Source organism: Stomoxys calcitrans, chromosome 2, assembly GCF_963082655.1.
Source record: "Stomoxys calcitrans chromosome 2, idStoCalc2.1, whole genome shotgun sequence".
NCBI lineage: Eukaryota > Metazoa > Arthropoda > Insecta > Diptera > Muscidae > Stomoxys > Stomoxys calcitrans.
In genome coordinates this window covers 234,558,944-234,617,190 of record NC_081553.1, presented here as the reverse complement: position 1 = coordinate 234,617,190, position 58,247 = coordinate 234,558,944, and the positions used below count along the sequence as shown (strand labels likewise).

At 40.5% G+C, this 58,247-nt stretch overlaps 3 protein-coding genes across 6 annotated transcripts in view; 1 reads left to right on the top strand and 2 right to left on the bottom strand.

The window, feature by feature from the left end:
- Positions 1–20,889: 20,889 nt before the first annotated feature.
- Positions 20,890–22,837, bottom strand: LOC106095599 (protein SHQ1 homolog). Its single transcript, XM_013262839.2, has 5 exons — positions 22,556–22,837; positions 22,186–22,492; positions 21,935–22,118; positions 21,670–21,814; positions 20,890–21,603 (listed from the first exon to the last, which is right to left on the bottom strand). Exons 1-5 carry the CDS (start codon positions 22,741–22,743, stop codon positions 20,994–20,996), a joined length of 1,434 nt encoding a protein of 477 aa, XP_013118293.2. The 5' UTR covers positions 22,744–22,837; the 3' UTR covers positions 20,890–20,993.
- Positions 22,838–32,571: 9,734 nt separating this feature from the next.
- Positions 32,572–46,483, top strand: LOC106095622 (uncharacterized). Its single transcript, XM_013262883.2, has 3 exons — positions 32,572–32,709; positions 35,980–36,103; positions 36,174–46,483. Exons 2-3 carry the CDS (start codon positions 36,094–36,096, stop codon positions 46,424–46,426), a joined length of 10,263 nt encoding a protein of 3,420 aa, XP_013118337.2. The 5' UTR covers positions 32,572–32,709; positions 35,980–36,093; the 3' UTR covers positions 46,427–46,483.
- Positions 46,484–52,445: 5,962 nt separating this feature from the next.
- Positions 52,446–58,247, bottom strand: part of LOC106095619 (putative epidermal cell surface receptor) — a 105,465-nt gene continuing 99,663 nt past the window's right edge. For 3 of the 4 annotated variants that reach the window (XM_059363583.1, XM_013262875.2, XM_013262878.2), the window contains 4 exons: positions 57,156–58,181; positions 57,018–57,053; positions 52,748–52,972; positions 52,446–52,658 (listed from right to left, as the gene is read on the bottom strand). In XM_059363583.1, coding sequence (XP_059219566.1) covers positions 52,651–52,658; positions 52,748–52,972; positions 57,018–57,053; positions 57,156–58,181 — 1,295 coding nt within the window. In that variant the 3' untranslated portion in view covers positions 52,446–52,650. The remainder of the gene's footprint in view (positions 52,659–52,747; positions 52,973–57,017; positions 57,054–57,155; positions 58,182–58,247) is intronic. The other variant, XM_013262877.2, reaches the window with a different exon arrangement.

The window sequence follows — 58,247 nt, the reverse complement described above, 5'->3', positions numbered from 1 at the left end:
TCTTTTTGATGCACGCTGGTTAAGTTCTTGAACGGGCCAAATCGGACCATATTTGGATATAGCTGCTATACAGACCGATTTTCCGATAAAGGGTCTAAAGCCCATAAAAACCTTATTTTTCACCCGATTTCGCTGAAATTTGAATCTCCCGATAGAGGGTCTGAAGACCATAAAAGCATTATTTTTATTATCCGATTTCGCTGAAATTTGCAACAGTGGGTTATTTTCAACCTCCCGACATCTGACCTTACTATGGATTAGATCGGTCCATATTTAGATATAGCTGCCGTATTGACCAATCTCCCGATAAAGGGTCTGAAACCCATAAAAGCTTTATTTATTTCCCGATTTTGCTGAAATTTGCAACAGTGGGTTATTTTGAGCCTCCAAATAAAGTCCCATCTGAACCAGATAGCTGTCATATAGACTGATCTCCCGATTATTTTAAGCCTTCCGACACCTAAATATGGTTCAGATCGGACTATATTTAGATATAGTTGCCATATAGACCGATCTGCCGAAAAGGGGACTGAAGCCCATAAAAGCTTTATTTATTAACCCGATTTCGTTGAAATTTTAAACATTGAGTTTTTCTGAGCCTCACGGCATCCGACTTTAATATGGTTCAAATTGGTTTAAAATTGGATATACCTGCCAAAAAGACCAATGTGGGGTTTACTGATATACCCGAGGTGGTGGGTATCCAAAGTTCGGCCCGGCCAAATTTAATGCCTTTCTACTTGTTGTTTGTTCCGTAGAATCAAAAATGGCTGAACCGATTTTCTTAAAATTTTCACAGATTGTGTAAGTTTGTCTGGAAGGAAACATAGGCTATATCATTTGTAGATATCGGATGGGGGCGGTCCCTCCCCCATACCCCAACTACGCCATCCAAAACTAAAAGTGGACCAATAGACGCAATATGGATATCAAATGAAAGGTATTGGAGACTAGAAAACGTATATCGTATTAAAATTTGGGTCCAAGTACCCGGCGGGCCTCCCCAAAAACTCCTCTAAACTGATATATTCGAAGTTCACGTCAATATGGGCCTCAAATGATAGGTATTCGACAGTAGATTACAAATATGGCATAACAAATTAGGTCCAAGTGATGGCAGTTCGCTCCATCCCCAAGTACCTCCAAATGGTCATATTAGCCGACCGCTATATTTTGTATTTGATATTTGTATTTGATATTTGATTGGTTGGTAAATTGATAAATACAATGAGTTCAACAAGTTTTCATTTAAATAGAACAATAATTGGTAGACAAGTAAAAAGGCGTTCAGTTCAGCAGGGCCGAACTTTGGATACCCACCACCTCCGGTAAATATGTAAACCACCTTTCATCAAAATCCGGTGAAAATTGCAAAAATATCTTTCGATTTGGACCAAAAACTAACTAAAGTACAAGTCATTGTTCAATTGTGTATAACAAAATATTGGTCTTTTTAGTAGCTATATCTAAAAATAAACCGATCTGAACCATATACGACACGGATGTCGAAAAGCCTAACATAAGTCACTGTGTCAAATTTCAGCGAAATCGGATTATAAATGCGCGTTTTATAGGGTCAAGACTTTAAATCGAGATATCGGTATAGATGGCAGCTATATCCAAATCTAGACCAATTTGGGCCAAGTTGCAGAAAAATGTCAAAGTGCCTAACACAACTCACTGTTTCAAATTTGGGCCAAATCGGACAATAAATGCGCCTTTTATGGGCCCAAAACCTTCAATCGAGAGATCGGTCTATATGGCACCTAAATTCAAATCTGAACCGATCTGTCTCAAAACTTAAAACGGAGAGCTATATCCAAATCTTTACCGATCTGTGCCATATTGCAGAAGTGCGTCAAGGGGCTTAACGTAACTCACTGTCTTAAATATCGGCGACATCGGACAATAAATGCACCTTTTATGGGCCCAAAACCTTAAATCGATAAATCGGTCTATATGGCAACTATATCCAAATCGGAATGAAAGATGTCGAAGAGCCTAACACAACTCAGCAAAATCGGATAATAAATGTGGCTTTTATGGGCCTAAGACCCTAAATCGGATGATCGGTCTATATGGAAGTTACATCCAAATCTGGATCGATCTAGGCCAAATTAACGAAGGTCCTAACACAACTCACTGTCCGAAATTTTTGCAAAATCGGATAATAAATGTGGCTTTTATGGGCCTAAGACCCTAATTCGGCCGATCGTTCTATATGGCAGCTAAATCCAAATTTGAACCGATCTGAGCCAAATTGACGAAGGATGTCGAAGGTCCTACAACCACTCACTGTCCCATATTTTAGCAAAATCGGATAATAAATGTGGCTTTTATGGGCCTAAGACCCTAAATCGGCCGATCGGTCTATATCTTAAGGAACGAGTTAAATGAGACACCATATACTTGTATGAGTTGCATCACAACCGTAAAATCCCTCGCAAGAGTATAACAGTTTCGGCAGAATAAATGTCCTAGCCAAAAGCATTCCTATTGACAAAGGGGTATACTGTCGACTCATATATAAGTTTCTTATATGGGACTCAAATGATAGGTATTTGAGAGAAGATTACGAATATGACATTAAAATTTGTGTTCAAATCTAGCTGGCGCTTTTCCTTCCAAAAATAAATCAAATAGGGACAATATGGGACTCAAATGAGAGGTATTTGAGAGTAGAAAACGAATTTCATGTCCAATTTTGAAGCCAAGTGTTAGAGGGTACACCCTAAAGCACCCCCTAAACTGAACTTCATTTCCGATTATGACAATATGGAGCTAAAATCAATGGTATTTGGGAGTAAAGTGCCAGGGCACAGTGCCGCCTAAGTGGACCGAAGACCCTAAATCGGAGGATCGGTCTATATGGCAGCTATATCCAACCAAATTTGAACCGAACTGAGACCCTAAATCGGCGGATCATTCTATATGGCGGCTATATGAAGATATAGTCTGATATAGCCCATCTTCGAGCTTATGGACAGAAAATGAACCTGTGCAAAGTTTCAGCTCAATATCTCTGTTTTTAAAAACTGTAGCGTGATTTCAACAGACAGACGGACGGACATGTCTAGATTGTCTTAGATTTGTACGCTCATCAAGAATATATATACCATACTAGCTGACCCGGACCCGCTCCGCTGCGCCTTCTTTTACTTTATATGGAGCAAAAGTTTCCTTGGAATATTTATTTTCGACAATTAAAGATCTTTTAGTGAAATACTATGCTAACTTGACTAACAGTTTAACAATATAAGTTCCTTTATCTGAATCCCATATGATCTTTATTGGTCTACGAATTTAAGTTTGGATTAAAGGTGTACTCCATTCTTAAAATACTTCATATCAGCCCGATATTCTCATGATGTCTGATTTAGTGGTGTTTTCGGGGGAGAGGTTGACCCCCAGATACTTGGGCCTGAAAAAATATGAGCATCGTGCTCTTCTCTCAAATATCATTTATTTAAACCCCATATTGCCATTAGCTTAAGAGGAATTTACAGGATGAATCGTCCCCCACACACATGGTTATCAAATTCTTTTTCTAATCTCAAATACCTTTCATTTGAGCCACATATTGAGACGGTCGAAAAATTGTTTCCCTTTGGGGGTGTTTTAGGAAAGGGGTGATGCCCTTAATACATCGTCTTACATTTGAATATCAAATTCGTTTTCTACTTCCAAATACCTTTATTTGAGCCCCATATTGTGATGGTCACTAAAAAATTTCTGTTTGTGGGGTAATTTGGGAAAGGGGTAGATCCCCAGAAAATTGGTCCCGAAAATGGGTATCAATTCTTGCTATACCCCACAATACCTTTCATTTAAGCTCCACATTGACATAGTCGATAAATATGCCAGATTTAGGGGTGTTTTGGCGATTGGGGTGGTCCCCCAAACACTTAGCCCGGAAAATATATCAGCAACGTACTCTATTCTCATATATCTATATATCATTTATTTTTACCCCATATTGCCATTGCCCTCAAAATTGGGTATCAAATCGTTTTCTAATCTCATTTAAACTCCTAATGGCAAAAGTCAGCAAACATGTCCGGTTTGGGGTATTGGCCCTAAAAACTATGAATATTTAGTTCCACTTTCTTTAAGACCCAAATTGTCTTGGAGAGCAAATACATCCTATTTGGGGGTTGTTATGGTAGTGGGACATCCGCTAGACAGTTGGCCTCTAATGTTGATATCAGATAAGTGGTCTACTCCCACATACCTTTAATTTGAGCCCAATATTTCCATAGTCGGCAAACATGACCGGCTTGGGGGGGGGGGTGTTTTGGGGAACGGGCGGCCACTCAGTGAGTTGGCCTTGAAAACATATATCGGATTCGTGTTCCACTTTTAAAAACCATCTTACATGAGCCTCATACTGCAATAGTCAGAAAATACTTACTATTTGGGTAGTGTTGTAGGGGTGGGGTGGCCCCACAGACTTTTTTCCCGAATATTGATATCAAATTCGTGCTTTACTCCCAAATACCTTTCATTTGAGCCCCATATTGCTATGACCGTAAATTTGTCCCCTTTTAGTGAGAGGCGGCCCCCCAAACACTTGCTCCCATATTTGGACATCAGATACGTATTCTGCATTCAAATAGCTTTTATTTAAGCCACATATTCCCATGGTCAGTAAATAAATCTTGTTTGGGGGGTGTTTCGGGAAAGGGGTGGACCCCCAGAAACGTGGTCCCACATTTGGATATCAAATTCGTTTTCTACTCCCAAATACCTTTATTTGAGCCCCATATTTTGATGGTCACTAAAAAATTTCTGTTTGTGAGGTATTTTAGAAAAGGGGTAGAACCCCAGAAAATTGGTCCCGAAAATGGGTATCAATTCTTGCTCTACCCCCCAATGCCTTTCATTTAAGCACCATATTGACATAGTCGGTAAAAATGCCAGATTTAGGGGTGTTTTGGCGATTGGGGTGGGCCCCCAAATACTAAGCCCGGAAAATATATCAGCAACGAGCTCTATTCTCATAAATCTATCATACATCTATCCCACATTTGGATATCAGATTCGTATTCTACTCGCAAATACCTTTCATTTGAGTCCCATATTGCCATGGTGGGTAAATATGTCCAATGTAGGGGTGTTTTGGGGCTTGGGGAGGTCCCCCTAGCACTTGGTCCGACAATTGGAGATCAGATACGTTTTCTTATCCTAAATACCTTTCATTTGAGTCCCATATTGTTGTGTGGGGTGGGGCAGCCCCCAAAGGTACCCCATTCGCAATTTGGATACCAATTTTTTATTTTTCGGGTACTATATGAGAGCGCACAAAATTTCGCTTAAATCGCACCACCCATCTTCGAGATCTGGCGTTTCTGAAAATTAGGGTAAGGGGGAGGGTCCGCTCCCCCTTCAGATATCAAAAAATTTAGTACCCTATTTTCACCACGGGATCATTATGCACCATCTGTGAAAATTTCAAGAAAATCGGTTCAGCCGTTTCTGAGTCTATAAGGAACACACAAACGTACAAACCTACAAACAAACACAAATTGATTTTTATATATAAGATTTGTACTCTAATTTTAAACACCTTTTATTTGATACCCATATTGCCCAAAGCGGTGAAAGTGTCCTGAGGGAGGGGTTTTTTGGGGGGTTTAACGGAATAAAAATTGCAATATTGCATTGAAACAAAATGCATTTCATTGAAACTCCCTACAATTCACAATAGTCCATTAGCGCCTAGCTTTACTCCTTCGAAAGTTAGCGTGCTTTCAACGCACAGCCCGATCGACTTAAAATGTCATGGCGAACATGAATATATATACTTTATGGGGTCTTAGACCAATATTTCAATGTGTTACAAACGGAACGGCGAAGTTAGTTTACCCCCATCCTATGGTGGAGGGTATAAAAAGAGTTTCAAATAACGAACAACAACAGCCAATAGCGGGGAATAGAAAACAAGGCACAAAACGTTTTTGTAATATTGTAAACAAGTGTGGAAAAATTATGTTGTGGTAGGTAGACCTAAAAAGGAAAAAATGTTGGCACGGGCAGATTCAAGGAAGTTTCAATAATGAGATATTTACCAGTACGCAAGTGTAGATATGTATGTGTCAGCAGCAATTCAGCAAAGTTCAATAAAACAATAAAGGAAACGTAGATTAAACGACGTTTAATGACAGAGACGTTGACCAGTAGGTCAATGGAAATTTTTGTCTCAATGGATGTTTGCAAATGCAAACTTGCTTATGAACATGCCACTAAGAAACAGGGGGCAATTTATATTCCATATTGTTATACCCGCCAACGAAGGATGGAGGTATATTAATTTTGTCATTCCCTTTGCAACACAACGAAATATCCATTTCCGACCCTATAAAGAATATATATTCGTGATCGTCGTGAAAATCTTAGACGATCTAGGCAAGTCCGTCTGTCTGTCTGTTGAAATCACGCCACAGTCTTTAAAAATAGAGATATTGAGCTGAAACTTTGCACACACACACACAGATTGCTTTTTTGTCCATAAGCAGGTTAAATTCGAAGATGGGCTACGTCTCGGACTATGTCTTTATATAGCCCCCATATATACCGATCCGCCGATATTGATAAAATTTAGAACAGTGAGTTGTTTTGGATATAGTTGCAATATAGACCGACATCCCGATGTGAAGTTTTGGGCCCATAAACGACGCATTTATTGTCCGATTTAAAGTGATTTCGCTGAATTTTGACACAGTGACTTATGGCAGGCTTTTCGACATCCGATTGGACGGACCATTTTTCACCGGACTATGACGAAAGGTGGTTTACATATATACCCGAGGTGGTGGCTATCCAAAGTTCGGCCCAGCCGAACTTAACGACTTTTTTCCTTAATTTTCATATGATATATTGTAATAAGCAGCAATGAAATTGACGAGCGCATGCACAGGGAATCTGTTGATCAGTTGTTTCATTTCAGTAACATTCCCCAAACTATAATAGAATTTAGTTTCGAATCACTTTATTTTTACCAAATTTATTTTTTTCCAAATAACACTTTGCACAATTTCGATTTTTCATAAAAATCCGGAACAAGTCAATCACGCATCTATTTTATGACACCACCATAAATTTATCAGGATACACTTGCTAAGCGAACTTATATTTTTTCTTATGAACTCTAATATTGGAAACAAACTCTGCAAATTGCCCAATTACGATTGAAGCAATGGCAAGAAATTCAACATTTGGTTGATATCGCGTTCTTATCTTGTCGATTCGATAACTCAAAAACATTTTTTTCTATGAAATTATATGAACGTATACATATTTATAGCCTAAACCCCCACTACGTTAGAGGGTATTATAACTTAGTGCATTTGTTTATAACACCATGAAGGAAAAGAGATAGACCCATTGATGAGCATACCGATCGACTCAGAATCACTATGTCCGACTGTCTGCCTGTCCATGCTAATTTGTGTACTAACTACAAGTCGCAATTTTCATCCAATCGTCTTCAGATTTGTTGGCGTAGAGATGAAGCATATTGAATTTGGAAAAAATCGGTTCAGATTTAGATATAGCACCCATATATACGTTCGTCCGATTTGGACTAATATTGTAATGATGTCGATCTAAATTTGGCAGGAATGATTTTCTCTAGGATTTCGACATTACTGGTGAATCTAAAGGAAATCGGAAGGAATCGGTTCAGATCTAGATAAAGCTTTCATATATATATATATATATATATATATATATATATATATATATATATATATATATACCCAAACTATAATAGAATATATATATATATATATATATATATATATATATATATATATATATATATATATATATATATATATATATATATTTAATGTCTCCCAAATAAAACAACAAGGCATATATTTTTTTACCCTACACCAGCAAGGTTGAGTAAAAAAATATTGGAAAATCGTACCGAAAATGTGAGAAATAATACGTTTAGTACCGCAATTGGTATTATTTTGTACTTTCTTTGCAATTTGAACTAGAACTCTAAATTTTGAAACTTACGTTAACTATGGCATCCTTTATTGGGTAACTTTAAGAGTTTTTGGAAATTTGCATATTTAGGTACTAAAAAAGTACCAAAAAGTTACGAAATGGGAGAACTTCGTTCAGGGCGGATGGTAGTATTTTGGGAATTTGACTAAAAAGACATCTGGTGCAAAAGGTACGATACGATGTTTTGTAGTCACCCATCATATATTTCCTAGTTCTACCTGCATGCCGAATTTCAGCCCCCTAGCTCCATCTGTTAAGAAAGTATCAAATGGTACCAATTGCGGAACGAAACGTACGTTTTCTCCCGTTACCAGTTACAATTTTCAGTTTTATCTTCTCTCCCTCATCTCTTTGCACCAGATGTCTTTTAAGACAAACTACTTTGGAACTTTCTGTTCAGATGGAGCTAGAGGTCTGAAATTTGGCATGTAAAGTTACAACTAAGAAATACATTTTGGCTGACTAAATGATCTATTCACCATTGATACCATTTGGTTCTTTCTTCATAGATGGAAATTTGGCATGTAGGTACAACTAATAAAATATATGATTGGAGTCTAAATGATCTTTTAAAAATTCATTCATTTTGTTACAAAAATTGGTACCATTTGGTACTTTCTTTACAGATGGAGCTAGAAATTTAAAATATGGCATGTAGGTACTAGAAGAAAGTATATAATGGGTGACTAAATGATGTATTCAAAATTCGTACATTTTGGTACCAACAGCGAACGGGGACTGCTAAAACTAAGCAATTTGACAAAAATTCGAACTTGAGATTTTTCCGATGTTTTGATATTCTAGGTACTATTAGGTACATTCTGCAAAGAAGGAGGCAGATATCTGAAATATTATACGCAATTATTACAAAACATCATAATCTTAACAAGTAAAAGCGTGCAAAGTTCGGCCGGGCCGAATCTTATATAACCACCACCATGGATCGCATGTGTCGAGTTCTTTTCCCGGCATCTCTCTAAGGCAAAAAAAAGGATAAAAGAAAAGATTTGCTCTGCTATTAGCGTGATATCAAGATATGGTCCGGTTCGGACCACAATTAAATTATATGTTGGCGACCTGGGAAAAATGTCACCCAATTCCCAATGCCCAGACCGGGCGGAAGTTATGTCATTAGAGAATGAAACGCCCAAATGTTGTATTTAAAAAAAATTTGTGGCCTGTGTCAGTACCGCCTTATCAATCAATGATAAGGATTGAGACCAACAAAAATATCGCCACTATTCACTATCAGTGAATTTAGTGTGAATCATGTCAAGGGGCATTGGTAATAAAAATTAATTTGTGTTTGTTTGTTTGTTTATTTGTGGGTTTGTAAATTTGTTTGTTTCGTATAGACTCAAAAACGGCTAAACCGATTTCTTTCAAATTTTAACAAACTGTGGGGAGTGTTTTCCGGAAGGAGCAATAGGCTATTTAATTAATTGATATTGGTAGGGGGGCGGATCCTCCCCCTTACCCTAAAAGTGCGACCCCAAAATAAAAGTTAACCGTTGAATACTAATATGGTATTAAAAATTGGGATGAAGTTGCGAGGGGTCGTCCAATCCCAAAAACTCCCCGAATCAAACATATTGGACGTAAATATCAATATGGGACTCAAATGAAAGGTATTCGGTACTAGACTACGAATATGACATAAAAAATGAGGCCCAAGTAATTGGGGGTCGCCCCCACCCTCAAATGGGAACATGGTTCGATCCTAGCTAATCTAGCTAGGATCGAATTCACACTAAATTCACTGATAGTGAATAGTGGTGATATTTTTTGCTAGCTAGATGAGCCTCAAATTAAAGGCATTTGATAACAGATTACGAATATGACATTAAACTTTGTGTCCAAGAATCTAGGTGGTGCTTTACCTCCCCATTAAAACAATGGGGGATCAAGTGTTAGGTATAGGTATTTTTTTTATTTATTATGTATTTTGCGTCATTCAAATTTGTGCTCAAGTGGCAGATGGAGTGAGGCGCCCCCTACCAAACCAATATGATATCTTTATTCTGCTCATATATCTAGCGGACCACAGGACACTGCCGCCGTACCCCCAAAGTTATGACGTCCAGTGTGAAAGGAGCAGTAATAAACCTTAAGTCAAGGTGGCCGCCATTTATAGCTCATCGACAAGGAGCCTTCTTTTCCCAGACAAGTCCACACAAGGTGCTGCTGGGCATCACTTTCATGTTCAACAGTTGTACATGGTTCAATTAGTAACAACTGTCGCCACCGCACCTAATATAAAGACCGGTAAATTAGTTCCCTATTATCACTGAGAATCGTTTAATATGGCAATTTGATTTGATTTAAAAAAGACTAAATTATGACTATTCAACAGGTAGCCATATAGTGTGTTATAGACAACCACCACATCATGATGAATATTATAGGCGCTAAGCCTCTCCAAGCGAGTAGCACCACAGACAAAGGCAATCTATAGACTCATAACATATGTTCAAAAAAGCTCTAACAGATGGGACAAATGTCAAATTCTCAGTCGTTTTGGGTATCAAAGTCTAAACCTTTCCCTTTTCTATTCTGTTTGCAAATGAACCTATCGGTCCGTAAAATAAAGTATAGTAATTGCATTGCGGTTGTTTGCTGTATAATTTTTTACAAATTCCCCACCCTAAGATAGGTGTTTCAGGTAGTTTAAGTGGCTATCTTTGCCATAGATAAAAATTATTTTTTAATACAGTTCGAATATCCAAGTTTGTGTTAAACTGTTAGAGGGGAACGCTCAACGAACGTACACAGAATCAGAGCTATTGGAGTGTAGGTTACGTTACAGAGGTGACATTTTTCTACGTCTTGAAAGCGAAAGCTCAGTGGAGCAGGTTTGATTGAAAATTGAGCCCAAGTAACATGCCGATAAGCACACATTCGTGTGACAATAAGTAAAAGCGGGAAAAGTTCGGCTGGGCCGAATCTTACATACCCTCTACCATGGATCTCATTTATCATTTTTTTTTTTTGCCCGATATCTCTTTTAGGCAAACAAAGGATAATGGATAAAAATTGCAAAGCTATTGGAGCTATTTCAGGTTATCAACCAATTCGGAACATGCTTGGTTTGGCTGTTGGAGACCATAGTAGTTGTCAATGCGCAAAATGTCAGCAAAAATTGGATAAGAATTGAGCCCTATAGTGGCTTAAGCATTAAAATCGGGAAATCGGTTCCTTTGGGAGCTATATAAGGTTTTGGACCCAATCAGACCATATTTCGCACGTATGTGGAAGGTCATAGGAGAAGTCGTTAAAATAATGTTTAGCCAAATCGCATAAGAATTGCGCCCTCTAGAGGCTCAGGGACTCAAATTAGGAGATCGGTTTATATGGAGGCTACATCAAGTTTTAAACCGATTTAAGCCATACTTAGCACAGATGTTGGAAGTCATAACAAAATGTCTTATACAAAATTTGAGACAAATCGGATAAGAATTGCGGCGTTTTGGGGCTTAAGAGGTCAAGATCGAAAATCGGTTTATATGGCCCATTTATAATCCCAATACTAATAGGAAGTATTTGTGCAAAATTTCATCCGCTTAGCTTTATCCCTTCGAAAGTTAGCGTGCTTTCGACAGATGGACGGACCAAAATAGCTAAATCGACTTAGAATGTCAAGACGATCAAAAATATACATACATATATATTTTGTTGGGTCTCCGATGAATATTTCGATGTATTACAAACGGAATGACATAATTAGTTTATAATGGAGGGTACAAAAAGAAAAAACTATTTTTGTGGTCTAGGCCGTAAGTTTTTGTACTGAATTCTTCAATGGATAATGATTATTGTCGCAACTATTATTGAAGGAATATCCAGTGCTCAAAATATTTTCTGATATTTTTGGTATGGGTAAGCCTATGATGCTTACCCATGTGCAACGGTGACATTAGATAGGCCGACAAAAGTGAAAATTCGATCGAATTCAAAAATAGACAAAATGATGCCAATGTGATGGGAATCAACAGTGAGCATCGCCAACAACAAATTCAGCGCCATCTATTGGGAGAAAAAGAGAGCGAGCGGTGCAGGAGAGTGTGTTCAAAGTTAATCATATGCTTTTCACCACGGTTTTGAAATGTTGTCTGCCCTTTAAATAAATAAAATATAGTAGCTAACCCCTGACTGTTTTCGGTATTATTTTTTTAACCCACCTACCCTGGGACAAGCTTCCACAATAGTCTAAAAGTTCTATAAAAACATGGCCGCAAAATATATACGTAACTAAGTGAATGCAAAGAAGAGTAGTTGAAAAGAAAAAGAAAATTATAATTCAAATGGTGTAAAAGGAAGCGCAGCGAAGCGGGCCGGGTTCAGCTAGTCTTATATATATCCCGGCATCTCTCTAAGGCAAAAAAAGGATAAAAGAAAAGATTTGCTCTGCTATAAGCGTGGTATCAAGATATGGTCCGGTTCGGACCACAATTAAATTATATGTTGGCGACCTGTGCAAAATGTCACCCAATTCGAATAAGAATTGCGCCCCTTGGGGGCTCAAGAAGTAATTGCGACCTCTAGAGGTTCAAGAAGTCAAGATCCCAGATCGGTTTATATGACAGCTATATCAGGTTATAAAGTCATAATAAAATACGTCATGCAAAATTTCAGCTAAATCGGATAGAATTTGCGCCCTCTAGAAGCTCAAGAAGTCAAGACCCAAGATCGGTTAATATGGCAGCTACATCAGGTTATGGACCGATTTGAACCATACTTGGCACAGTGGTTGGATATCCTAACAAAACACGTCGTGCAAAATTTCATTCGGATAAGAATTGCGCCCACTAGAGGCTCAAGAAGTCAAGACCCAAGATCGGTTTATATAGCGGCTATATCAAAACATGGCCCGATATGGCCCATTTACAATCCCAACCGGCCTATACTAATAAGAAGTATTTATGCAAAATTTCAAGCGACTAGATTTACTCCTTCGAAATTTAGCGTGCTTTCGACAAACAGACATGGCTAGATCGACATAAAATGTCACGACGATCAAGAATACATATACTTTATGGGGTCTCAGACGAATATTTCGAGTAGTTACAAAGAGAATGGCGAAATTAGTATACCCCCATCCTATGTTGGAGAGTATAAAAATCAATTTGTGTTTGTTTGTAGGTTTGTTTTTTTGTTTGTGTGCTCCTTAAGACTCAAAAGCGGCTGAACCGAAAATGCCATGGATGACTGGAAATTCATAATGAGTGGGTCTCCTTTAAAGACACAACATCAATGTCTTTTATAATAAAAGAAATTTGTAAAAGAATTCAAATTGTTGGTGGCAAGGGTATACAAAGGGTAACGAAAGAGCTGATAACTTCGATTTCCGTTTCCTTTTCGTTCAAATTTGCCAATTACTAATAACTTCCTGTTTATAGGTCTATCATGGTACGAACTTAAATCAAATGTGAAGCCTCAGCGGAAAAAGAACCTCCCCATCCGGCGAGCTAAGCCACAGCCAAGATCGTCGTACCATTTCCGCTCACCACATAATGAGGTAGTCACACTTGATAATACTATCATATTTTACATACCCATGCAAGAGTTTTCCATTTAAAAAAAAAATAATTGAAGTATTTTTAATTACTGTTTGGCGCCTAAAATACATACACAGTTTATTTTAGTTGAATGTCAGGAAAAGATGGATAAAAAAATATGTCACCTTAGACAGCTCAGTATACCGTCGCAAAGTGTTACCAGATCGATTCGTTTTTATACCCACCACCGAAGGATGGGGGTGTATTCATTTTGTCATTCCGTTTGCAACACATCGAAATATCCATTTCCGACCCTATAAAGTATATATATTCTTGATCAGCGTAAAAATCTAAGACGATCTAGACATGTCCGTCCGTCTGTCCGTCTGTCTGTTAAAATCACGCTACAGTCTTAAAAAATTGAGATATTGAGCTGAAACTTTACACAGATTCTTTTTTTGTCCATAAGCAGGTTAAGTTCGAAGATGGGCCAAATCGGACTATATCTAGATATAGCCCCCATATAGACCGATCCGACGATTTAGGGTCTCAGAGCCATAAAATCCACATTTAATATCCGATTTGGCTGAAATTTGGGACAGTGTTTGGGGGCCTACCAACATCCTCCGTTAATTTGTCTCAGATCGGTCCAGAATTGGATATAGCTGCCATATAGACCGATCCTCTGATTTAGGGTATTAGGCCCATAAAAGCTACATTTATTTTCCGATTTTGCTGAAATTTGGGACAGTGAGTTGTCTTAGGCCCTTCGACATCCTTTGCCAAGTTGGCCCAGATCGGTCCAGTTTTGGATATAGCTGCTATATAGACCGATCCTCCGATTTAGGGTCTTGGACCCATTAAAAGCCATATTTATTATCCGATTTTGCTGAAATTTGGGACAGTGAGTTGTCTTAGGCCCTTCGACATCCTTTGCCAATTTGGCCCAGATCGGTCCAGTTTTGGATATAGCTGCCATATAGACCGATGCTCCGATTTAGGGTCTTAGACCCATAAAAGCCACATTTATTATCCGATTTTGCTGAAATTTGGGACAGTGAGTTGTCTTAGGCCCTTCGACATCCTTTATCAATTTGGCTCAGATCGGTTCAGATTTGGATATAGGTGCCATACAGACCGATCTCTCGATTTAAGGTTTTGAGCCCATAAAAGGCGGATTTATTGTCCGATGTCGCCGAAATTTGGGACAGTGAGTTGTGATAAAACTTTCGATATTATTTTTAAATTTGGCTCAGATCGGTTCAGATTTGGATATAGCTACAATATAGACCGATCTCTTGATTTAAGGTTTTGGGGCCATAAAAGGCGCATTTATTGTCCGATTTCGCCGAAATTTGGGACAGTGAGTTGTGTTCGGCTCTTCGACATGTATCTGCAACTTGGTCGAAATCGGTTCAGATTTGGATATAGCTGCCATATAGATCGATATCTCGATGAAAAGCCTTGGCCCAATAATCCGATTTCACTGAAATTTGACGCAGTGACGTATGTTAGCTTTTTCGACGTCCGTGTCGTTTATGGTTCAGAGCGGTTTATTTTTAGATATAGCTAAAATTTTGCTAAAAAGAGCAATATTTTGTTGAACAATGACTTGTACTTACTATTTAGCTGCTAGGGGTCATGAGGTATGCATTTTTCCCCTTGTTTGACGAAAGGTGGTTTACATATATACCCGAGGTGGTGGGTATCCAAAGTTCGGCCCGGCCGAACTTAACGCCTTTTTACTTGTTTTTATTTTTTAATGTTTCAGTTTTTTTTTTTTTGAAAATCATGTAACACGTATGGATCAAAGGTAGGGGACAGAGTGGGCCTGGTGGTCTATATTGAGAACCCAGGGTCTGAGATCTGTTTTAGACTGACTGACTATAATACGATCCTGCAGGTGGAGATCCGGGCGATCACAGAATGCGTGAGGTGGTGTGATGCTAACGCGAAGACGTCGAGTGTGAACATCTTTACGGACAGTAAGAAGGAGATTAACGCCTCCTCTAAGGGTGGCACAATCCGCATCGTTTGGTTGCCGGCCCATAACGGAGTAAGGGGCAATGAAAGGAAGACGATTTCTCAGTGAAGGCCAGAGAACTGACGTCGATAAACTAGGTTAACCCGAAGCCTTTCGGTAGACCCGATTTAAGGGCGTGGGCGACAAACGCTGTTGGACATGTAGCACTGTGGAACAGCGAAACAGTCGGTAGGACGGCGAAAATCCTATGGGGTGATCAGGATCGTTACAGGACGGGACTATTACTGAAAGGAAGTAAGAAGGAGGACAGTATAGCTTTTGATGTCATAACGGGACACATAGAACTACGAGCTCATTTATGCAAAATCGGTGCGGCAAGTGATAGTATATGGAGGGCATGTGGGTAAGATGATAATGTTGATACAAATGTTGACCGTGACTGCGCCTTAAATGGTCCATCCGCTTATTTCAATGTTGGCATACTCTTTCCAACATTTCGGCCGGAATCTCACGAATAAATGCCTCAATGTTGTCTTTCAATGCGTCAATTGAAGCGAGCTTTTCTGTAAAGACATGAGCTTAAAAGGCGTTAAATCGCACGATCTAGACGGCCAATTGACAGGTCCCGAGCGTGAAATAAAATGTTCACCGAACTCGCCTCTCAATAAGTCCATTGTTACGCGTGCTGTGTGACATGTGGCATCGTCTTGTTGAAAACCACATGTCATGCAACTCAAGCTCTTTCATTTCTGTTTGTAACTACTCGAAATATTCGTCTGGGACCCCATAAAGTATATATATTCTTGATCGTCGAGACATTTTATGTCGATCTAGTCATGTCCGTCCGTCTGTCCGCCCCTCTGTCTGCCGAAAGTACGCTAACTTTCGAAGGAGTAAAGCTAGCCGCTTGAAAATTTGCACAAATACTTCTTATTAGTGTAGGTCGATTGGGATTGTAAATGGGCCATATCGGTCCATGTTTTGATATAGCTGCCATATAATCCGATCTTGGGTCTTGACTTCTTGAGCCTCTAGAGGGCGCAATTCTTATCCGAATGAAATTTTGCACGACGTGTTTTGTTATGATATCCAACAACTGTACCAAGTATGGTTCAAATCGGTCCATAGCCTGATATAGCTGCCAGATAAACCGTTATCCCAATCGCAGTTCTTTAGGCCTTTAGAGAGCGCATATATATGCCCAAGATATAATAATTATATCTAAGGCCAGATGTGATTATATCCAAGGCCTAATATATGGTTGCCCAAAAAGTAATTGCGGATTTTTTAAAAGAAAGTAAATGCATTTTTAATTAAACTTAGAATGAACTTTAATCAAATATACTTTTTTTTACAGTTTTTTTCTAAAGCAAGCTAAAAGTAGCAACTGATAACTGACAGAAGAAAGAATGCAATTACAGAGTCACGAGCTGTGAAAAAATTTGTCAACGCCGACTATATGAAAAATTGGCAATTACTTTTTGGGCAACCCAATAGTTATACAGAGCATAAATCTTTGGATATAATTATATTGTATATAGCAGATACATAGTTATAACTGGTCTCATATCCAATTATATCTACAACCAGATATAGGTACATATACCATAAGCCATAATTGGATATGGCAGATCTATTTGGATTTAATTGGATCCAACTTTTTCTTATCCCAGATATATTTGGATCTGACCATATACATTTTTATACCCACCACCATTGGATGGGGGTATACTAATCTAGTCATTCCGTTTGTGAAATCTCGAAATATTGATAAAGTACATTTATTCTTGATCGTCTCGACATTCTGAGTCGAACTAGTAATGTCCGTCCGTCCGGCTGTCGAAATCATGATAGCGGTCGAACGCGTAAAGCTGGCCGTTTAATGGACATCTCGCTTAGGCAGATTGTACTGCATTTTTAAAGACATCCATTCGAAGGCTCGCTCTCTGGAATTTGGCTTTAAAAATGCAACAGCTTGTTACAGTTTAAGTAAATTTATGAATTTTTCCTATTCCCCACCTAAAACTCAACCAACTACATTTTGGATCTAAACCTTCAACTACCAATATTGTCTACGGCACCTTGGCAACAAAATATAACACTACTGTCACTTGTGTCCCCCGTGCGTGTGTGTTTATTGCGTGTGTGTATGTGATTTTGGGGTTCAACGGCACTTTTTGTCTTACTACTACCACCACCACTACCACAAAGGTCACTATGTGTGAAATGTGGTCGATGAATATACCATCATCCGTAACGAACGAATCTGGTTCCATATAATTGCAGTACACTTCACTTTATAATCTTGGATGTCTTCTATCTGCAACGTAATAACGAACCACTCACCAGTGCTCGTAAGATCCTTGAGAATCGCGCCCTTGCCGATGAAGAACGCATGAACGCTCTTGAGAATGAATTGAAGGAAGCTCGTTTCCTTGCTGAGGAGGCCGTCAAGAAATACGATGAGGTGCAAATAAAAACCAATTTCAATACTTTATATAATGCCGATGCTAGTTGTTCATCTTCAACCACCATAATACCCATCAAGAACCTATTGGTGATAATAGCCAACCAACTCCGGATGCATTACAAAAGACTTGATTATTCATTCATTTGTTCAATATTAGCAGCATTCACATATTTGCGTGACTTAACCTAACTTTACAGAGCCACATGGCTGTCACCTGATCAAAACACGAGAAACCAAATTGATCACGTTGTGATAGCTGGAAGGCATTCATTTAGCTGGAAGGCATTGCAGCAAAGGTTCGCACCCGTTTGAACATGGCGAGAAAAGTACGATCTGACACTGCACGGAAGCTGGACATTGAGAAGCTGCAAACACAACAAATGGCAGCGGCATACTCCACTCGACTGACCCAACTGCTTGATGAAAGCGCTCCTTGTTCCGATAATATAATGGCGCAGTGGCAAACTAACTTGCCAACTCCATGGAAAATGCCCCGAAATCCGTACTTGGGTACCGGAAGCCTCTTCCATGAAACCCATGGTACGACCAAGTGTATCGAGATGCTACTGAAGCCAAGAATGCGGCATATAGAGCAAACCTGCAATCAATAGCAACGCGCCAGATGAACAAGAGGTATCGGGAGAAAGAAAAAGGAAATGGAGAGACGTGAGTGTGAGCGAATTGAGAAGTACAGGAGTCAGAATGAAGTCCGGAAATTCTACCACAGAATTAAACATCAAACCGATGGCTTTGGTGCAGGCACATCCTCCTGCAGAGACAAAGAAGGAAATCTGGTAACTGACGCAGATAGTGCGCTGAGGATATGGCAGGAACATTTTACCCAACTGCTAGTGTCCGATGTTGGCGGCGAAGAGGATACCGCAGAACCAATCCCTGATGATGGTATAGAATGTTTACCTCCTAGTCAGAGTGACGGAAGAACAACAAGGCAGCAGGAGCCGACGGATTACCCGCTGAACTATTGAAGACCGGAGGCGACACGCTGAAAAGTCGTATGCGCATACCCGATGATTGGAACCTCAGCATACTATGTCCCGTACACAATAATGGAGACAAGACGGAATGTGCCAACTACAGAGGAATAAGTCTCCTTCCCATCGCATACAAGATACTCTCGAGCGTACTATGTGAAAGATTAAAACCTAAAGTCAATTAGATAATTGGGCCCTATCAATGCGGCTTTAGACCTGGTAAATCCACCCTAGACCAGATATTCACACTGCGCCAAATCCTGGAAAAGACCCGAGAAGGACAAATCAACACCTATCATCTCTTTGTTGACTACAAAGCCGCCTTCAATACTCCTTTACGTTCAAAGGTATGTCCAGCCATGTCTGTGTTTGGTATCCCTGCAAAATTAAGAAGACTCTGCAGCTTGTATAACGCGTACCAGCAAGTGTCAAACTGCAGAGTAAGAATAGGAAAGAATGAATCTCTCCGAACCTTTTAATACCAAACGAGGTTTCAGACAACGAAACAGCCTATCGTGTGAGCTCTTTAATATTCTGTTGGAGAAGATTATACGAGATGCAGATGTGAATAGATATGGCACACTAATCGCAAGAGAACCCATGCTACTCGCCTATGCCGACGACATCGGAAGTATTAACTGCAGCAGCCTTGAAAGAATCGAAAGAGAGTCAGTGAAAATGGGTCTGGCAGTAAATGGAGATAAGACGACATGGATGGTTTCAACTCCCAAAAGGCCTTGCACAACCGAGCAGGTAAAGAAAATGGAGAAGGTTGGGGACCACAACTTTGCGACAATCAGTAACTTTATTTGACGAATGACACCAGTTTTGAGATTAAGCGAAGAATAATAATCTCAACAGACGAAGATTACACTAAACAAGACACCGATACTATACGTGCTGTTATATGGTTCTGAAGCATGGATACTTGTGAAAGCAGATGAGGCAGTGCTTGGAGTATTTGAGAGAAAGATTCTTCGTAAAATATATGGACCAGTTTGCGATAATGGAGAATAAATTCAAAGATATTGTGGACAGACAGACAGACACAGCTAAATCGAATCAGAAAGTGATTCTGAGTCGATCTGTATACCTATCAATGGGTTTATCTCTCTTCCTTTTAGGCGCCACAAACAAATGCACTAAGTTCTAATACCCTGTACCACAGCAATGGTGTATAGTGCATAAAAATGAACCAAAGTTCTCTCAAAAGGGGTCATAATCCGGAGACTGCGATTGTTGTTGTTGTTGCTGGAGCCACATTTGTATGTGGAGGCAGCGATCCTCGTTAAACTCCAATAGCGAACTATCTCGTTCCGGACCATAAAACCGATCGTCGCGGGAACGTCATGATCATGAGTTATTTAAAGGCGCCAATAACTCGTCTTTTCATATCGAGTATCACAAGCACTCAGTATTTAGGGGAGAGCCTGAGCCGCCCGCCCTCTCACTGAGACTATTCATTCGATGTCGCCGATTGTCCGCGACTGCAATTGCAGCCACTCCGTGTACGGTAGCTCCCAGCTGAACTTCTCGTGATGATGATGAACACCGCACAAATCGAAGCTTAGAGTAGCAACCCGTGCAGTGCTCATAGTCATACCGTGCCGGGACTGCGATTGTATAGCCTCCATATATGAACGTAGTCCTCGAACCTTCACTTGGTGATACTTAAACAAAACTTTTTCAAGATTATATTACAAACATCTTGAAGTAATGCACAAACCTTCACAAATTTCAAAATATTTCATTTCATATACAATTTATAGAGTAGCACCACGATATTTGACGAAACCTAAATTTGTCTAGCTATGAATATACGATCTGTTGCTGCCTTAACAGGCTGAAGGAAATTATGCTGAGATATGCCTAACAACTTAACCAAAACAAAATCAAGACAGTACGTTTTTTAATTCCAAAATAGTGATATTAGATTCATTATTTTTCACTTTTATTTAAAAAAAAAAAATGTATATATATATATAAAATATATTAATCTTTGCATAATTATCTATTTTGAGATACTAGAAGATCTACAATGAGAGCTTATCCATTTTTTGTTCAATCACACTATGCTCCTCATCACTTTCACTAGAACTATCGGACGATGTTGTCGAACTGTCCGAGGCCGTTTCAACGGATTCGTCTTCACTGGTCAGGGAGGAAGACGAAGAAGCACCAATGTGTATATCCGTAATTATTTCCTTCAGTAGTTCGGTTTCCAACTCTTGCAGGCCCAAACCCAAATTTTTCTTGAATATATCAAAGAGGACATTTTTCAGATTCTGAGCCAACATTTGTAAGTGCGTTGGAGGGCAAGCATCTGAGGCATTTGTAACGTATCTTATGTAGTCTTCAATATAGTAATGATTATATATGGAGCGTTCATTGTCACTGAAGCTGTCGTGTGTAACCAACAGTTGCTTAACAATCCAAGGGTGATTACTTTGCAATGCGATTATGCAATCCTCTACACATTGACGACTCAATTCATAGTTTCGATAGAGAGGATAAATAAGGGAGCGTCTCATGAAGCTGATGACCACATCTTTTATCGAGGTGTGCGGCTCAAAATACATCAATGTTGCCGATAGGATACTGCGCGTCCAGGCCGACTCACAATTTGGCTCATTTGCAGTAAATCTGTGACAACACGCAAAATTTCTGTGTTTTAGTACCCTGGGCTTAGGCACACCGTTTTGAACTTACCTAACGTCATAGCAAATGGATAGCAATATGCTGATGAGACCACAGTCAATTTCCATAACATCATATTCGACAGGCATTGTATTTAGTTCAGCTTTCGAAGTCAAATTGTGCAGCAAACATTCCTCGTCTCGTTCAAGCGTGCAATCTGTAATAATACAACAATATGCCATTGATGTTGTGATCTCATAACCAACGGCTATCATTAAATCCCCCCTAATGGCCTAATAATCTGTTTTTGCTTGATAAACTTAGTAGTTGCCCTTACCTTTGAAATTAATCGTAAATTGCATGGGGTTATCCAGACCATCGGGAACTTGCAGTTCTACAAAATTAAGTTTATACTGATCACGGGAGAAATTTTTCATCTCATCTATATCTCTGTCAATTAGACGCTGCAGAGGGCTTACCAAGTTGGGTTCTGGCATCCGCGTTATACTCTCCAGGTTGTACTGACAAATTGGAAAAATTCGTAAAAAAAAAGATTAGAGGAATTTCGGATGTGTTACCAAAACTTACCTCAAATGATTGAATTCTGCCGCGAAACTTACTGGCGAAGCCATAGCCATATGAACCCTCAGGTCTCATTAGTTCGGCTGCATCGTCAATTCGCAATAAACAATTGTCTGTAATGCGTTTCAGCTTCCAGAGGTCCAAACGTGGTTCTACCCGCTTGGACTTGTCTTCTTGTATGTCCTTCTCTGGTCTTTCCTCCTCTCCGGGGGGTAAACACGGTAGTGTGACATGCAATGTCTTTTCTTTGGAATTGTAATTGAAGCAGATATTCTTCAAATTCTTTAAATCAAAACGTCGTGTGGAGTAAAACCTATTGTAATTCAAGCAACAGAATATTATGATCAGGAATATAGTTGGTGCAAAAAGTACTTACTTGAACAGTTGAACGTCCACATAGATGAGAAAGTTATAGTCTTCGATATATATGTCACAATTTCGAACATTGTGGATGGACCTCGTCCCACAAGATTCACGACATGATGAATTTCGTTTCAACTCAAATTTTAACTCACAAGAATTTGCCGAGTAAGTATGACTAATAATGCCCCCCGCATAGCTCATTTTATAATATAACAATTTACGTTTACGATTCTATCTAATTCAATTAACAATTTGTGAACTTTGAGAGCGAACAGTGCAAAATAAAAACACATGTAAACAAGATATGTACTACAAAACAAAATCGCGTTCCACACTGACATATGGCAGCTGGCTTAAATAGTAGCGAATGTATCGTATGGTGGAACGGTGTAGACAAAGCAAATATATTATGTCCAGTATACACCTCAAGCGAAATTTTCGGTAGCAAAGGTGACAGAATTACCAGGTAGAGTACCGCAAACAGCTGAGTCCAATTTTTACTCGCAAAGTGTACTATCTGTCAACGAGTTTTTGTTGTGTGTGTATTATAGTTAAGAAACAACCAAAAATGGCGCCAACTAGAAAAAAAACTCAAAATCAGAGATGCACAGATTTTGAACGAGAGTGAACTCAATATTTTGTTGTTGGGCAACTGCCACTACCCGTAAATGAATATAACTTGGTAGCAAACAAATGGCAAAACACTATGGCTTCGTTTGGCCCAAAGAGCATAAGAAGATACAAGAGAGGGTTTCTGCTTTGTCTTGCCCGTATCGTAAAATAACTCGCGTTAAAGACGCAACATTTTCCATGTATTCCAATTGAAATCACATTGAAAATTTGTCACTCGTCATCCCGTATTGGGGATGACGAGCTTTTTGCGTTTGGCCAATCTGCCACATTTACATACTATGCGCGCGTGAAGTAGTGTTTTTGGGAGCCAAGGTTAAAAATTGTTTAACATTTGTGCGTTGCTTTTGTGGTATTTGTTTGCAGAGTTGCATTTGTAATGCGAGGGCATAGTATGTAACTCCACCTTTAAGCGCGGTATGCACCTCAGGCGAAATTTTCGTTACCATAAGAAATGCATTAACATATCTTAAAAGAAATTTTCGTTACCGGTACCGTTATCGAAAATCTCGCTTGCAGGTACGCAGCTCAAATGAAATTTTCTTTGCGTAACAGGGCGACATAATAGGCATTGGTGGATTTTTTTCTTGCAACTACCAGTGAAAATGTCAGTTACAACATTTATGTACTTTATTCGACCAAAGTTACCTTTATTTGAGCCCCATTTTGCGATGGTCACTAAAAAATTGCTGCTTGTGGGGTATTTTGGGAAAGGGGTTGACCCCCAGAAAATAGGTCCCGAAAGTGGGTATCAATTCTTGCTCTACCCACCAATACCTTTCATTTAATCTCCGCATTGACATGGTCGGTAAATACGGCCGATTTAGGGGTGTTTTGGGGATTGGCGTGGTCCCCCAAACACTAAGCCCGGAAAATATATCAGCAACGTGCTCTATTCTCATATATCTATATATCATTTATTTGAGCCTCACATTCCAAAAGTCAGCAAATACTTACTATTTGGGTGGTATTGTGGGGGTGGGGTGGCCCCATAGACACTCTTCCCAAATATTGATATCAGATTCGTGCTTTACTCCCAAAGATATCATATTCTAATTCTACACTTAAATACCTTTTATTTAAGCCCCATATTCCCCTGGTCAGTAAATAAGTCCTGTTTGGGGGATGTTTTAAGGAAGGGGTCCACCCCCCGTGGTCCCATATTTGGATATCAGATTCGTATTCTACTCGCAAATACCTTTCATTTGAGCCCCATATTGCCATGATCGGTAAATATGTCCGATTTAGGGGTGTTTTGGGGGTTGGGGTGGTCTCCCTAGCACTTGGTTCGACAAATGGATATTAGCTACTGTTTCTTATCCTTAATACCTTTCTTTTGAGTCCCATATTTTCGTGATTCGTCTAAATATATGTTTGGTAGGTTTTAGGGTGGGGGGCCCCTTAGGTACCCCATCCGAAATTTGGTTACCAATAAAATAAAATCAATAAAATCGGTTCAGCCGTTTCTGAGTCTATAAGGAACACACAAACATACAAACAAACAAACAAACCTACAAACGGCGCTTTGCGGCGCCTTCTTTAACTCTCTATTATCTTTTTAGGGTGGGGACACTTCGCCCTGAATGCGGATATCGAATTCGTGCCATTTATCGCTATAACGCTGAACGTGTTCAAATCCTGGCGAGAACATCGGACCAAGCGGTGTTTATCTTTTAATGTTGGCGACACTTGCGAGGTACAATGCCATGCATGGTCGTTTAAAAAATTTTCCCAAAAGAGGTGGCGCACTGCGGGACGCCGATCGAACTTGGCTTTAAAAAAAAAGGTTCCTTAACATAGAGTTTCAACTTGAATCGGAAAGCACTCATTGATGTGTGAGAATTTGCCCCTTCTCGGTTCCTCGTGGTAATGTTCTTACTTGGGGAAATGTTCTCATTAGGGGAGGGATGGCACCTCAGACACTTCGACTCAAATATGAATATTAAATTCGTGCTGCACTTCCAAATCCCTTTAATTTGAGCCCCATATTGTCATGAACGGTATATATGAACCGTTTGGAGGGCGGCCACAGGCACTTTGCACTGAAAATAGATATCAAATTCGCTCTTTATTCTCAACGGTAATGAAGTTCAGTTCAGGGGGTGCTTTAGGGCGTACCCTAAAACACTTGGCTCCAAAATTGGATATTAAATTCCTTTTCTTTTTTCTGGGTACTTGGACCGAATTTTTAATACGATATTCGTTTTCTGGTCTCCAACACCTTTCATTTGATACCCCTATTGTGCCCATCGGACCACTTTCGGATAAGGGTGCCGTTTTTGGAGTAAGGGGGAGGGTCTGCCTCCACCCGATATCTAAAAATTATATAGCCTATGTTTTCTTTCAGACCAACTTACAAAATATGCGAAAATTTCGAGAAGATCGGTTCTGCCGTTTTTCAGTCTATACGGAACAAACAAACCGAGTCCCATGCCCATTTAGGGCGTTTTTGTGGGTGTGGAGTGACCACCTATACTGCGACATGTTTTTTATACTTCGACATGTTTTTTGTATTTTGTATTTGATGGTGATTTTGGGGTAACTGTGGGGGGTCCGCCACTTCCGTTATCAATAAATTACACAACCTATTCCAACTTCCTGACCATATTCGTAATCTACCTGTAATTTGAGTCCCATATTGTCAAGATCGTCAAATAAACCTATTTTAGGGGGTTTGAGGTTGGGGCGGCCCTCCTGATACTTGGACCTACCTTTTATTATGAAATTCGTACTCTACTCTTGAATACCTTTCTTTTGAATCCCATATTGTCCGGGAGAGGGTCCGTCCCCCTCCCGATATCAAAAAATTCTATAGCCTATGTTTCCTTCTAGACCAACCTGCACTATCTGTGAAATTTTCAAGGTAATCGGTTCAGCCGTTTTTGAGTCTATGCGTAACAAACAAACAAACCGACAAAACAACACAAATTGTATTTTATATTGGGTTGCCCAAAAAGTAATTGCGGATTTTTTAAAAGAAAGTAAATGCATTTTTAATAAAACTTAGAATGAACGTTAATCAAATATACTTTTGTTACACTTTTTTTCTAAAGCAAGCTAAAAGTAACAGCTGATAACTGACAGAAGAAAGAATGCAATTACAGAGTCACAAACTGTGAAAAAAAATTGTCAACGCAATTACTTTTTGGGCAACCCAATATATGAGACTTCAATGAAATTTTGTATTTGGAAAAATCAATTCATTGACATCTTGCCTGTAGAAAAATTTTGATAAAAATTTCCTCGCAAGAACAAATTAGATTTAAATTTTTTTGAGGAAAAAATAGACCGATTTTCCCATAAAAACTTTGTTTTTCATCCGACTTTGCTGAAATTTGAAACAGTGAGTAGTTTAAGGCTTACCGACAACTGACCCAAATATGATTTAGATAGGACTTTATATAGATATAGCTACTATATAAACCGATCTCCCGATAAAGGATTTGAAACCCATAAAAGCTTTATTTACTGCCCAATTCCGCTGAAATTTGAAACAGTGGGTTATTTTAATCCTCCCGACATCGGACTATGTTTAGATATAGCTGCCATATAGGCCGATCTCCTGATAAAGGGTCTGAAGCCCATAAAAGCTTTATTTTTTAACCGATTTCGCTGAAATTTGAAACAGTAGGTAGTTTCAGGCCTCTCAACTTTGAACCTTAATATGGTTCAGATCGGACTATATTTAGATATACAATAGTTGTTGAGGTTCAAAGTTGAGAGGTTGTCAGGCCTCTCCACTTTGTACCTCAATATGGTTCAAATCGGACTATATTTAGATATAGCTGTCATATAGACCGATCTGCCGATAAAGGGTCTGAAGCAAATAAAAGCTTTATTTTTTAACCGCAGAGCTTATTTTTTCGCAGAAATTTGAAACAGTGGTTAGTTTTAGGTCTCTCGACATCCGCCCCAAATATGGTTTGGATCGTACTATATTTATTTATAGCTGCCATATAGACCGGTCTCCCGATAAATGGTCTGAAGCCCATAAAAGCGTTATTTTTTATCCAATTTCGTTGAAATTTAAAACAGTGATAAGTTTTAGGCCACCCGCCATCCGACCCAAATATAGTAAAAATAGGACTGTATTTAGATATAGCTGTCATAAAGACCCATACGCCGGTTAAGGGTCTGCTCATAAAAGCTTTTTTTATTACCCGATATTGTTAAAATTTTAAATAAAAAAGTTCACCAGTGACTTATATTTATAAGACCACTCAATGTCTGTGCCGAATTTGGGTGCCTAAGTTATCCAATTTTCATTGGATTGTGGCGAGGGTTTACATATATACCCGAGGTGGTGGGTATCCATAGTTCGGCCCGGCCGAACTTAATGCCTTTTTACTTGTTTTTATTAAGTCTATAGATAACAAATATCCTTACAGACTACCATATACATTAGGCTGGGTCGATTCTTTCCAAAATTCTAATTCTAAGAAGTTTCTCCGAAGAATATCTAAAACTGAACCGATTTTGATAAAATTGTGCACACATGTTGGAACATTAAATAGAACATCTTGAGCTATATTTTGTAAAGATAGGACCAAAATTATGGCTACTAGAGCCTAAAAATGCCATATCAGATGAAACATATATATGGGAGCTTTATCTAAAACTGAGCCGATTTTGATAAAATTATGCATACATGTTGAAACATTAAACATGTGCAAAATTTTGGAAAGATCGGGCCAAAATTATGGCTACTAGAGCCTTAAAAGGCCGTATCGCATAAAGTATATATACAGGAGTTATATCTAAATCTGAACCGATTTGGTTCAAAATCAATAGCATTTGTCCTTGACCAAAAAAGTGACGTATGCATAATTCTACGATAATCGGACAACAAATGCCACCTGTACCTCGACTACAAAATTATCGAATATCGAAAGAACAGGAAAAACAAGTAAAAGTGCTCTAAGTTCGGCCGGGCCGAATCTTGGGAACCCACCAAAATGGATAGTGCTAAAAATTTATGCAAAATAAATTTGGTTGAAGGGCATTATTTTATTCCACATACCAAACTTCTGTCAAACCAGCAAAAAGTTTTTAGGAATAGTTTCAGCCAATCGGCTCAGGGAGTCAAATCGGGAGATTGGTTTATATGGGAGCTATATCAGGATATAGACCGATTTATATCATACTTGGCATAGTTGTTGAAAGTTATAATAGAACACTGCGGGCAAAATTTCAGCCAAATCGGACAAAAATTGCGGCTTGTAAGCGCTCACGGAGTCAAATCGCTCACGGAGATCGGTTTATATGGGAGCTGTATCAGGCTATAGATCGATTAAGACCATATTGGACATGTATGTTGAAGGTCATGGGAGAAGCCGTTATACAAAATTTCAGCAAAATCTGATAAAAATTGCGCCCTCTGGAGGCTTAAAAATTCAAGATCCCAGATCGGTTTATATGGCACCTATATCAGGTTATGTACCGATTTGAACCATACTTGGTACAGTTTTTGTAAGTCATAACACAAAACTTCATGCACAATTTCTGCCAAAACGGATGGGAATTGCACCCTCTAGTGGCTCAAGAAGTCAAGGCCCTAGATTGGTTTATATGGCTGCTATATTAGATTATGGACCGATTTGAACAATATTTAGCGCAGTTGATGGAAGTCTTAACAAAATACTATATGCAAAATTTCAGCCAAATCGGATAAGAATTGTAGTGGCTCAAGAAGTCTAGATCCAAGTTCAAATCGCCTTGAACCATACTTAGAACAATTGTTGGATGTCATAACAAACAACTTCGTGCACAATATCAGCCTAATCGGATAAGAATTGCGCTCTCTAGAGACCTAAAAAATCAAGATCCCAGATCGGTTTATATGGTAGCTATGTCAGGTTATGTACCGATTAGCACAATTGTTGAAAGTGATACCAAAACACCACGTGCAAAATTTAAACCAAATCGGATAAGAATTGCGGCCTCTAGATGCTCGATTTTTTAAAGTGGCTGAAAGCAGGGACGTGAGATTAGTATAATTATAGCGGAGGGACATTTAGGAAGAATTTGTTTTGGGAAAGAAATAGTAATGTTTAGGGTAGGATGGAAACGATCCTCTGGATTAGTGAATGCATTGGAAGATGATAAAGAAATGTCATTTGAATTATATGCATTATACAATAGATCTGAAAGGTTCCGAAGCCGAATAAAGAAATAAGGAAATCGTTAGAAGTACCACTAGTAACAACTGGTATTAAACTATTAGAATATGACGAGCGTATCCAAGATATAGACGGCATAATAAAATCGTCTAAGACCATCAAAGTGTCAGTTGAAAAGGATTTTTGAAAAGTAGATGTTAAAGGTACAACGTGTTTCGAGTACGTCTCAATATCGGATGAAGGTGGAATGTAAGAACAAGAGACAAAGGAGAGAAAGGGATTCTAACAACCACAATTGGAGGCCATCGTCGCGCAGAGGTTAGCATGTCCGCCTATGACGCTGAACGCCTGGGTTCGAATGCTGGCGAGACCATCAGAAAAAAACAAGTAAAAGCGTGCTAAGTTCGGCCGGGCCTAATCTTATATACCCTCCACCATGGATCGCATGTGTCAAGTACTTTTCCCGGCATCTCTTCTTAGGCAAAACAGGATATAAAAGAGATTTGCTCTGCTATTAGAGCAATATCAATATATGGTCCGGTTCGGACAACAATTAAATTATATGTTGGAGACCTTTGTAAAATGTCAGCCAATTGGAATAAGAATTGCGCCCTTTGGGGGCTCAAGAAGTAAAATAGAGAGATCGATTTATATGGGAGCTGTATCGGGCTATAGACCGATTCAGACCATAATAAACACGTATGTTGATGGTCATGAGAGAATCCGTCGTACAAAATTTCAGGCAAATCGGATAATAATTGCGACCTCTAGAGGCTCAAGAAGTCAAGATCCCAGATCGGTTTATATGACAGCTACATCAGGTTATGAACCGAGTTGAACCATATTTGGTTCACAGTAGTTGAAAGTAAGAATAAAATATGTCTTGTAAAATTTTAGCCAAATCGGAATGGCGTCCTCTAGAAGCTGAAGAAGTCAAGTTCCCATATCTGTTTATAAGACAACTATATCAGGTTATGTACCGATTTGAACCATACATGGCACAGTTTTTGAATATAATAACAAAATACTACGTGCCAAAATGCATTCAAATCGGATAAGAATTGCGCCCTCTAGAGGCTCAAGAAGCCAAGATCCAAGATCTGTTTATATGGCAGTTGTATCAAAACTTGGACCGATATGGCCCATTTACAACACCAACCGACCGGCTAGCTTTACTCCTTCGGAAATTAGAGTGATTTCGACAGATAGACGGACGGACGGACGGACGGACAGACGGACGGGCATGGCTAGATCGACATAAAATGTCACGACGATCAAAAATATATATACTTAATGGGGTCTCAGACGAATATTTCGAGTAGTTACAAACAGAATGACGAAATTAATATACCCCCCATCCTATGGTGGAGGGTATAAAAAAATCAATTTTTCAGCGGTGGTTTTCCCTTCCTAATGCTGCCAACATTTGTGCGGTACTACTTCTCTCCAAAGAGGTGTCGCACTGCGGCACGCCTTTCGGACTCGGAAAATACCACCCAAAAATAAAAGTAGACCGATCAGGAAAATATGGGACTTAAATAAAAGGTATTCAAGAGTAGAGTACGAAGTCGATATTAAAAATTGAGTCTAAGTAATTGGGGGACGCGCCGAATTAAAGGCATTTGAGAGCAGATTACGAATATGACATTAAATTTGGTTCCAAAAATCTAGGTGGTGGTTTACCTTTTAAAATCACCTCCAATAGGTTATTTGACCTATTAATGGGGAAGTGATAGATTTCTTTGAGTTGAGTGCCTCATTCAAATTTGTGCTCAAGTGGCAAATCATGACAATATGAGGTTAAATTAAAGGTATAAGGTTGTGAACTGACCATACCCCAAAGAAGACAAATTTACGACCATAGCAATATGGGTCTCAAATGAAAGGTCTTTTGAAGTAAAGCACGAATCTGATATTTATGTTCGGGAAAAGTGTCTATGGGGCCACCCCACCGCTATAACACCACCCAAACAGGAAGTATTTGCTGACCATTGCCACAACAGGCTCAAATAAGAGGTACTTTAGAGTATAACACGAATCTGATATATATTTTCAAAGCCAAGTCATTAAGTGGTCGCCCCATCCCCCAAAACACCCTCCAAACCGGTCATGTTTGCCGACTTAGCAATAATAGAGCTCGAATGAAGAGTATTTGGGAGTAGAGCATGAATCTGACATCAACATTCGGGACCAACTGTCTAGGGGGCGTCCCACCACCATAACAACCCCCAAGTAGGGCGTGTTTGCTCACCAAGACAATTTGGGTCTTCAAGACAGTAGAGCTCGATACTCATAGTTTTTAGGGTCCATACCCCAAACCGGATATATTTGCTGGCTTTTCAAAAAGGGGTTTAAGTGAATGGTATTTGAGATTGGAAAACGAGTTTGATATCCAATTTTGAGGCCAATGGCAATATGGGGTTCAAATATATGAGAATAATTTGGGGGACCACCCCACTCCCCAAAACGCTCTTAAATCGGGCATATTTATCGACCATCTCAATGTGGGGCTTAAATGAAAGGAATTGGGGGAGGGGTGGAGCAAGAATTGATACCCACTTTAGGGACCAATTTTCTGGGGCTTTACCCTTTTCTAAAATACCGGACTCGGTTATAAAAAGGAGGCCCCTTATCATTGAGCTTAAACTTGAATCGGACCGCACTCATTGATATGTGAGAAGTTTGCCCCTGTTCCTTAGTGGAATGTCCATGGGCAAAATTTGCATTTGCAATGTGCGAAGACAAGCGTGCTTGACAGTAAGTCGGATCCAAAATCTTATGACGTTTAAGAATATACCTGATTCTACTTTATGGTGTCTACAAGCAATGTTTCGAGGTTTTACAAACAGACGAAAAGTTATCAATGATATCACTTATACTGTGGTGGGACAAAAAAACATTGCCCAAGTTTCAACTAATGTTCTTATCCTGACTGGGTCTGTGCCACTTTAATTAAAAGTTACTTAGCCTAGACCACCATGGTGCATAATCATAACCCGCCATATTAGTATTTATAGTCTGCAAGTATGAGTTTATGATAAGAGTTGAACTTTGCTATGCTATTTTCTTTAAACAATTCTTTAAAACCGCAAAATTGTTTTGCTATAGTTATTTCCACATTTCGAACATTAATGAAAAGCTATGCCCACAATATTGGCATATGCTCTCTCACAATAGAAAAGAAATAAAAAATATTGAAGGCTTGTGGTTTATTCCGAGCATTGTGATACCGGTATATAATTTGCATAACTTTTTAGAATAGTTCCACTTGCAAAGTGCATTTTGATCGAAATTCGTGGAGTGCAAATAGCTAAAGTTTAAGTGAATCGAAAGGACAAAACATTTATTATCAGTATCCTTTTAAGGATAAAAGTTTCGCAGATTAAAGAAAAAGGAAAACAAACCAAAAAAGTTTTAGGTAACTAAAGCGTTATGAACACATTTGTGAATTTTTGAATCCAGTAGATCCTCGAGAGATCCCGAATATGGAATGTTAAAATTGAGAAACTATTAATCGGTGTAATTGTGCAATCTACCCAGTGACTAACTATTGGAATACGAATATCGATGCTCGTATTCAGACAAAACCGAACTTTCTATATATTGTAATAACCCTCAATCGATTTTACTGAGGTTTTATGTATGCTACCAACTGGCAAAAAAGCATGCCCGAAAAATAGCATGTAAAAAGGCATTAAGTTCTGCCGGGCCGAACTTTGGATACCCACCACCTCGGGTATATATGGAAATCCCCTTTTGCCACAATCCGGTGAAAATTGGATAACTTAGGCACCCAAATTCGGCACGGACATTGAGCGGTCTAATATATATGTCACTATTCAATTTTGTAAAACAAAATATTGGTCTTTTTGGCAGATATATCCAATTATAAACCGATCTGAACCATATTAAGGTCGGATATCGTGAGGCTCAGATAAACTCACTGTTTCAAATTTCACCGAAATCGGGTAACAAATAAAGCTTTTATGGGCTTAAGTTCCCTTATCGGCAGATCGGTTTATATGGCATCTATATCTAAATACAGTCCGATCAGAACCATATTTAGGTCAGAAGTCGGGCGGCTTAAAAGAACCCATTATTTTAAATTTCAACGAAATCGGGTAATTAGTAAAGCTTTATAGCCTTCAGGTACTTTAACGGCAGATCGGCCCATATGGCAGCTATATCTAAATATAGTCCGATTTGAACGATTGGGAGGCTTAAAAGAACCCATTGTTTTAAATTTCAGCGAAATCGGATAAAAACTAAAGCTTTTATGGCCTTCAGACCCTATATTTGGAGATCGGTCTATATAGCAGCTACATCCAAATATAGCCCGATCTGAACCATATTTAGGTCTGATGTCGGGAGGCTTAACTAACCCACTGTTTTAAATTTCAGCGAAATCGGGTAATAAGTAAAGCTTTATAGCCTTCAGGTACTTTATCGGCAGATCGGCCTATATGGCAGCTATATCTAAATGTAGTCCGATTTGAACCATATTTAGGTCAGATGTGGGGAGGCTTAAAAGAACCCATTATTTTAAATTTCAGCGAAAGCGGATAAAAAATAAAGCTTTTATGGCCTTCTCACCTGTTATCGGGAGATCGGTCTATATGGTATGGCAATATCTAAATATAGTCCGATCAAAACCATATCGGACTATGTGTCGGGAAGCCTTAAACTACTCACTGTTTCAAATTTCAGCAAAATCGGACGAAAAAAAGTTTTTATGGGCATAAGACCCTTTATCGGAGAATCGGTCTATATAGCAGCTATATCCAAATATGGTTCGATTTGGCCCATTCCAGAACTTAACTAGCATGCATCAAAAAGACGTATCTTTGCCAAATTTCAGCTTAATATCTCAAATTTGGAATGCTCTACAGTGATTACAACAGACGGACGGACAGACGGACATACACACGGACATCGTTAAATCGTCTTAGTATGGATATATACTTTGTAGGGTCGGAAATTGATATTTCGATGTGCTGCAAACGGAATGGCTAAATGTCATTCCTATGGTGGTGGGAATAAAATTAAAATCATTGATTTATTTTCATTATTTTTTTCCCGTATTTTTATACCCTCCACCATAGGATGGGGGTATACTAATTTCGTCATTCTGTTTGTAACTCCTCGAAATATTCGTCTAAGACCCCATAAAGTGTATATATTCTTGAACGTCATGACATTTTAAGTCGAACTAGCCATGTCCGTGCGTCTGTCGGTCGAAAGCACGCTAACTCTCGAAGGAGTAAAGCTAGCCGCTTGATTTTTGAATTTTGCACAAATGCTTCTTATTAGTGTAGTTCAGTTGGGGTTGTAAATGGGCTATATCGGTCCACGTTTTGATATAGCTGCCATATGAACCGATCTGGGATCTTGACTTCTTGAGCCGCTAGAGGGCACAATTTTTATCCGATTTGGCTGAAATTTTGCATGAGGTGTTTTATTATGACTTCCAACCACTGTGCTGAGTATGGTTCAAATCGATCCAGAATCTGATATAGCTGCCATATAAGCCGATCTGGGGTCTTGACTTCTTGAGCCTCTAGGGGATGCAATTTTTATACGATTTGGCTGAAATTTTGCATGAGGTGTTTTGTTATGACTTTCAACAACTGTGCTGAGGATAGTTCAAATCGGCCCATAACCTGATATAGCTGCCATATAAACCGATCTGGTTTCTTGACTTCTTGAGTCACTAGAGGGCGCAATTATTATCCGATTTAACTGAGTTACAATCAGAATGACGAAATTAGTATACCCCTATCCTATGGTGGAGGGTATACAAAAATATATACACATATATGTATGCATATACAATAGTTTGTAAAGTGGCGTATGAAAATTTCGATTTGTTGCAAATGGAATGACATCCTATAATGGTAGGTATAAAAATGCTATTCCAATAGAATAAAGTGGGACCGGGAGGGATACTACGTTTGCGATTGCTTCCAAAGCTTCAGCCACTATGTTGGCTTATTAAAAACGGGTCCCTATAGTCGATATCTGGTTGCCTCTTATAGGTGTGGGAAAGGTTTGAGAGAGTTTTTTTAACCACCAACATAGGATGGGAGTATTCATATCCAGTCATTCCGTTTGTAACACCTCGAAATATCGATTTGCGTCCAAATAATGTAAGTCGAACTAGACATGTCCGGCCGTAGAAATTGTGACAGCGGTCGAATGAATAAACATATCTGCTCGATACTTCTTATAGATGTAGGTCGTTGGGAATTACAAATGGGCCAAATCGGTTCATAAAGCTCCCATATCATATGGTCCTTCGATTTAACTTCTTGTGCACAGCAATTGTTAACCGATGTGGCTGAAATTGAGCACCAATTGTTTTATTGTGACTTTCAACATCCGTGGTAAATATGATCGAAATCGGTGTGTAAACTGGTATAGCTACCATAAAAACCGATCAGTCTGTTAGTCTCCTGCGGCCCCTAGAAGCTTAAATTTTTTCCTAATTTGGCAGAACTTTAGTACGCATAGTTCACATTTGGCTTTCAGTTCAGTGGTGTTGATTTTTAGAGAGTCTATGGAAGTGGGTTACCAAAATTCGGTCCGGCCAAAAAACTCTGGAGTTCGCTAATTTATGGAGGCCCCCTCTTTTGAACTCCAAATGAATGTGCAATTATTTAAAATTCTATCCTATTTTCTTATCTTGCAGAAAACTTTCGAAAAAAAATTGAGGTGTGAGGTCCTTTGAAGATCTCAACAAATCCCAGAATCGTTGTAGGCAAATTTTCTGTTGGGATCATTGTTGCTAACATCAACATCAGCTATGGAGTTTGGTTAGCAAATCCTTCAACTCTCTCTCTCTCTCTCTCTCAAGAGGCCTAATCTTTGGTTTTTTCATTGCAGATTATCTCGATTTAGATGAGGGATCCAACGAAGAGTTTAAACAACATGTAGGGTCGAAATCAGATTCGAACAAAGATATAATCGAGGATATAGTTCTCACTGACCTCACAGAACAAAGGCTCAGTTTGCAGGACGTGAGAAATCATATTGAAGTGGAGTTCCAAACTCTGCTGGGCGATATCGATGAAGTATTTATTGAAGACCTCTACATTGAAGTTCTCTCCGAGTTGTGGCTGCAAGAAGCCAAAGATTTCTTTGCCACCCATCAGAGTGTGGATACTGTAGTTCAGACTTTCTTTGCTCAGCAGAACACTTCAAGTCTCAGCGATGTACCCGAGGTTTTCCGGAACTTTGATTATTACAAGCTGCTTATGAACCACCAATCTTTGATCAGCAAAAGAAATCAGGACACATTGTTGAATAAATTTAAAATCGAATGCTGGAAGCAGATATTAAACTCCCAAGGATCTGCTCTGAACAAATTGAAATTTCTCATGGCCTTTGTTGATCTGCTGAGCTCAACTCCAGAGATTCAGACCATTGTAGCCGATCTGAACTTGGAGAATTATTACAATGGCAAACTGGCCCTTGAAGATCTACTCAAAACGATCTTAGCGATCGAACGAGTAGCGCATGGCGTTAATTTGGGGCCCATACAAGTAGCTGCACAGAACCTGTTGATGGACCTGAATGGGTTGGAAGAAAAGGAGAAAGAGGGGGGATTTACATTAACCGACAAACTTAGAGAAGTGGTGGCGGTGTATATAAAACCTCCGCAGATAGCAGCGAAGAAACTCGACAATCGTTGGTGTTTGGAAATATGCGCCCAAAATCTTGCCCTCACCAGCATTTTGCCTCAGGTGCAAAGGGAACTTCTTGCCAGTTCCAATATAGAGGAAGTACGATTTGTTACCACCGATCTGTTGGTCATCGACACTGACCTGAAAAGCGAATTCTGGCATGGAAAGAATATCGTAATATTGACAAACACATTGCGCATCTCCGGTCAAGTTGAATTGAATGTCTCTGGCCAAAGCAGCAGTCATTCTTACAAAGACAATGCGGGTACTTCTGCCGATGGAAATGGGCGGCAAGGGAATGATGGTTTTGCTGGGGAGAGCGCTGGAAATGTCTGCATACTTGCCGATAAAATAGAAAATTTAGAATTGCTGACCATTGCTGCCGATGGCGGAGATGGAAGCCAAGGTCAAGATGGTGGAGATGGAAAAGACGGCGAAGACGGCCACGGACTCAGTAGACGCGAATTTGAATCCAAGTTCAACGATGACTGTGTAACTTTGTTTGCCCTTTTTAACAACTACAAGGCAGAAAATAAAAGGCATGTGAAGTCTGATATAGCCTGGACACATCACGATTGGAGCAAAGATGGGCATTTTTTCCTTCAGGGAGAGTCAAAGGAAGGAATGCTAATCACCTACAGCTGTGCCTACTATGTATTCGATACGCACACCTATCTTTTGTATGTGGGGTCAATGGCAAAAGCTGGCGGCGATGGTGGTGCAAATGGCTTGGGGGGCCAAGGGGGCTTCCCCGGAGAGATATCTGTAAGCACGAAAGCCTCTGCCACTGGACATTCGCTCAGATTTGAGAAGAGCGCAAGGCAAGGAAAGAATGGGGAAAACGGCAAAGGAGGTCTGTACGGCAAGAACGGCAAAAATGGTTGGGACATAGGCTATTTGAATGAGAAGTATGGGTCTTGGAAGCGCTTTGGCCTGGATCAAAACACCAAAATTGCTGTGAACTACTACGATGAGAAGGTCAAAGATTCTGTATGGTGTTGGCATTATGAAAAATATGTCGGTTTTACTCCCCTGATCCTTAGGTATCCACAGAGCCACAAGTTCGGGGAAAGAAGGAAAACCAGAGAGAGCAGTGAGAGAAAGGAGGTGGCGCAGGCGACGCGCAAAAAGGCCATTTCGCAGAGTAGTGTTATGACGATTTACTCTCAATTTATGGAAACATCAATGAAAAACAAATGGCAGGAGTTAAGCTTGCAAATGGAGAAAAGTAGAGAATTGGCCCGCAACGATGTTGCAGAACTGGAGCAACGTCTGCAGGCTGACAAACAAACGACGGAGCTTGCCGTACAACATCATCTTGACTCGGCTTCTCAGGCTCGGCGCCAATCTTCCAGGCAATTCGATTACAAAGATATCTTTAAAGACTCGAGAACGAACGACGAACTCGCTGCCAAAGTGTCAGCTGAGCCTCTAGTATTAGACAATTGGCTGGCGCTGAAGGGGAGCAGGATAAACAGCTCCACAATGAAGAACTTATCGGAGAGCTATGTGAAGCTGCAAAAACATATGAAGGAGGACTCCAACAAGGACAACATAAAATATGCAGTTATTGCCAAATTATGGAATCTCAAGTATGGACTGGCTTCGCTGGAGCAAATTGCAAATCAATTATCGCCACATCCCGTAGTGCCCGCAGGCAGCAACTCAAATCTGACCCCCGAACAGGCAGCCAGGTATCTGGTTGAGAACAAAGATGAAGGCAAAGACATTGCTCATCAAGTGCTGGTAACTCTGCATGAATACTTCTACGAAAACACTGAAAAGCAGCGTGAGAACATTGTCAGATTTTTCCAAGACATACTACAGCTGGGTGTGAGAGAGATTGACAATGACAAGCGCACAAACAGCGAGAAGAAACAGAAGGAGGACAAGAAAGATAAGGTTAAGGAGGAGCATCAATCATCAGAGAAGCTCACTGACTACAACTACCAAATCCTAAGAGCTACAGTCAAACGGTTCATACTGGAGGTGGGCGATTCACCTCAAGCCCATCCCAGTATCAGAAAAATTTATGAGGATTGCAGAGCTTTTGAGGAAAGGCAGTCTCGCACGTTGAATCTCTACTTTGAAATATTTCGCAATGAGTTAACTAAGCCAAGACACTCTGCCACCTATGCACTGTGGCGGGCCAGTAATAAAGACAAATCACTGCAAAGAAATCTGGAGGAGACCACTAAGAGAGACCCCTTTTTGTATAAGCTATATGGTCGTTGCAAAGCTCAGCTTGAGTCGGAATATGACTGGGCCAGGTGTATCGTGAACCAAGATGTTTCCAGTGAACTCAGTGGCTACATTCTTAAGAATGGTCCTGCATCCGCGGCATGTCGAGAATTGCTAGCCATCATTTTTGGAGTTAACATTCGTTTGTATTCCAAAGATGAAGACTTCAACATTTACGCAATAGATAATCACAATCCTGCTTCAACGAAGCCCATCCATATCCTTCAGAAAAATAGTGAGGAATTCGTACAACTGGCCATTGACGAGGATTTCTGGTTGGTTGAAGAGAAACACCAACTTAATGCTCGCAAATACGGGGAAATATTGGACAACTTCCCACTGCCAGGTGATCGTTTTGATGAGGACAAAGACATACAAGAGCTACTGGAATACTTGCCAGTGGGAGAGAGAATTGAGTTGAGCACACGTCTAGCAAAAATTACATCACAGTTTGTGCAACAGCCAGGAATCTTGCTGGGAATTTTAAGGCGATTCAGATCAGAGGGCCGCCACATATCCTTGCAGGAGTTGTGCCTTCTCATAAACTCCGTTGTGGGGGCCAGCATTGAAGATGCGGGTCTGGGTCAAAACACCTTCCTGTGGCTTGTCAGTGCATATCCGCAAACTTGTTGGATCGATGAACTGCTTTTGCTGCAAATGGAGAACTACTTTCGAAAGTCCCTTCCACGGAAGGTGCAGTGGAGGGAATTGCTGAGCAAAATCGAGAATGTCAACGTTCTGTTGCTACTGCACCAAAAACTGCAAGACCCCCGAAATGATAGCTCCGTTACTTTGGAGACCATAGAAGAGATTCTCTTTATATTGAGCAACATTCCCAAAGAAGTCAAAATTAACTACGAGGAGTTACAATTGCCCGAATGGCCATATGCACTGAAGGACCATTATTGGAGCAGCAAATTGCAGAAGTTAGGGAAGTTAAACAATGGCGACCTGGCAACAGCATCCTATTATCTGCTGTCAGCTGAATACACCTTTGGCACTAGTCTAGTGGAAACATTTATCGAGAAACTGCAGCAAAAGACATCAGATCTGCTGACTGCTGATGTGCTCATCGATATATTGTCGAACTTCCATAACCAAGAGTGGGCGCTGAGTGACGCTGTGATCGGCAGACTGGACTCCCTCGATATTACACAATGGCAGTTGGAGATGCGTCAAAAATTCTCAGCTATTGGCAAGGATCGCAACATAACGCAGCTAGTCGAGGTAATCAAGGGCAATGGCAACACCTCCAAGAGTATTTCCGATAATCTGGCTACCATAAAGGAGCAAGTCAAGAAGATTTCCGGTCCGAGCTACACCATCAATGGCAAGGCGGTGGCAGCGTTTACCGAGAATGATATCAAAAACTGGAGAAAGGAGTTCAGAGGTGGCGTGGAAAAGTATGAGGAAATATTTGCCGTGATCAATAGAGCGATCAAGCTAAAGAATGGTTGGGAACTTCGCGATACCCAAAAGTTAACCACTTTTCTGTTACTGGCCAATAAGCGAAATATTTTGGCCCAGGTGGCCACAGGCGAGGGCAAGTCAATAGTGGTTGTGGCCTTGGCCATCATGAAAGTTCTGTGTGGCCAGAAGGTGGATGTTGTGACTAGCTCCTCGGTGTTAGCCAAGCGCGATGCAGAAGAAAACATCGCCATTTACAAAATGTTCGATGTCAGCGTATCCCATAATTGTAGCGAGGAAATGGACAAACGAAAGGCTGCATATTCCGGCAATCAGGTCGTGTATGGAGACTTGTCCAATTTTCAGCGAGATTATCTGCTGCATACCTTCTATGGGAAAAATATGCTCGGAGATCGTCGTTTTCAGAATATAATCGTCGATGAAGTGGACAGCATGTTGCTGGACAAGGGCAATAACACGCTTTACCTCTCTCATGAAATCGCCGGCCTGGACAAATTGGAGTCTCTGTACATTTTCATTTGGCAGTGGATTAACAAACCCACCAAGGAGTTCGAAGACTTCGTAGCTCTAATGGATACCGCTACCATTAAAGAAGCCGTTCTCCACGACCTGTATGGCCTTATGAAGAGAGATGATATGGACCTGTTGGGTCCCACTTTGAGTGGGGAGCAAAAAGACCTCATCTACGAACGTTTGATCGAAGCCTCGCTCATCGACAATCGAGGATTCCTCTTGAAACAAAGCATCGATGACAGCAACCTGCTCAACAGAGTACTGCAGCCGGAGTTCCAGCAATACCAGAGCCGACTAAGTCACCTCTTCCAGCAGTTGTTCCGTAGGGACAGGCATATAAACGTGCCCAAGCACTTGGCCGGTTTCATTGAGCAGCATTTGGATTCCTGGATAGAGAATGCAAAAATAGCATTTAGCATGGAAGCGGGCACTGATTATGTGGTGGATGTTGATCGAACTGGCACCAGTGCGGACCGCAATCCCAATATCACAATCATAGACAGAGACACGGGTACGGATCTCAACAACTCGCAATGGGATAACGCTCTGCACCAATTCCTGCAACTAAAGCATGGCTGCAAACTGTCGCTGCAGAGTTTGAAGGCCGTTTTTGTGTCGAGCGTCTCCTACTTCAAGTTGTACCAAACGTTGTATGGGCTCACGGGAACGCTCGGTTCTCAGAGGGAGAAGGATTTGCTGCAGGATTTGTACAAGGTGGATTTCGTTACTTTGCCCACTTCCAAGTCGAAGCAGTTTACAGAGTACAGACCCAAAATTTGCGTTAACAAACGCGATTGGGTCGAACAGGTGCAACAGTCGGCACAAAGTTTGCTCGACAAAAGGTCTGTTCTGGTTATTTGTGAATCAGTGAATGATGTAAAGACTCTGATCCAGGCGTTCGGTGGCAGAGACGCCAAAAACGTCCACTCGTATACCAGAGACTATGAAGCCTTCGATCTGGCAAAGGGCAATGCAAAATTGGAAAAAGGTCATGTTATTATTGCCACAAACCTGGCGGGACGAGGGACGGATATTAAAATCACCAAAGAACTGGAGGCGGCCGGAGGCCTTCATGTGTGCCTTACCTATTTGCCCAACAACATTCGGATCGAACAACAAGCTTTTGGGCGAGCAGCGCGCAAGGGTGAGAAGGGCACAGGCCAGTTAGTCGTGGTGGACACAAAGGGGCACGCAAACACCAGCCATGCTACCATTTTCGATCTTCGCCGAGAAGCCAACTCTGATGAAATACACCGACTGTCGTCCATCAAGGCCTATTACGCAACTCAAATAATCGTCGAGGAGGAATGTTTCAAGGCCTTTAGAAATCAGTACGAAGAACTTAAGGCCAGCCTGAATGATGCGAAGTTCGCAGTTGACGCCGCAAATATTCTGTTGCACAGCTGCCTGGACAAGTGGGCCTTTTGGTTGAACGAAAACGTGGAAAATATTAAGAAACAAAAAGATTTTGATAATAAAAGTCGCCTGAAGGACTTGCTCGAGAAATTTGTCTCCGATCTGAAAAAGCTCAATTTGGACGATGTCAGTGCTTGGGTCGAGGGAAACTCAGCTGCAATGATTAAACTCGGCCGGCAATTGGCTCTGGGTGACGGTAGGGATAGACAAAATGCCAAAGTCCTATTTGACAAGGTTATCAGCAAGGACCCTGAATATTCTGAGGCTGCCCATTATTACAAGGCATATGTGATCTCCAAAGAACAAGGCTGGCCACACAAACATGATGTAGTGCAAGCATACCGAAACGAGTTGCAGGAAGCTGTGCGCCTTTTCAACAAACGCCAGGATTCGGTTGTGCTGGCTTCTGGAATTATTGAAAAGGTCAAAACAAACAAGCGCGAGAGCATCATCCAAATCGATGGCTATGAACAACAGCAAAAAAGTTTCGGGGAGTTGTACCGTTTATTCTCTCAATCCGTGGACGATATAGTGGGAGTGGTGGTATCGCCCACATGGTTTTCCAATAGGGATATCGATGAGGAACTGTCAGGAAATCTTTACGAAGGTCTCATCCAAGAAGGTGTTCTGAAAAAGCCTCAAGTCGTGCCAAATATTCCTCAAGATAAACTTCAAGCCATTTGCTCCGATTACGGAATTTCAGTCGAACCTTTGAAGAAACTCCTGACTACCCTTAAAGGACAAAGTCTGGAGGAACAGGAGTTACTCAGGTCGCTGACAACAGCAGTGCCTATGCCAAACCGAGAATCTTTCTGGGAGGAGATGATTAAGCTGGAGATTCTAAGCGAAGACCAATACTTCGTTATGGTTGACAAAGGAAAGCTTAGGGAGTGGGATGAGGAACTGGCCGATGATCTGCTCGAGAAAGTCGACGACAATATACTGACTAGGTTAGATATTGAAGTAGACAATAAAGATCTTATTTTTCTTAAATCGGAGCCACTGGTGGAGGGTGAAGATGGTACGAGGAAGAATATGCACTTTTTCGATCAGCAGAAATTCGTAGACGAAATGGGCGAGCGGGTTTTCAAAAGAATGAAGAAAATGGCAGCGGTCTTCACCAATCGACAAGCGCGTCTGGACCCAAGCAAAACTGATTCAGCTAAGTTTTCCAATTATGATTCCATCTCAGCGAAAGATTTTGCCATGGTGGGCATTGCGGGAAAGGATGTTGAAGTTATTTTGCAGGAGCTTGAGCAATGCAAATATATCCAAAAGAATGGAGACTCTAAGTCCGACACCTATAGGCTGCTAATTGATTTCGATGAAATCGAGGATATTGAACTACAACCTTGTCCAGTCTATGAGATGTCTGTAAAGGCCCTTTTGAATTCGTGCTTTGCCTACCGAATAGCTCTTCAGAAAATTTTAAGGCAAATAGAGGAGCAGAACTTTCCCTTGAGTCTTCGCTTAATGGCGTCACCTCATGAAATGTTATTCGCAGACCTGTTGGAGCAAAAAGTTATAAAGGAGTTCACTTTAACCTGTTCGGAGGACAAAGTTAAGGAGGCTTTGAAAAAAGTGCTATCGCAAAACAATGTGGAATGGGAGGAAGGTGTCTTCAGCATGCATTCCAAGGACCTGTTTGACACCAAAGGCAAACTACTGACTCTGGAGACACCGGACCCAAAGTTCGCGGATCTGATGGAGGTTAGTGGTGAATGCAATTTTGGCAACATCGAAGAAGTGCAGATTTTTTTCCTTAATGGTTTGGATAAATTGCTGCAAGTGGAGGAGAAGAAATGGTCGATGAAAATGATTTTGAACACCATTCTTGTAATTGCCCTGGGAGTTGCCCAGATAGCCATAGGCACTGCCATTGAGCTTTTTTCGGCCGGCGCCTTGACTGGTGTTGCCAGTGCGTTCGTCAACGAGGGAATAGGCGATCTCATCTTCGCGGTTGGTGTTATGTGCACTGGCTATTTCAGTTGGAAAGATTATGCGGCACATAAAATTCAGAGTTTGATCATAACTGCCGCAACGGCCGGTGTGGGAGCTTTGCTTAACAGACTCCGCAGTGTGGCCCGTTTTGGCCATAAATTGGCTGGCCCCGTGTTTGGTGCCAGTAGTGGAGCTAAAGCCATTGGCTTGCAGCTGGCAGCCAGAGAAATTGCTAAGCGGACGGTTATGCAAACCGTAAAGACCATTTCCTTCACGCTGGCCAACAAAGCGGTAGACTATGCCATTGAGAATACAACCAAATCACTTTGCTCCAGCATTTCAGTGGCCATAGTTTCGAGTGTTTACGACAAAGTACGCAGACATCCGATATCCCACAACTTGGAGAGGGCGTATCGAGTCCTGGGCGTAGAACGCGCTGCAAACCTTGTCGACCAATTGAGCGAGAACTTTATTTCAGTCAAACTCCTGACCCCGCTTTTTGAGGGCATTTTGAAAGAAGTAACCACATTTGCATCTGAAGAAATCAATAGGCTCGCAAAGGAAATATCCAATCCAGCTCTTCGATTTATTGCCAAGGCTGTGGCCAAGGGCATCACCTGGACGAAGAAAATATTCCACATTGAGGAAATAGTCAATTTAACCTCCCGCTATCTGGAAAGCTTGAACACGAAGCTAGCCAAAAACGTAGACGATGCCCTCAAGAGACACAAGGAGAAGGAAAATGTCGACGAAAAGGCTTTGGCGGACTGGAAGAGAGATCAAGTTAACAAGTTTGCCAAAAAACTAAAGGAAGAAATGGAGAATCTGGTCCAGGAATACATTATAACGCCCATACTTGAGAAGGGCAAAGACCTGGCAAAGAATATTGGGAAAAACATTAAGAGGCGCTTCAATCGAAAGGAGCACGGATATCGCGATCACTTTGACAAACTCAAAGAACAACATCGTAAGGAAATGCAGGACTCCCAGGACAATGACAATAGCCATGCTTCCACACCGGAAAGTCATATTACCGACAAATACCACAAAGAATTGCAAAAGCTGTTGGCCAAGACCAAAGATCCAGACCTCTTTGCCGAGATAATGCGCGAAAATGTACCTCTGAATGTGGCTAGTGTGGGGCCATGCACCAAGGTAATTCACAAACTTTTGAAGGAGAACAGCGTCAAAGGAGGCCTAACGATTCATGTTGAGAACGAGGAGGGCATTACTCAAACCTTTTCCTATGGCCGCAATGGAACTGTGGTGCGCCTCAAAGTCAAGGACAATAACTTCCAGCTCACAGACAGTGATGATAGTGAGGGTAGTAGCAGCAACAGCACTTCAAAGGAGTCATTGTACGAGGCCCTTAAGAAAGCTGTTCCTGAACTGAAAAATGTCTCAGCAAAAGATTTTCGCCAAAGAGCAGCCGATATCATCGACCAGGACGAGGACATACAGAAGTACATACGCAAACGTTGGATTCCAGAGAGGCCCAAAAAGAAGGTAGTATCCACTGCATTACCCAAACCCGTTGACAGTATCAGTCAAAAAATTGCAATGGGTCGAAGAAAGTCTGCGCCGCCTGACTCACCGAGTGCTTCTACGACGAAATCCCACAAATTGCATGCACTCGTAGATACACAGGAAAGTGCCCCCTCAAGACGTACAAAGCTGGTGGAGCGAATCGATTTGAAGAGAAGTTTTACCACAGATTCCATTGATGTCGTAAAGAAGATTCGAAGCGATTTTGAGACAGCTCTAGATAGCACACTTAAGAAGAAGCATTTGAAGGTCGGCGAAAAATTTGATCTAGAAAAGACTAAGAAGAATCTCCATAAGATGTCAGTACCAGAATTGGTGGGCAAAGCCAGAGAACACTATAGCCGACATAGTGATAATGAAATATTTTAAGACATGACCTATGTTATTAAGTGAAACGCAAAAGCCAGCAATAAATAGAGAGGGGAACGTGCTTTCATTTTTATTGAAGGAAAAAAGACGCTAGCATTTTTCTGAAAGGCGAAATTAGAAAATTAAATTTTTCTCAACAAAATTTTGGGAACCCACCAAATCTTGGGAACTCACCACCATGGATTCTGCTAAAATATGGGAGCTATAGCTGGTTATAGACCGATTTGGACCATACTCGGCACAGTTGTTGGTTGAGAGTCATAACAGAACACTATGTGGAAGATATTAGCCAAAACGAACCAAAATTGCGGCTTCCAGGTGCTCAAGAAATCAAATCGGGAGATCGGTTTGTATGGGAGCTATATCAGGTTCTTGACCGATTTAAACCTTTCTTAGCACAGTTGTTGGAAGTCATAACAGAACACCGCATGCGAAATTTCAGCCAAAAAGGATCAAAATTGCGGCTTGCAGGTGCTCAAGCAGTCAAATCGGAGATCGGTTTATATGGGAGCTATATCAGGTTATCGAACGATTTAGACCGTATTTGGCACTGTTGTTGAAAGTAATACCGGAACATCACATACAAAATTTCAGCCAAATCGGATAAAATCCCCAACGACCTTCAGCATATGGACATATGCGGTGGTTCCTATGAAGTATTTGAGTTTGGTTTGTTAAACTTGATAAGAAAAAACAAGTAAAAAGGCATTAAGTTTGGCCGGGCCGAACTTTGGATACCCACCACCTCGGGTATATATGTAAACGCCCTTTCCCCCCAATCCGGTGAAAATTGGATTGGTCTAATGGATATAAGTCACTGTTTAATTTTGTAGATCAAAATATTGGTCTTTTTGGCAGATATATCCAATTATAAACCGATCTGAACCATATTAAGGTCGGATATCGTGAGGCTCAGAAAAACTCACTGTTTCAAATTTCAGCGAAATCGGGTAATAAATAAAACTTTTATGGGCTTCAGTACCCTTATCGGCAGATGGGTCTATATGACATCTATATCTGAATACAGTCCGATATGTACCATATTTAGGTCGGATATTAGGAGGCTAAAAATAACTCACTGTTTCAAATTTTAGCGAAATCGGTTAAAAAACAAAGCTTTTATGAACTTCAGGCCCTTTATCGGCAGATCGGTCTATATGACAGCTATATCTAAATATTGTCCGATCAGTACCGTATTTGGATCAGATGTTGGGAGGCTTACAACTGCGAACTATTCCAAATTTCAGCGAAATAGGATAAAAATCAAAACTTTTATGGCCTTCAGACATTTTATCGGGAGATCGGCCTATATGGCAGCTATATCTAAATATGGTCCGATCTGAACCATATTTAGGTCAGATATCGGTAGGTTTAAAATAGCCCACTATTTTAAATTCCAGTGAAATCGGGTAATATATATAGCTTTTATGACCTTCAGACCCTTTATCGGGAGATCGGTCTATTAGGCAGCTATATCTAAATATAGTCCGATCTGATCCATATTTACGTCAAATGTCGGGAGGCTTAAAATAACGCACAGTTTTAAATTTCAGCGAAATCGGGTAATTAGTAAAGCTTTTATGATCGGTCTATAAGGCAGCTATACCTAAATATAATCCGATCTGATCCATATTTGGGTCAGTTGTCTTGCTTTACTTACTTTAATTGGCTATGAGAGAATATTTGTTCCTCTAGCCGAACGTAGAATAGCGTTCCAAGCGCCTCGATCATCTGCGCTCATTCTAAAATCTCTGACACCAAGATTCGGGGTGTCTTCCACCACTTGATCTTTCCATCGGGCTTTTGGTCTTGCCGGTTTGCGTGTACCACCGTGTTTGCCTTTAAAAGACTTCTTTGCTGGAGCGACTTCATCCATTCTGACAACATGACCTAGCCAACGCAGCCGTTGCATTTTGATGCGTGTAACTATGCTATCGTCGTCATACAGCTCATACAGCTCGTGCTTCATATGTCGCCTATATTCTCCATTAACGCAAACTGGTCCATATTTTACGAAGAATCTTTCTCTCAAATACTCCAAGCACTGCCTCATCTGCTTTGACAAGTATTCATGCTTCAGAACCATATAACAGCACGGGTAGTATCAGTGTCTTGTATAATGTAATCTTCGTCTGTCGAGAGGTGGTCTTGTTTCTAAACTGCTGACTTAATCCAAAGTAGCATCTGTTTGCCAGTATTATTCTTCGCCTTATCTCAAAACTGGTGTCATTCGTTTCGGTTACGGCGATGCCGAGGTAGATAAAGTTACTGACTGTCTCAAAGTTGTGGTTCCCAACTTTCTCCATTTTCTTTATCTGCTCGGTTGTGCAAGGCTTTTTGAGAGTTGAAACCATCCATTTCGTCTTATCTCCATTTACCGCCAGACCCATTTTCATTGACTCTCTTTCGATTCTTTCAGGCTGTCTCCTTTTCGGAAACCTCGTTTGGTATTAAATGGTTCGGAGAGATTCTTTCCCATTCTTACTGAGGAACGCGTATTAGCAAGTGTCATCCTGCAGAGTCTTATTAATTTTGCAGGGATAAGGAGTATCGAAGGCGGCTTTGTAGTCAACAAAGAGATGGTAGGTGTTGATTTGTTCTTCTCGGGTCTTTTCCAGGATTTGGCGCAGTGTTAATATCTGGTCTAGGGTGGATTTCCCAGGTTTAAAGCCGCATTGATAGGGCCCAATTATGTCATTGACTTTAGGTTGTAATCCTTCACAAAGTACGCTCGAGTGTATCGAAGGGGAGGAGACTTATTCCTTTGTAGTTGGTACATTCCGTCTGTCTCCTTTCTTGTGTACGGGACATAGTATGCTGAGGGTCCAATCATCGGGTATGCGTTCTTCTAGCCAGATAGCGCAGATAAGTTGATGCATACGACTTTTCAGCGTGTCGCCTCCGGTCTTCAATAGTTCAGCGGGTAATCCGTCGGCTCCTGCTGCCTTGTTGTTCTTCCGTCACTCTGACTAGGAGGTAAACATTCTATACCATCATCAGGGATTGGTTCTGCGGTATCCTCTTCGCCGCCAACGTCGGACACTAGCAGTTGGGTTAAATGTTCTTTCCATATCCTCAGCATGTTATCTGCGTCAGTTGCCAGATTTCCTTCTTTGTCTCTGCAGGAGGATGTGCCTGCACCAAAGCCATCGGTTTGATGTTTAATTCTGTGGTAGAATTTCCGGACTTCATTCTGACTCCTGTACTTCTCAATTCGCTCACACTTACGTCTCTCCATTTCATTTTTCTTTCTGTCGAATAGACGTTTCTCCTCTCTCCTTTTCTCCCGATACCTCTCCTTCATCTAGCGCTGATTGCAGGGTTGCTCTATATGCCGCATTCTTGGCTTTAGTAGCATCTCGGCACTCTTGGTCGTACCATGGGTTTCTTGGAGGAGACTTCCGGTACCCAAATGCGGATTTGCCACTGCGCCATTATATCATCGGAACAAGGAGTGCTTTCATCAAGCAGTTGGGTCGGTCGAGTGGAGTATGCCGCTGCCATTTGTTGTGTGTGCAGCTTTTCAATGTACAGCTTCCGTGCAGATCGTACTTTCCTCGCCATGTTCAAACGGGTGCGAACTTTTGCTGCAACAAGGTAATGATCCGAATCTATATATACACGCTGGACGAATGCCTTCCATGTATCACAACGTGATCAATTTGGTTTCTTGTGTTTTGATCGGGTGACAGCTGTTGGATTTTAGTTATATACAGCCGCTATAAGAGCGATCTCCAGACTTAAAGTCTTAAGCCAATAAATTTCATCCTATTTCGATGAAATTTGGCACAGCGAGTTCTGGTACCCCTCTAAACCTTTTGGTGGAATATCGTCCAGATCGGAACATATTTGGATATAGCTGTTATATAGACCGATCTCCCGATATTTAATGTTGAGTCCATAAATAACGCATTTTTCAACCGGTTTTGATAAAATTTGAAACGGTGAGTTTTGATAGACCTCTACACCTTTGTGTCGAACATTGTTCAGATCGGACCATAGACCGATCTCTTTATATAGAGTAATGAGCCCATAAAAGAAGCAATTTTCATCTGATTTGGATTAAATTTGGAACAATGCGTTTTGGTACCCCTCTAAAACTTTTTGTTGAATACCCTCCATATCGGACCATATTTGGATATAGCTGCAATATAGACCGATCTCCAGATATAGAGTATCTGGAGATCGGTTCAATACTCTATATCGGGAGCTGCCATATAGACAACTATATGACAGCTATATCAAAATATAGTCCGATCTGGACGAAATGACTATATTTTTATTTTGAAATCTGGTGCTTATAACTACCATGTTTTTTGCCGCGGCGAAATCTTTGAGCCTCAACCCATTACTGGACTTTATCTCGTGGAGGCTAAATTTTCCGACTGTTGAACCAAAAATGTCTTCCTTTCCTATCTTTGCATTAAAATCTCCAAATACGATTTTAATATCGTGGTGGGGCAGCGGTCATATTCTCTCTCTAGGCGCTCGTAGAAAATATCCTTGGTCTGCTCGTCTTTGTCTTCCGTCGGGGCATGGGCACAAATAAGGCTGATGTTGGCTTTTATGCGGATGGCTTTTCATACACCGGAGTAAAGCTGGACACAAGGTGTTTCAGTCTCCGACTAACCACAAATTCTCAGCCAAATTCATGCCTCGTATTGTGGCAGCTGTAGTATAGTTCGTCACTGTTTGGTGTTGTAGTGATGCCATTCCCAGTCCATCGCACTTCCTGTAAGGCGGTAATATCTGCCTTGTACTTCTCTAATACATCCGCCAGCGCGTATACTACACCTTCTCTATACAGAGTGCGGACATTCAAGGTGCAGATCAGCAAATCATGGTCCTTTTTCGTTTGAGTGGGTCGTCAACGTTGTTTCCTTTGTTCCTTTGTCTCTCATAGTAGTTTTCATAGTTTTTCGGGTTCCGGTGGGTTACTGGCCCAGCGCCCCAACCGCATGGATTTTGTTGGATTGCACATGTATCCCCTGTTGTGGCGAGCCGCTTGCTCCAAGATCTGTCGCTCGCCTCCAGCCGCCCCTAACGTAGCAACAGACGCTGATGTTGGCCATTGGTTATTTGAAGGCGCCAATCACTCGCCTTGTCATCGCGAGCACCATTGGCACTCAGTACTTAATCAAGAGCCAGTGCCACCTGACTCCTCACTAAGACTCTCCTCTCGAAAATCGCTGACTGCCCGCGGACGCATTTGCAGCTACTCCGCATAAAAACGCAGCTTTCCACCATCCGCAACCTGTGGACGCCGCGCCCACCACAATGGACACCACACAAGTCGGAGCTCAAAGTTCCAGCCTGTGTGGGGCTCATAGTTATCCCGTTTCGGCCCGGATATGCTCACCGATTCTAAAAAGGGCAACACAAATTTGTTTTAATTTTTTGTTTTTGTTTTTATTTTTTATTTTGATTTTAATTTCGAACTTAGCTTAATTATTGTTATAAAACTAAGTAAAAGTAAAGCTAAAAATTATACAATGCCTTTCGTTAACATGAACGAGAACAAGTGGGAATTAAAGAAAGACAGCGAAAAAAAAAAATACTTAAAGTTGTATAAGAAATTGTTATAATTTAGATAGATATGCCAAGTATATCGAGAATGTTTTCACAAATACAGACTTAGTTAGATATTTATGTACAAAATAAACAAGAAAACATGAAACGAAAACAAAAATACATAGGAGTGTAGGGGAAACAATCGATAATGAACATAAGTAGTAGACTTAGTAGCTAGTAGGGCTAATTGGTGTTTTTTTTCTTCTTTCTTTCTTGTTTCGATAATGGCTTCTTTTTTGTTAGTCAAATAGTCAGTGTGCTGATTGATAGCTAGGAAAATCTCAATGTACTGGGCCAATGAAAATACTTTTTGTTTTTGTTTTTGTTTTGTTTCCTTTCGGTTCGGTTCGGTTGTTTTTTTTTCAACTAGTACGAGTACATCTGGCACTTTACTACAGTAGTGGCTTGTAGGCGTAAATGGTTTAACCAATTGTCGAGTAAAAATTTATTTTGTTTTTTTTAAATGGTATGCAATTTGGGGTTAACTACTATTTTCGTTTTTTTTTTTGTTTGTTTAATATTTACATAAATTTGTTTTTCAAACCTATTTTCTAAGACACAACTAGGATTTCATGTTTTTGTTTTTGTTTTGAGTAGAAAAAATACAAAGGACTTCCAAGAAACCTTATTCGCTCGCACGCTTGTTAAAATCGCTACAGATCTGCAAGACAAAAGAGAGGAGTTAGTGAATCGTTAATTGTTTTTTTTTTCCATAGGCTATAGGATCTTCCATAGGCTATAGGTTCTTACTCATGGTTTCTTGTTGTATATCCACCTTGTATGAGGGATTGTCATAGGCAGCATCACTCTTTCGTGGAGGTGTTATGGAAGCAGTTTGATGGACACGCCTTCTTGTTAATATTAGCAGTAATACTAGTGTCGACATAATGGCCAAAGCAGCCACTACCGAGACGACTACAAGAGGTCCATAGTAATCGCCTACGGGTTGATCAACCCCAGCATGTAGTAGTTTGCCTAGATAAAATAAAGCAGCAACATTAGTTGGAGTTTAAAAATTACAAAATATTCAATCATTAAGCTCATCTCGGAAGAGAAATTAACACATCATTAGGAAAATTATCCCCGCCCTAGCAGGTACACAAAATCAGAACTAACAAGTAAGAGAGTTCTAAGTTCGACCGGAACGAATCGTTTTATATGACAACTTTAACATGTTATGTACCGATTTGAACCATACTTAGCACAGTTGTTGGAAGTCATAAAGAAACACTTCATGCACAACTTCAGCCAAATCGAATAAGAATTGCGCCCTCTAGAGGCTTAAGAAGTCAAGATCCCATATCGGTTTATAGGGGAGCTATACCAGGTTATAGGCCGATGTGAAAAACTTCATGCTCAATTTCAGCCAAATCGGATTAGAATTGCACCCTCTAGTGGCTCAAGAAGCCAAGATCTAAGATCGATTTTTATGGCAGCTATATCAGGTTATATACCGATTTGAAGCATACTTGGCAAAGTTGTTGGTATTCATAAGGAAACACTTCATGCAAACTTTCAGCCAAATCGGATTAAAATTGCGCCCTCTAGTGGCTCAAGAAGTCAATATCCAAGATCGGTTTATATGGCAGCTATATCAAAACAAGGACCGATTTAAACCACACTTAGCACAGTAGTTGGAAGTCATAACGAAACAAATAATGCAAAATTTCAGCCTAATCGGATAAGAATTGCGTCCTCTAGAGGTCTAAGAAGCCAAGATCCAAGATCGATTTTTATGGCAGCTATATCAGGTTATATACCGATTTGAAGCATATTTGGCACAATTGATGGAAGTCATAACAAAACAGCACATGCAAAATTTCACCCAAATCGGATGTGGCTGAAGAAGTCAAGATCCAAGATCGGTTTTTATGGCAGCTATATCAGGTTATGTACCGATTTGAACCATACTTACCAAAGTTGTTGGAATTCATAACAAAACACTTCATGCATACTTTCAGCCAAGTCGTATACGAATTGCGCCCTCTATTGTCTCATGAAGTCAAAATCCAAGATCGGTTAATATGGCAGCTTAAGCAGGTTATGGACCGATTTGAACCATACGGACAACCACATGCAAAATTTCATCCAAATTGGACAAACATTGCGGCATCCAGGGGCTCAAAAAGTCAAATCGGGAGATCGGTTTATATGGGAGCTATATCAACACATGAACCGATATGGCCCATGGTCCGGACGGACGGACAGACATGGCTAGATCGACTCTGAACGTCTAGACGTTCAAGAATATGTATACGTTATGGGGTCTTAGACGAATATTTCGAGATGTTACAAATGGAGTGACTGGATTAGTACACCCCATCCAATGGTGGTATGTATAAAATTCTAAAACCCAGAAATTTGAGTTTGAGTATTTTTCGCTTGAATTTAGTAAACCCTGTCATACTGTATTAATGACACCGCTGAGGCTTGATTCAAGTGAACTTTTCTTAATTTTTTGTTTTTTGAGCGAGGTGGTGGGTACCTCGGATTATAACATCCGGTGAAAAATGCATAATTTATGCCCCCATAGCAGCAATATCGAAATATAAAAAATTCGGCGCGGACATTGAGTGGTCTAATAAGTACAAATCATTGTTGTAGAACAAAATATTAGTCTTTATATATATATATCCAAATAAAGGCCGAGCTAAACACGGATGTCGAAAAGCCTAACATAAATCACTGTGTAAAATTTGAGCGAAATCGGATTATGAATGCGCCTTTTATGGGGCTCAAGCTTTAAATCGAGAGATCGGTCTATATGTCAGCTACATCCAAATCAGCACGGGTCTAGGCCAAATTGAAGAAGGATGTCAAAAGACCTCACACAACTCGCTGTCCCAAATTTCGGCAAAATCGGACAATAAATGCGCCTTTCATGGGCCAAGACGAGAAGTCGGTCTGTATGGCAGCTACATCCAAATCAGCACAGATCTAGACCCAATTGCAGAAGGATATCGAAGGACCTAACACAACTCACTGTCCCAAATTTCGGCGAAATCGGATAACAAAATGCGGCTTTTATGGGCACAAGACCTTAAATCGAGAGATAGAATATGACACTTATATCCAAATCTGGACCGATCTGGGCCAAATCGAAGAAGAATGTCGATGGGCCTAACACAACTTACTGTCCCAAATTTTGGCAAAATCAGAAAATAAATGCGCCTTTAATGGGTTCAAACCCTGAAATCGGCGTATCTGTCTATATGGCAGCCATATTCAAATCTGGACCGATCTGGGCCAAATTGAAGGAGAATGTCAAAAATTTTGGCAAAATCGCACAATAAATGCGAGTTTTTGCGCCCAAGACCCGAAATAGATATATTGGTCCAAATGGCAGCTATATCCAAAACTAGACCTATCTTGGCCAAAATGCAGAAAGATGTCGAGGGGCCTAACACAACTCACTGTTCCAAATTTCAGCAAAATCGGATAATAAATGTGGCTCTTATGGGCCAAAGACATTAAATCGGCGGATCGGTCTATATGGGGGCTACATAAAAATTGAAATTGAAGAAGGATGTCAAAAGACCTCACACAACTCGATGTCCCAAATTTCCGCAAAATCGGACAATAAAGACGAGAAGTCGGTCTGTATGGCAGCTACATCCAAATCAGCACAGATCTAGACCCAATTGCAGAAGGATATCGAAGGACCTAACACAACTCACTGTCCCAAATTTCGGCGAAATCGGATAACAAAATGCGCCTTTTATGGGCCCAAGACCTTAAATCGAGAAATAGAATATGACACTTATATCCAAATCTGGACCGATCTGGGCCAAATCGAAGAAGAATGTCGATGGGCCTTACTTACTGTCCCAAATTTTGGCAAAATCAGAAAATAAATGCGCCTTTAATGGGTTCAAACCCTTAAATCGGCGTATCTGTCTATATGGCAGCCATATTCAAATCTGGACCGATCTGGGCCAAATTGAAGAAGAAAGTCAAAATTTATTGTGGCAAAATCGCACAATAAATGCGCCTTTTTGCGCCCAAGACCCGAAATAGATATATTGGTCCAAATGGCAGCTATATCCAAAACTAGACCTATCTTGGCCAAAATGCAGAAAGATGTCGAGGGGCCTAACACAACTCACTGTTCCAAATTTCAGCAAAATCGGATAATAAATGTGGCTCTTATGGGCCAAAGACATTAAGTCGGCGGATCGGTCTATATAGGGGCTACATAAAAATATAGTCCGATATAGCCCATCTTCGAACTTAACCTGCCTATGGACAAAAAAGAAAAGAATCTGTACATAGCTTCAGCTCAATATCTTTATTTTTGAAGACTGTAGCGTGATTTGAACAGACAAACGGAAAGACGGACGGACGGACGGACATGGCTAGATCGTCTTTATAGGGTCGAAAATGGATATTTCGGTGTGTGTTTTTGTGTGGGTTTAAAAATGTGTTAAAACTGCAAAACAAAGTTTGACACCATTATCCGGAAAAATCAATTATCCATAATGACCCCGGTCACGAGCATCCGGATAATCGAGATCCGACTGTATTTTATATGGCTTAGAAATTTATTCAGAAGTACATTCCGGTAATCAACGTAAGCTCCTATCTTGTTTTCATAGAATTTTACGTTACGTCTATGGTAATCGCTAGGCTATATAATTTTTAGATATCGGGTGGAGGCAGACCCTCCTCCTTACTCCAAAAACGCCACCCATATCTGAAAGTGTGTCATTTGATAAGGGTATCAAATGACAGGTATTGGAGCCAAGAAAACCAATATGGTATTAAAATTTTAAAATTTTCAATACTAATACAAACTTTAGTTGAGTATCGTTTTGAACAAGGGGCAGAGACATTTGGGTGGATCTGCTGTCTCCCCTAGTACTGCTCCATAATGTTGACTTTATTTTTGTAACACTTATGTTTTTGCATATAATGCAGAAAAGAGAAGGATTTTTTGCTGCTTTCTAAAAAAAATTCACAAAAATTTGTCGCCTTATTTTCTGCTACATTTGTTTGTGTCATAAAGGTTTCTTTATATTACCGAAAAATGTTTGTATCCTTTGGTAAGCAGTTAAAACTTTGAAGAAGAAAGTAAAAAAATAACATATGTATGTAGAATAGGTGAAGAATTGGTGAAGAAGTTCCTCTTTTAATGGTGTGGAGAAAAAATTTAGCCTACCTGTTTTACCGGGCACTGCATTGCCACCGGGCTTTGTTATAAAGTTGACCACATTGCTCTTCTTGATCTTGCCATTGGTCATGTAGACTTCGAGCCATAGACGATATTTGGTGCCTGGTTTCAAGTCCATTATCAGCGTACCCGTTGAGCTATCCCTCTTGGCCACCTTGAACACGCTGGAGTCCTCCTTGCCAGAATCACTTTGATAGATGGCCCGATAGATGTTGACATACTTGTCTTCGGGATAAGGTACACCACTCCAGGATACTTCGACACTTTGGGCCTTGATCTTAGTGACATTAACCATAACATCGAAAGCGAAGACATCAACTTTGGGACTTGTGCGCACCTTGATCATATGACCAGCCCTTATTTCAGCACCATGGCCAGGGAAGGGTATGTAGTAAAGACCAATTTCGTAGCCTGTGTCTGGCTGAAGATTTTCAATGGTGTACGAGGTCAATGAGCGATGCACCAACGGCGTCGACGAGTATATCATGCCGGTTAGTTCCTTGTATCTCAACTGAATGCCATCCACATAATCCAAGTGATCATCGGACAACTTCTTCCAAGTCAAATGCAGCCATGTCGAATTGGTTTCGCTGACATTGAGCTCGGGATCTTCGACGCTCTTGAAGATATCTTGGAAGTCCGGTCTATAGTCCGAGGGCGGTGGAGGTGGTGTAATGGTTCGGTCGGCGGGGGTTTTGACGGTGTAAATAGAACTTGTGGGCTGAGAGTTGAGATCTCTTAAAATCAAAGTAATTTTGATTTTGTACAAAGAGTTGGGCTCCAAACCGGGCAAATCGAATTCCATCTGAGAGGTGGCAATTAAGTCCTCCGGTGGAGCAAATATCTGTTGTTCCCACTTGGTGGTGTCGTTGCCTGGGCCATTGGTGTAACGCAATTCCACACGACCATGCAGATTCACATAGACTTGCGGCACGGTGAAGACAATGCGCACAGTTCGGGCATCTATGGCCTCCAATGTATGGACTTCAATATCGGGCTGTAGGTTATTGAATCCTAGGGAATATATGAAGAAGAAGTTAATAGGATACGGCAAGGGAATTTTCAAAATTATTTATTTAT

Coding starts and splice junctions, on each gene's coding strand:
- LOC106095599 (XM_013262839.2), bottom strand. CDS start 22,743: ATGAGCTATGCGGGGGGCATTATTAGTCATACTTACTCGGCAAATTCT. Junction 22,493..22,555: donor GTGGACGTTCAACTGTTCAA/GTAAGTACTTTT, acceptor GAATTACAATAG/GTTTTACTCCACACGACGTT. Junction 22,119..22,185: donor GCAGAATTCAATCATTTGAG/GTAAGTTTTGGT, acceptor CCAATTTGTCAG/TACAACCTGGAGAGTATAAC.